The 72,089-nt window shown below is 36.5% G+C and overlaps 1 protein-coding gene across 1 annotated transcript; it reads right to left on the bottom strand.

Annotated features, from left to right (window-relative positions):
* Positions 1-31,794: 31,794 nt before the first annotated feature.
* kcnk12 (potassium channel, subfamily K, member 12) lies at positions 31,795-67,404 on the bottom strand. Its single transcript, XM_084093645.1, has 2 exons — positions 67,031-67,404; positions 31,795-34,921 (listed from the first exon to the last, which is right to left on the bottom strand). Exons 1-2 carry the CDS (start codon positions 67,353-67,355, stop codon positions 34,029-34,031), a joined length of 1,218 nt encoding a protein of 405 aa, XP_083949771.1. The 5' UTR covers positions 67,356-67,404; the 3' UTR covers positions 31,795-34,028.
* Positions 67,405-72,089: the final 4,685 nt, after the last annotated feature.

The following is a 72,089-nucleotide window of genomic DNA, read 5'->3' as shown; positions in this document are numbered from 1 at the left end:
ATGTTGCTAAGAAGAACATAAACATATTCAGACAGTGTGACAGATAACATTGATATATAACGTGCTACTAAACTTCATATAGCAGGGTATTTATGTGGTACTGCAGGGTTTTTCAAAGAACACCATGGTAATATTGTGGTAATAAAAACAAAAGTCATTAAATAAAAATAATAAAACTACTTATTATAGTCAATTAAAATATGTAATTATATATTATTATTATTGATAATAATTTTAACATTTAGATTTCTGAAGAGGTCTTATGATCAAAATACAATAAAATGTGAATTAAAAAATAATAATGATCATTTATAATTTAAAAATACAGATTTTTCTGTTGTATGTTATTAAAGACATCACGCTGATTCGACATGTTAAAATTTCCCCGTTGATTATATTTTATTAACCTTTTTACAAGTTTTTAGCATTAAATGTTGTCTAGGGTTTATAAAACTTAATTGCATAATGATGAAATAGCCAAACTTCAACAAAAGAACCTTTCATACTGTATAGAAATAGCTAAGTAAATTAAATGATGTGCATATGAACCTCTGTATTTTTATTTTATTTTGCATGAATGATCCGTTGCTTGTGGGTTTTGTGTGTGTGTGTGTGTGTGTTTTTGTCATGTAAAACCACTTACTGCACAAACAGACTGAACATTTAACACTTTGTATGATTAAAAATAACCTTTGAACTGATGCCTTTAATTATTTTCCAATGTCTTCATTAGGAATAAGAGCTTAGTAAGAGTAGTAAGTAAGAGCTTCTCATTCTTTATGACTCAGTCTGTGCTCTTCTACACATATCAGGGGTCAAAGGTCATAATGGTTAAAGATATGGGCTGATAATCAAACCCTAAGGGAAGTTACTAGAGTTGTACATGTTTCTCCAAAGAGACTGTCACAGTAGAAACTGCATTGTATAATTCACTTCGGAGCATCCGCCTAATGAGCCATACATATTTGATTACTGTTTGCAGTACAATTAAAAACAACACATTATTTACGGATGAGAAGTATTGAATATTCACACGTGATCTGTTCAGTGGCTCCGTTTAATCTCATTGCCGTCTAGGAGAAACATTTGAGATATTAAAGAGATCGCGACTGATTTTTCTCTCTTTTTGGCTCACAGCTCAATGTTGCGCATAGTCTCGAGAAGCTCTAGAGGGCGCTCACTGTAACCATAAAAGCCATTGCATCAAAGTCTATGGGAACACAATAAAAAAAAAAACATTAGGCTACATCAAGGGTGTCGCTTCTATTATTCTCTTATAAACTCTATTTGATCAATCACTATATTAAACATTGTATAGGGAAGTTTCTCCCTGAATATCTCAAGTGATTTACAATATAAAACTTCTGTGCAATATCAATATCCTCCTGTGATATTCAATGCACAGTGTTTATAACTTATTTGATCTTCATCATTTTTACATTTAAACGTCCTGTACAGACTCATACCTCACTGCATATATTTTTTGTATGTTTTTCTGTAAATAATGTTATTCTTCTTCTGTAATGTCTGTGTTATGAAGACTGGAAGCATCTGTTACCAAACCAAATTTGTGCATGAGCCAGTGAAAATCTTTCTGATTCTGGTTACGGCCCTGTATTACATTACAAGAAAACAGTCCCTTGTTCCAAAAGTACAGGACAGTTTTAGTATATTTTAGTATATAGTTTTAGTATATATATTATATCCAGTTTTAGCTTTGTGTTTTGCATAGATAACCTGAGTTTGATTAGTCATCCTGGAGCAGATAATGCCACGCACATCAGTGTGGAGATCTGTGCCAGCATCATGAGCGATCAATGATCATCAGCAGGTTTCAGATCTGTGCTCATCCTTCTGGCCGTATACACACAACAATCCATCAATGTCTGAAGGCACCATGCTCAGAATGCTGGATCCAGGAATACTAGATTTAATATCCGGCATAATGTGGTTATTTTCTATGTATCAAATGTTTCAACAACAGACTATCATGTTATAGTTTTTAGGTAATCGGCTTAATTTTTGTAGCATGTTAAGTTTATCGTAAATGCATCATATTATGAAAGTTGAAAGCTGTTGAAAGAGAATCTGTTAGGATTTCTACCCTACCTAAAGTTAACCTTTTCATACAAAAAATAAATAAAAACAATAACATTTCAACCAAATAGGCACTTATGCATTCATCAGTTACCCTATAATATTCATGTTAGTCATATTATAGTCATTCAAGTTAATTCATCATAAACATCTATCATATTATATTGGACAGGAAAGGAAATATGAGAGAAATAATGAGGAATAGGATTGAAACATGACCCAAGCCAGCCTCAAACTCGTGTCCCATATATGTGTCGTGTGCATTAACTGCGCATCAGCACGTCAGCTTTGCTTAATTCAACCTTCTTCTATTTGACCCTTTATATTCAAAGAATGAAATCACCATGCCAAATAACATCCATCTTTAGGAAACCGCAGGGCATCACGCATCTTAACTGCAGCATAGTATACATGATGTGATTTCTGTGAGTGACATAAGCCTCTCTGAGCCTTGAGATGTGATCATGTGACATCACAGCTTCTCTGAGGTGCCACAGCTGTGTTATTGGTCCGTGTAAAACCTCTAGCACTGGGTCTAATAACACACAGGTTCATTAAATCATATTTCCTGCAGATTTGTGTCAGAAATCTGATAAATGCAGCATTCACAGCAGGGAGATTAGGACAGCATCATGGCCACCATCTACAGTACATGCAATGTTTGCGTATCATCAGTCAGCGAGGAAGGCGTAAATTATGTGTAATTATGTATTATGTGTAAATTATGACAATACAGCCAATAAAGTTTCATATAAAAAAAAGTTTAATACAGGAAAAATGCAAAACGCCCAAATATATACAGTGCAAATTCAATACACTTGTGTTAACCCAGCCACATACAATGAAACTGTGCAAAGAGTATAAGTCGGGGTAAGATGACCATGGTTTCTCCTGACCATAGATGACACAAAATCTCATCTCAGCAATTGCCATGTTGTTACTAGTGTCATTGTTTTTAAATTTAATAATTATTGTAATTAATAGGGTTATTATTCAGAATTTCCATGAATTAGATGTAGCCTACATTTCATACATATTTGCTTGCATTAAAACCTATAGTTGAGTGAAATCATTCAATTTAGTGGTAAAATTAGTGTTCCTATTATGACATATCTTCGATTAAAATATGGGCAATTAAATATGTAAATATTAATATGCCTTTAAATAAGACACAGAATAATTTTACCTTTCACATAAATCTCTATACTGGGATTCTGCTTTGTCTCTCATCGGTTTTTCAGTTATTATCAACTATATAGTCATAATTCATAATAGCTGATTTTGTATTTTAGGTTAATGACACTTTAAAAATGACATAAATATTAATAAGAATTATATCAAAAATAATTTCTACATTCTGTAAAAGTTTAGCCAGGGGTGGGGGTGATTAGTTAACTCAGGCAGAGAATGTCACTCAGGTAAGATGGCCTCTTTGAATAATTTTATATTTTGTTCCTTAACAACTAAATTAGCAAATGTTTCTGTTTATTTCCTATAATAACACATTGGCTGATGCATCATCATCCTGCACTTATAAACTTAGTTATATCTAAATATTTTACAATTTAAAAGTATTGCACATTGTTCTTAAAGGGGGCATCGTCCCCCATCTTCCCCTAGCCTATTTTAAATCTGAATTAAATATACATAGCAATGCGATTTAAGTAATCCGGCATCAGCAGATTTCGAAACACTCACGACAGAAGTCGTCGACTGCATCGCTAGGCGTTTTTTCGCCTCTCATTTGCACAAAGTCGAACATTCGTGAACTTTTTTTGACATTCTCTCCCCATGCTATCAATCCCACAATCCCCAGCGCGAGACTCCCATAGAGAATGAATGGCAAGCGTCTGCTCCTCTCCGCGCCAGTGCACGCGCATCGCCTGATCTGCAAGCAAAAACACTTTAATTTCCTCCTCTCCTTTAAAAGAAGATCCTTCGTGTGTCCTCAAGGAAACGGCCTTTAACATTATTCATTGTTTTCATCACCTTCTCTTCTGAGCCCATGAAATATTCATCCAATTCAAAGTGTCAGTTTCAGCAGGGAAAATCTCGAGGTGACTCGTTATTCTGAGGTGAATCGATCGTCCCGCTGTCAGGCGGATGTTCCCGTCGTGACTGTCACTGTATATGGGGAGAAAACAGGCCAGACCAGAAGCACACTTTTGTTTCTAAAGCAAGTTTATATTCAGGGTTAGTGATCTGAATAAACCCCAAACCCAAATATGACAGAGTTAATATCACAGAGACCATGAGCACTCTCTGACTTTTTTTTAGCATAGCAACTCTCTAGCAATCACCCAGAACACCTTGGCAACTGCATAGCAACGCCCTAGCGACCACCCACAACATCATACTGGCAAATTTTGCATGAGCACCACTTCTCATTTATATGTTGATTCAAAATTCTAGTTTACATGATGCAGCCAGGTTATTTAATTGTCCAACAGTTATGTTATCTAACTCCAGATTAGAAATTGTTTAAACTGAATTTGAATTGAATTTAAAAACTGAAAGGAAACATAGCCTACATAAGTTTGGAATTTGATTTGGAAATGAAAAAAACAGAATAATCATAAAATATGTGGTATAAATGGAGATTTTATGGAAATGAGATGTGACCCAAATAAATACACTGTAAAAAAATTAATTAATAAGTTATGACAACATATGTTTTATACATCGCTTTAAGCAATTTTCTACTTTTTTTATGTTATACAAGATTCAACAAATTTTTAAAGTCAGTTTAACGTCATTTAATTTGAAATGACTTAAATATCGAAGTTAATTGTACTTAAAAATGTACAGCGTAAAACCGATTTTCAAAGTCATAAATAAAAAGATTTTACAGAAAAACATTTTTTTTTTTTTTAAAGAAGAAAGATTTTTAAGTAACAAAGTTAAGTTATTGGAGTATGTTTTACAAGTAAATACAATTTCAGTGTTTTTCTTCTTTAAAAATTAATGTTTCAATGTGTTACTTACAGTACTAGCATTTCTGTGTGAAAACTGTTTCAAAGAAAATCCTTTTTTTTTTCAGTGTATATGTAATATGGTAAAGTTATGCGTGAAAAAAAATGGTAGATTCTCTCTTGGCTAAAGTCTCGCTGAAAAAGTTAACCCTGCTTTCTGCTGGCTTCTCAACCTCTAATTTTACACAGAATATCTTTAAACACCTACACACTCTCTCTTCAGCCGCGGAATGAGGAAAGGTCTGTAGCTAGCATTAGCATTTTCCCTCCATTGAGTCAGAGATGTGCGGGAGACTCCAGAGGGATATGGGAGAAATGAGTGATGCTTTTTTATAGCGATGGAAACAACAGAGGCATGATGGAGTTCCTTCTTTACCCTCTACAGCCCATCAGACATTACTCACCTGCATTCAGAAAATACTCGTCTCCTCATGCATTTGCAATGCAAAAGCGTTTCATATGAAAACATCTTAGTCTGGCGTATTACACCACTGGACTTGACTATAAAAGGCTTTTAATCTAAACAGGGCCTGAAACGCTTTAACAATTACGCTTTGTTTGTCGACAGTGAAGTGAACCTTCAGAAAATGTTGTTCATCAATGTATTCTATATGAAGTTTGCAATTTTTTGTCCAAATACAGATCAAACATTATAATTTATAAATAATGTATTTGTCTATAATTAAAAATAAATAAATCATTTATTTGTCTTTCTGTTAGGTGTAGATGGGGTTCACAGGTCATTACAATAATAGTATTGAAAATGTGAACTGATTATCAATTTTCAGTCAGAAGTTCATGTTATTGGCATGAAGGGATATTTCAGTAAATAATACCATGTAAAAGATACAGTTACACCAATCTAATTAAAAAAATACATTAAAATAAAAATAAAAACTATATATATATAATTATCAAATTAGTATTTTATAAATATTATTTTTATAAATATAAATTAAATATATTTTAATATATTTTAATATTTAAAAAAATAATACAATTATTTTATATATACAGTATATATATATATATATATATATATATATATATATATATATATACACCATATAACCATGCATATATACATACTGTTTATGCTCAAATATATTGTGTAACAATATAAGCATGACAACAAATCTTAATACTTTATCTTATTTTATCTTGTTTTAAGGATGTTTAGATGTTGTTGTATTAAGAACTTGATGTTGAAAAAGCATCAAGGCAAGTGTAATTTTTAATTCATGACTGCATTCAATAGTTATTATACATGCATAATTTAAATTGGAAAAAAATCAATCTTTTTTTCCCAAAATGCCTCATACAGTGTTCAATATGTTGTTTTTAACCCAGCCACATTCTGGCCACAGTGACAAACCTAGTGGTGAAACCTACACTAAATCACATTGTTAGCATTTTGTTTATTGCAGAGTTGTTATCAGCTCTGTAATATATTTTCAGTGGTCAAAGCCTTTTCATTGTAATATGGGACAGTTGCATGGCAACACTATAGTAACACCATAAATAAACTCCTCTGCATCTCGACAAGTCCCACTGAAAGATGCATGATGGGTCACGCGTTGACCACTATGCTTGAATCAGAGGCTGGATATATTGTTGCCTGAACTCATCCCGTCCTCCACACACACACACACACACACACACACACACAGACACACACACACACACACACACACACACACACACACTCCAGCCATTACCATAATAAAAAGCTTTTTAGAGCTGACCTATGGCAAGCTCTCATGCATAATTAGGTGCTCAGGAAGAATAGAGCGAGTGAGTTTTTCATACACAAGAAGATATTTGCATTAGAGGAATAAAGACAAGCACACACTCTTGCCAAAGCTATTGTTATCTGAGACCTTTCACAAAGCATCTCTTTTCCAGTGGTAGCATTAGATTTAGCGAGATTAACTGCTGTAAATGTGGAATGGATATATTTCTGCTTTGATTATTTTAATTTCGATGATTCAAGATTCTTTTAATAAACACTAGGACTAAACAAAGCACTACACACTAGCATAACGTTAAAAGAGGACCAGGAACTGAGGAAAACCAAGGGTTTAAATCCACAAGGGAAGATGATCAACAGAACAGGGAACAGGTGTTTAACTCAATTAGAAACCAGGAAACAAACAAGGAATTAGAACTGTGGCAAACGGGAACAGGGAAAACCAAACTAAAGGTATGTTTACATGACAACAATGTACTAAAAATGGAAAAGTTTGCATTGCATGGCCCCTAAAACACAATGAAGCTAAACATAACCCTTACACACAGAAACAATATAGCGGAAAAGTGCAACTTTTGACAATGAAACTGGTCTTGCAACAATAAATACACTATTAATGTGCTTTTCAAAATAATAAACTCTTATTCATTAAATAACAAACAATTGGGGAAATTATGGAATTTCAATATTTAACCCTTTCCCCGCTAATGACAGAATTTTCCGCCTTTCCGTGTTTTCACTGTTATACGGTAGGGGGCGCTATTACAGCAAAATATTCTTAGAGCCATGAATTTTTTTTTTTTTTTTTTTTTAATTATCATCAATTATCCTGAGAATAGATAATTTAAATAATTTAATTAGGATGCATTCTATTTATTTGATTATTAGAATGTTATAAATAAATAAATTATAGAATAGAATGTTATAAATAAAAATGTTATAAATAAAAATATATATTATTTATTTTCACTTGTTTATAATGATTGTTATAATTATAATCTATTTATTTATTTATAGACTGAGAATATAATTGATAAACCTAAATGTAATCTGTATTATTGAATTGTCTTGTTGTTTGCAGACACTGAACTTAATTCTATTAAGCTTTCAATACTGGAACTTTAACAATACTGTTCAATAACGTCATGCAGCATGTCTTCTCTTTAAAGCATTAACACACGCTGATCAATCCCTGCTTCATGTCTCTCACAGAGTTTCAACTAGACGCCATCAATATTTCAGAAACTACACCTCACGTGTGCTGAATAATGCCATCTGCTTTTGATTAAACTCAACAGATCAACAGATGAACAAGAATCTTAAGATCTGCTGGAATGTAAGAAGTAATTTTGCACATACTAATGCTTGTGAAAAGCTTTTGAATCTGAAAGCAATTAAACAGTCAGTCATAATTGCAAGCTTTTGAGGGGCATTCAAATGAGATTTTAAAATACTTTCTCTAATATTTAACATTCAGAGTCAACTATAAACCATTACCAGTGTGACTTCGTGAAGTGTAACTTTTAAACGTGTATCTGTCAGATTAAAAGGGATAGTTCACCCCAAAATGACAGTTTGCATAGTTTAGCTGAAGTTGCAGCACTAACATTTATTTTTCTTTATTATGGTGAATCTTTACTTCATATTTAGTGTTTGATTCTATATTGAAAGAATGAGGTGGATAGACTAGAAAATGCATGAGCGCAATAGTCCCAAACATTACACTAATGAAGGACTGGAACTTGTAAGTAATGAACAAACACATCCATCACCACACACTGGCACAGCTGAAACGTTCGGCTGGATTAATGAGAACACTGGGATCCAAGAAGATGGCAAGCTAAATTACATATTCTTTTGAAAATGCAAGTTCAGCAAAATGCAGCTTATGCAGCTACTAAGATCTTTGTTAGGTGAATGCTATGTGTCTTGTGATGGCTAGGTGGTTATTTACTAGTAAAAAGAGCTGAATGCAGACATTGATTTAAAGTGGGAGCAGAATAAACCAAAAATATGAAGAAGGTCTTTATTCTGGAAGTTTGAGGGTATCTCATCATTTAAACCTAATAAGCATTAAATTAAAATGTAACTGTCAAGTCCCAGAACTGCTTTATAAGAGGACAACTCCACAGGCAATGACAAAATGTCTCAGTATCAGATATACACTTGATGCACAAACCACACAGACCTGGATTCATTTCATGTCTAACCTCAGGTGTAATAAACTCTGTGCAGAGTTTCAAACTGCCTTTCCCAAGAGGAATTAGAGGCTTGAACACAAATGGGCTTGCGTAATTCATTCTTAGTTTCTGTTTCAATTACACTGCCCAAATCAGCTTCCCGTTTATCATTAAAGGTGCTCTAAGCGATGTCACGCGTTTTTTAGGCCAAAACTTTTTTTGTCACATCCAGCAAACATCTCCTCACTATCCGCTAGCTGCCTGTCCCCTGAACACACTGTAAAGACACGCGGTCTCTGTAGACAGCCCAGGCTCCACAAACGACAACAAAAACAAACTGGCCCAGCCTGGACCACGAAACATAACAAACAGTGTTCCAGCCAATAACCGATAAGAATGATTTGGGGGTGGGGGTGGGGGGGTTAGTGCGCGTGCACATGAAGTGTGGGGAGTGGAGGAGAGAGAAGCATGAAGAGGAAAGTTAGCTAGAGGAGAGATGTCCTAGACAACGACTAGCGTTAAAATGGTATATTCTTGAGAATTTTGATATGGCCGACACACGACCAAAGAGACGACGTTCCGATGAACAAATAACAAAGAAGAGGGAAAAGGAGAAGGAACGCACGAAGTCCGGCAGAAGGGCTTCCAATCTGACATTCAGGTGACTCTGTTTTTGCTGGACAGGGTAAATCCAGTTTGTTTTTTCTAAATGGTTCATGACTGTTTCAGGAAGCATGGAAGGGAGGGGGAGGGGACGGGGGGAGGGGGAGGGAGGGTCGAGCTAGCCTCCGTTTTGTTTGACAATACTTCGAACGTCAACAAGAAGTGACGTCACCCAACATCGCTTAAAGCACCTTTAAGAGTGTCAGGTTTATCTGTTTTAAGGTCACAAAGTATATTATAATATAAACCCATCTCGTGACAAACTTAACCTGCTTATCAACAGCCAATAGTGATTCAATAGGGGAGACAGCAAATCCTCCAGGGCATTCTCTTAATTTAGTCAAAATAAAATTCTGAACCTGCAAATACTTAATGAAATCCACATTAGTAATCCTAAACCTGTTGGGAAAATGTGGCATTGTCTAATTAAATATTCCCTAATTTGCATAATTTTCCAGAATAGAAATCTAAACATTGGATAAAGCCAGAGTTTTTACAGGATTCTTTTTTAGACTTATTTTTATCGCTCCATTAATCAGGAATTACTGTACAGAAACAATTTTTCTCCATGATATGAATAAAATGTTGTATAATATCAGGCAAATTATATATGGACAAAAAACCTTCAGAATATAGATAGGAATAAAACTGTAAAGTTGTAAAGATTTATGACTATTAACTAGTTGCTTATTAGCATGCATATTACTAGAATATTGGCTGTTTATTAGTACTTATAAAGCACATATTAATGCCTTATTCTGCATGACCATATTCTACATCCCTTAATCCTAGCCAATACTTAAACTTAACAACTACCTTAAACACCTAATATTAATAATAGTCATTAGGGGTTTATTGAGGCAAAAGTCATAGTTAATAGTTAGTTACAGTAATAGTGAGAATTGGACCCTAAACTAAAGTGTGACCCAAAGACACATCTTGAGGAAACCGCCTTTAAAGATATGCATTGTAACTTAAATCTACAGACGCAAATAGATAAAGTGCAATAAAGTGTATTTTGCATGTTTCTTTCCACTACGAAACAACATGTTATGAAAACCCAAAATGCCTGCAATGTGTTGCCATGCCAATGCCATGCAAAAAAACAACACTAAATATCCCTCTTGAAAACTGCATGATGTACATGCATAAAGTGAGATGGCATGTGAGTAGGTTCTTCATAATGCAGAAACACAACTGAAATATGAAACAGCCCTGAGCATCATGCTTGTTCAGCATAAGGGTACAGAACAATAAAAGTGAATGTTATGACTCTGCTGTCACTCAAAGCAACATCACACTAACTCGACTGATGCTCAATTGGAAAAACTCGTAAGTAAAAGAAGTAAAACAGGGGCTTCTCTTCTTTGGTGGCCTGGAATGAAAAGTCTGCAGTGCTTGAGTTTGTTTATGTGTGTCTCTTGTGACAAATGCTGTTTGTGTTCAGTGGCCCGTGGCACAAAAGCCCCATCAATCAAACCTCATGCATCCTCAGCAGAACGCCACACTTCATCCAGAACAGTGATGGAAATGATATGAGGGATGAGAAAGCAGAACGTTCTGGGAACAAAGGACAATAGAGTGATGTTTACTGTTGGAAAACACTTCTTAAAAGACATCACACATAATGATATATTATTTATCTGTGATCTTCTGGTGTTTTGATACTGCATGGCATAGCTCCTTCAGTGCAATTCTCTGGGATTCCCCCCAGCTGTTTTATCGGTGACCTCGTGAATAAATATGAATTTAATTTAATTACTGTTTAAGTGCAGGTGTTCTGGCCTGCGTGTGTAGGCTATAAACAAGGCTAGCTGCAGCTGGTTCAGCCCCAGTGAAGAACCTGTTCACACCAAGAACGATAACAATAACTGTATTATAACTGTACTAATGCACAATATCATTGTTTAGTAATGAAAGGCTAAAGCCTCAGGGTCTCTTCATCATGTACACAGTATGAACCCCAGCGGTCATGCTTTGTGCATGCATGATTAACCCAATAAAACCTACTGTATTTGATATGCAAATTTCCAAGGCCTCTAAATTATCTACATGATCAAAACTTTGCTGAAAAAACTTGTACATACTACATGCCTTCTGTCATGTGACTGATAGTTTATACTTTTTAACATATAATTGTTAAAATGTCTTTAATTACTTTTTTTTTACAGTAAACATAAGAGTATATATATATATATATATACACAGTACAGGTCAAAAGTTTGGAAACATTACTATTTTTAATGTTTTTGAAAGAAGTTTCTTCTGCTCATCAAGTCTGCATTTATTTGATCAAAAATACAGAAAAAAAATTTAATACTGTGATATATTATTACAATTTAAAATAATTCAATTTATTATACTTTAAATTATCATTTATTTCTGTGATGCAATGCTGAATTTTCAGGATCATTACTCCAATCTATCACATGATCCTTTAGAAATCATTCTAATATTATGATTCATTATCAAAGTTGGAAACAGTTCTGTAAAAAATAAAAGTAAAAAATAAAATAAAATAAAAATATATATATATATGTATTTTTTTTTAAATAGAAATCTTTTGTAACAACAATATACACTACTGGTCAGTAATTTGGGGTCAGTAATTTTTTTTCTTTCTTTTTTTGAAATAAATCAATGAAATAAATTATATGTTTTAAAACTACAGTGCGTTGATCATAAGCATTTAAATATCATCTTTATAAAACATATTTTTCTCCTTGAGCTCCATATTCTCACTATATCTTACTATAACTTGTTTTTATGATGCAAAAAAAATCACGACACAGATGCAAGATTTTGTCTATAGGTTACATAAACTGTTCCATTTTCATATGTCAGGCAATTATTTCATATGTCAGGCTTTACAGGGTTTATAAGGGTCATGTCATAATGCATTAAATATTTCTCCATGAGGTCCACCTACTGCATTAAAACATCAGAACATCATAATAATTAGTTCTGCATGACCTTTCCACACCCTCTCCTGACCTTCAGAGTTAAAGGGGTCGATCTGTCCGCTGTGCCTTTGAAACATGTTTCAAAACTTTGCATGTGAAATGAGAAGCAGGAATTACATGCGTTTGTATCCACCAGTTCACAAAGTAAAAGTTTCACCTTCATAAATAATTTAGTGTTGGTTCAGATCAGTCTGACATGATGAGGGTTCCTCCTCAGAAGACACACAGACAGAAACAGCACAAGCTTTCGCACACCGCATTTTACTCTAATTGTTAGATCTTCCACGGTTTATGAATAATAGCATCACAAAATCAATCATTGTAGTACTGTGATATTTCAGTCAGTTAATGATTAATCCCCAGTGGCAAATCAGAACAGCAACACAAACACATCACATCTGGTTACCTAAGACAAACAAGAAGGGCGAGAGATGTTATCCTTTGACCTTTTCTCACACATGTTTAATGTCATCACTGAATCTGAAGGATTCTGTCATCTGTCAGCTTCACTCGCTCTCATCTGTCAGTGATGGATGAAGCACTAACAGCACAGTCTTTCTCTTAGTCCTCGAATCTGTATGTGTGAGAGCGAGATCTTTATTGCTTAAAATCCAATAAATGTTTCCAGACGCTCCAAAAAGCTTCTTTTTATATTGTGCTTCCGAATAATTCCCAAGGCGAAACAAAAACAAGATGAAGAAATAAACTCGTTCTAGTGCATAAGGGCATGGACAACATTGCTGGTGTTACAGATACAAATGTGTTTCCCCTCATTCCAGTAAGAGAAAGATTTGTGTCGGCATATGGAAATGAAAAGTCGTCCTATGTGCTGTAAAAAAAAAGAAAAAAAAAAAAAAAAGATGGAGATTTTAAAAAAGAAAGTGCTTTAGAGAAAATGCAGAAATGACACATAGATCATCTGCACCCTTCACTGGAGGGAATGCCTTTCACAGAGGAATTATGTCTTAAACTACTTTAAATTATGAGCAGCTTGTAGAGTGACAAGCTACAGATTACATTGGTTGAAGTAGTAAGCTTCACTAACAAACAACAGAACACCCTAACAACTGCAAAGTTACCAAATAAAATAGCAAACAACATTCCAGGGCACCCTAGCAACCACTCAGAACACCCTAGTAACCACATAGCAACTGCATAGCACCATCCCAGCGACCATCCAGAACACCCTAACAACTGCAAAGTTACTAAACAAAATAGCAAACAACATTCCAGGGAACCCTAGCAACCACTCAGAACACCCTAGTAACCACATAGCAACTGCATAGCACCATCCCAGCGACCATCCAGAACACCCTAACAACTGCAAAGTTACTAAACAAAATAGCAAACAACATTCCAGGGAACCCTAGCAACCACTCAGAACACCCTAGTAACCACATAGCAACTGCATAGCACCATCCCAGCGACCATCCAGAACACCCTAACAACTGCAAAGTTACTAAACAAAATAGTAAACAACATTTCATGGCACCCTAGCAACCACTCAGAACACCCTAGTAACCACATAGCAACTGCATGGCACCATCCCAGCAACCATCCAGAACACCCTAACAACTGCAAAGTTACTAAACAAAATAGCAAACAACATTTCAGGGCACCCTAGCAACCACTCAGAACACCCTAGTAACCACATAGCAACTGCATAGCACCATCCTAGCGACCATCCAGAACACCCTAGTAACCACATAGCAACTGCATAGCACCATCCCAGCGACCATCCAGAACACCCTAACAACTGCAAAGTTACTAAACAAAATAGCAAACAACATCCCAGGGCACCCTAGCAACCAATCAGAACACCCTAGTAACCACATATCAACTGCATAGCACCATTCCAGCGACCATCCAGAACACCCTAACAACTGCAAAGTTACTAAACAAAATAGCAAACAACATTCCAGGGCACCCTAGCAACCAATCAGAACACCCTAGTAACCACATAGCAACTGCATAGCACCATCCTAGCGACCATCCAGAACACCATAACAACAGCAAAGTTACTAAAGAAAAAAGCAAACAACATTCCAGGGCACCCTAGCAACCACTCAGAACACCCTAGTAACCACATAGCAACATGATAGCATCATCCTAGCGACCATCCAGAAAATCCTAACAACTTCAAAGTTACTAAACAAAATAGCAAACAACATTCCAGGGCACCCTAGCAACCACTCAGAACACCCTAGTAACCACATAGCAACTGCATAGCACCATCCCAGCGACCATCCAGAACACCCTAACAACTGCAAAGTTACTAAACAAAATAGCATACAACATTCCAGGGCACCCTAGCAACCACTCAGAACACCCTAGTAACCACATAGCAACTGCATAGCACCATCCCAGCGACCATCCAGAACACCCTAACAACTGCAAAGTTACTAAACAAAATAGCAAACAACATTTCAGGGCACCCTAGCAACCACTCAGAACACCCTAGTAACCACATAGCAACTGCATAGCACCATCCCAGCAACCATCCAGAACACCCTAACAACTGCAAAGTTACTAAACAAAATAGCAAACAACATTTCAGGGCACCCTAGCAACCACTCAGAACACCCTAGTAACCACGTAGCAACTGCATAGCACCATCCTAGCGACCATCCAGAACACCCTAGTAACCACATAGCAACTGCATAGCACCATCCCAGCGACCATCCAGAGCACCCTAGCAACTGCAAAGTTACTAAACAAAATAGCAAACAACATTCCAGGGCACCCTAGCAACCACTCAGAACACCCTAGTAACCACATAGCAACTGCATAGCACCATCCCAGCGACCATCCAGAACACCCTGACAACTGCAAATTTACTAAACAAAATAGCAAACAACATTCCAGGGCACCCTAGCAACCACTCAGAACACCCTAGTAACCACATAGCAACTGCATAGCACCATCCTAGCAACCACCCAGAACATCCTAACAACTGCAAAATTACTAAACAAAATAGCAAACAACATCCCAGGGCACCCTAGCAACCAATCAGAACACCCTAGTAACCACATAGCAACTGCATAGCACCATCCCAGCAACCACCCAGAACATCCTAACAACTGCAAAGTTACTAAACAAAATAGCAAACAACATTCCAGGGCACCCTAGCAACCACTCAGAACACCCTAGTAACCACATAGCAACTGCATAGCACCATCCAAGCGACCACCCAGAACATCCTAACGACTGCAAATTTACTAAACAAAATAGCAAACAACATTCCGGGCAACCCTAGCAACCACTCAGAACACCCTAGTAACCACATAGCAACTGCATAGCACCATCCTAGCGACCATCCAGAACACCATAGCAACTGCATAGCAACATGATAGCAAAGCAGTTGAAGTAGTTAGCTTCACTATACTAAAAATAGCAAACTGCAGAGCAACACCCTAACAAGCTGTTGAAGTAAGTAGTTAGCTTCACAAAAAGCTAGTTACGAAAAATAGCAAGCCACATCCCAGAACACCCAAGCAACTGCAAAGCAACACCCTAGCAACCACCCAGAACACCCAAGCAACACCCTAGCAACCACCCAGAACACCCAAGCAACATCCAATCTCTTTGTCTGATAGACCTTAACCTAGTTTAAACTTTACACTGCAATTTTTGCAATATTTGCAATGTTTCGTGCTGTACGTTAGTGACCGTTTTGATTTCACTAAACGTTCAATCTGGGATCCATTAAGCATCTGTCTGATGGACTCTTGCCAGAAACATGTTTTGCTGATGGCAGATGTTAGCAAATGTTTTCACTATTATCAAATAACTAGTCACATTGAAAAGGACTGAGAAACAACTAAAGACCCCCTATACAGTACTCACACACGTACACAAGTACACACACACACACTTATGAGTGTAAACGTGCAAACAAACTACTATTCATTATTCTACAGAAATAACTTGGCTCATCGCTGGTTTGAGGTGTTCAGGCACACGAGAACAGCAGGACACCAATCAGCCAATCACCTGAAAATCACATCTGCTGCTATTATAACTTTCAAAAAGTCCAGTACAAACGTTACTGTCACTCGTTAACGGCAGCTGTCACGGTTGCTAAGCAACAAGAACAGTGGTCAGTAGGCCAGACCATCATTACGACCTTCGCCAGGATGCAGCCGCTGGATTGGGACGCAGTTATATGTCATCCCAAAACTGTTTGAATTTGAGAAATGCCTCAGTGTTTTGTGTTTGTCCATGCAATGAAAGTCAGTGGGTTCCAAAGAAAAGAAAAGAAAGAAAGAAAGAAAGAAAGAAAGAAAGAAAGAAAGAAAGAAAGAAAGAAAGAAAGAAAGAAAGATTTGGAACAACATGAGAGTTAATAAATGAAGACGTGTTTTTTTTGGGTGGACTTTTCTTTTAATTAAGGTTAGTTTATAATGCCAAGATATTGCAAAGTAAAACTTTTTTTTTTTAAATGAATATCATTAGAATATCATCCATCTAAAATCCACCTAAATTTGCTTTTACTGAAATTTCAGTTATTTAAATAAATGATTTAAGGAATTACTGAATATGTAAATTAGTTTTATAGCCTAGGGTTTTTTATGCAGAATTTGTCTCCCTGGTTTGAAATCATTTGATCTTTCTGAAATCATATTTTGAGGGATTTTTTTGATCACATGGTTCAAACAGAAATAACTTTCTCAGTGTTTATCAGAATGATATTTGATTGTTTATACTTACATTGACATCGTCAGTAGTTTGACTTAAAAATTTCATCATTTTACAAAAAGAAACACTAAATATTGTTCTTGTCACAAAGAACATGAACATTGACTGTAAATTCAACCCCAAATCATTTTTGCATCTTTTGAAAGAGAAATGTCATAATCTGTTAATATTAATATTGTTAATTCTACCAGAATTTACTCTACTTAAATCAAACAAATTGCCTTTATGAATTTCAAATATACTATTATGGAGTATCATAAATGGCTGTTTCCTGAGATAAGCTAATACTATTTGTTGCTGATTTAGTTCTCATGTTGTGTAATGCATGCTTTGTAGTTAAGAGCTGGTGTATGACTTTATCACTCAAACTAATTTGCATAAAATAATATAAAAATCCAGTGTCAAAACAGCATATTGTAAATCAGGTGTTCTCTCAGCGTTCACACGTTCACACCCATGAACCCGCTCACCTTCAAGAGGAATATCTGCTCTCGTCAACGCTTGTCAAATGTAGTTTATGCTGTGGCATCCTGACTGCGCATGCATATGCATATTCATATTCATACACAGTTCATCAACTCCCGCTCCGTCCTAATGTGAGCGCCCGAGGCTGGAGCACACTGAAGAACAGTGCTCTGCCGAAACACAGGCCATCCATCAAAGACATGCAAATCTTTCTGGTGAGACATGTTGAGGAAGAGAATACAAAGATGAGAAATGAAGAATTTAAGTGATGGAAACTCATGTCAGATGATTTACCAAAGGCTGAACCTTTAAGGTTCTGGAGAATGGAAACATCCAAGATGCTGGGAAAATTAATTTTTGTTTTTTTTTTGTTTTTTTTCATCTGTAACTTGTTGACTACAAAAAGACTGATAAGTTTAATGTTTCTTAGTTTGTAATATCAAACAGATAATATATTTATAATAATGCACTTACAATCAAAGCTCAGCAGACTGAAGGGTTTAAACAGAGAAATGAAGAGGATTATATTTTGTTTAAAGGTGGATGCTGTTCAGATCATAAATAATACTTTACACAAAAAGTTGCTGCTTTAAAATTTTAAGTACAAGTCATTCAACTTAATGACATTAAACTGACTTGATTAAAAAAATAAGTTGAATCTTGAAAATGGCTTAACTTATGTTGATGAGTCAAAGCAATGTAAAAACATATGTTGTCATAATTTCAGTATATTGGGTGTCCCTAAGAAGGACTAAAACATTTTGGATACATGCATACATGATTTGCATTTATGGATGAAATATCCCTTTAATTATTAATGACATAATGAAATCTGCAATAAAAACATATTTTAAAAAGAAAATACAAAATAAATGCAAAAATCAAAACCATTTCTAAAAGTAACTATAACTAAAACCAAATGTAATGTAATTTGAAAACAGTGCTAAGTTAAAAACTCATTTGAAAATATAAAAGTATAATAACCCATCTTCATTGAAAAGGTCTGGTTTGACAGAGCCGAAGCTCTTCCTGAAAGAGTGTTAATACACACAGGCTGTAATGCATTCGCCTCTCAGGGAATTAAAGAAGCTCAGCTGTCTGATATCGGCTATTAACTTCACTTAACTGATTTCACACGTGAGCGGAGAAACTCTGTCCGAAGGGACGAGGAAGGCATGAAGACAAGTGAGTGTGTGTGAAGAGGAATTACCATACAGATTGGCTCTTTCAATGTTCCATTATGCGCTCAGGTTTCACTATCATGGCAGGTTTCGGCTGTGAAAGGAAACAAATGCCAAACATACATTCAATGACACAGACATTACATCCGCAAAAAGTAGGTTAAATTTGCAATTACTCTGATTTTATGACTTTGCATTCATAACATTTAATTTAATTCATTTCCACCAGCCACATTTATGATCTCATTCATCAACAGAATAGGCCTATCTGTTTGTGCATTGCATTATAGCATTTATATGTAGACTTCTTTGCTACAGTAAGTTGCATTCAAAACAGAAATGCTGACATAGCTATTGGCTACTGCACTGAAAAAAATTTGGAGTAGGATTTACTTGAAAAAAGCTAGGCAACTTTTTCCACTCAGAAAATGCTAGTAAATTTACAAAGATTTGCCAAGTAAAAACCTAAACATATTTATCAGTAGCTTTAATTAGAAATCTTTACGTTAAATTTACTTGGAATATGGAATTAAGTAAACTTTACTTAACCTAGTTAAGTGAAAGTAACAAAGAAAATAAGTAATTTTATCTTGGCTAGTTAAAGGTTGATTAATATCGATTTAGTTGAAATTTCCTTTGCATTACATTTGACTCAAACAATAACATTGAATTATACCAGTCATATATAGTATGTGCTTTACTTAGATTATCTAAGTAATTTATACTACATCATGTCAGATGTTAAGCTTCGTGTGAATGCAAAGACCTCAATACTTGGTAGACAATACACAATGACGGTAACATTTGATGGATCATTTTTGTGTTTGAATGTGTCATTTTGAGCAGAAAATTTACTCGAAATGTCACAAAATGGCAAGTTACTAATCCTGACAACAAAAGCAATGATAAAACAGTGTAAATACAGCTGGAAACCAGTGAAAAATGAACCTCATTAATTATTCAAGGTCCAGTGCATGATGGGAACCCCAGTATCAGAAAAGTTGAGTAATTTTTACTTAATTTTATTGAGTTGATATTTACGCTTTCATTTCTACTCGCTTGAATTAAGTACTGATATGGAATTTACTTCGTTTTTTTAATTCTTGCCTGAACTAACTTTTTCATGTAAATTACATTGTTTTTTTTCCAGTAGTATTTACTTCACCAAAAAATCTTTTTTTACAGTGTGTTTTTTTTTTTTTTTTTTTTTTTAATAAATAGTTAAATAAATAAACAGTCAGAAAGAAAAAGGAAAAATAAGTACTTCTTTAAACAAACAAATAAATAAATAAATACATTTAAATAATACATATTACTTAAACTTAAGTAATTATTGATGAAATATAAATAAATAGGCAAAAAGAAAAAGGATAAATAAATATTTTGTTACATTTAAATAATCATTGATGACATATAAATAAATAAATAAAAGGAAAAGGAAAAATAAGTATCTTTAAACAAATAAATAAATAATTTTAAACAATGAAAAAAGAAAAGAAAAATAAATATTTATTTAAATTTAAATAATTATTGATGAAATATAAATAAATAAATAGTCAAAGAAAAAGGAAAAGTAAATATTTCTTTAAATTTAAATAATTATTGATGAAATATAAATAAATAAATAAAAAGGCAGAAAAAGACAAATAAATATTTCTTTAAATTTAAATAATTAATTAAACAATTAAATAAAATAAATAATTAAATAATTAAAAAACAAACAAACAAGGAAATGAAAAAAATGAAAGGAAAAATAATTATTCCTTTACATTTATATATGAAAAGGAAAAAAGAAAAGGAAAGGAAAAAAATATATATTTTTTAAACAAATAAACAAACAAATAAATGAAACAGAAAAGTCAAAAGGAAAGGGGAAAAATATATTTCTTTAAATTTAAATAAATAATAGTAATTTTCATTAAAAAAATGTTGTCATACCAAAACTTTTGACATTTGTTCATAAAATTTATTGTTTAATACGTAAACATATGTAAATAAAATGCAATGGCTAGTTTGATGGGATATGTGAGGTGCGTATGAGTCGGTGGGTTTCCCTCTTCTCAGTGATCTTTCATTAATCACAGTGTTTAGCAGCACTTTTTCTACTTGTCCTGCATCGACCTTCCCATTAGCTCTTCGATGGCTGTTGGCAGGAGACATACGTTATCAGGTTCTGCTCTCATCTCCATTAGCCCGTTGAGGACATCTAACTCGCTTCACACGGAGAGTTTCTGATTTGATATGCAAAGCCGCTAGCGTGTGGGATACCTGATGAGAATGTGCTGACAGGTCTCCACGAGGATCATGATAATTGACGTCTGCAAAAGGGACACTAATAATGCAGACGGCGTAGAGCTTCTCCAGATTTAAAAAGCTCTTTCTGCTGTTTTCAACGAGTGCCAGCCACTAACAGAGAGCTTTAGCTAAACTCTTCCTCTGGACTCATTTTATGCTTGCCTTTTCTATTTTGGAGAAATATCCAAGTTGATTTCTGTAAGACTTGTGCCACCTTACGATAAATTATGAACTTGATGCAGGTGAAACATTTCAAGGCAAAATACCTTGCCTTTATCAAGGTTGTGGCCTTTCATTAAATGCATGAGTCAAACATATGACTTCTAGGAATAGAAAAAGAGCAGGTGAAAAATAAAGTTTTGTGTTAATTTAAAGGGTTAGTTCACCCAAAAATGAAACTTCTGTCAGTAATTACTCACTCTCATGTTGTTCCAACCCCGTAAGACTTTCGTTCATCTTCAGAAGATATTTTTGATTAAATCTGAGAGCTGTCTCACTCCTCCATAGGCTTCTATGGGATTGAAACTTGCCGGCCCAGAAAGTTAGTAAAGACAACGTTTAAAATAGTCCAAGTGTCTACAGTGGCTCAACCTCAAGTTTATCAAGTGACGAGAATACTTTTTGCGCGCAAAAAACAACAACAAAAATAACGACTTTATTCAACTATTAATTTTCTTTTGTGTGAGCCTCTGAGTGAGTTCACGTAGTGTAACAGCCATAGACAGTAAAATAAATGGACACAGCGACCCCATTGGATTCAACGGAGAAAAGTTAAGTCAATTAGAAGCTCTCACTTCCTGATGGTCGAGCGAACTGCGCAGACTCAAACTGAGCTTGACGACGTGGATGTGACGTGAGCAACCCGTCTGTCTTCTAGTAGCTGTGCAGAGAGAAATCTGAATCATTCCCTTCCGAAACTTGCAGAGACGGAGAGTGTGAGTAGGAGGTGTCCATGAGCTTGGAGCAGGAGCAACTTTTGCTAAGTATTCTGATTAATTATTTTGCCTCCACACCCCCCCGATTGCCCGCGAGCTTCTCCTCCTGTCCATACGGTAATCTCTCTACTGTGAGACAGAGAGTCGAGTGGTTATGACGCAATCGTTAGCCTATTTTTACAAAAACTGCTTCTACGGGCCCATAACGTACAAGGTAATGGAGCCTTTTATACATTTTTGTGTTTCTTTAGAAATAAATAATGGACAAATGGAGTCTTTAAACGCCTCAGATGTAAAGTTATTCGCTGTCAAAGTGACGCCAAAATGAATGGGAGTCAATGGAATGCTAACAGCAGGTGATGGTCTGCTAGCCAATGGCGGCGCCCGGGGAAGCTTCAGTTTTTTATGAAACATTGGCCCCCTGGAATTCATTCAGGCCCACACAGACGAAAATGAATAGTTGAATAAAGTCGTTATTTTTGTTTGTTTTTTGCATGCAAAAAGTATTCTCGTCGCTTGATAAACTTGTGGTTCGAGAAGCCTATGGAGGAGTGAGACAGCTCTCAGATTTCATTAAAATATCTTAATTTGTGTTCTGAAGATGAACGAAGGTCTTACAGGGTTGGAACAACTTGAGAGTGAGTAAGACAGAATTTTCATTTTTGGGTGAACTAACCATTTAATGTTATACTGAACAAATCTTGTCAAGCACAAAAAAATGACTCAAATGATCCCACTTCCTCTTCATTGTTTCCTTTTAAAATAAAATGTTGAGATAAATAAGTGGTGTGAAGGGTGAATCAAAATTCACAGACACAGATGATCCTGCGTTAATAAAATATATAATAGAAATAACTGTTTTATATTAATGTGATTAATAAAATGATGCTCTGGTGTGTTGTTTTAGAATAAAAATATTTTAAATAAATTACTTAATATTAATTAAAAACGTAATGAATATGAATACATTATTTAATAGTTTATAAAACAAAAAATTTGCACATGCTCTTAAAAAACACAAAATATTTTTAATAGAATAACGTTTTGCCTGAAATACCGTGGACACTAATGGTAATTCTAAAGGAATTTAGAATTATCTGTTAGGTGAAAACATGATAAAATGGGTGGAAAATGCTTTAGAACTGATGAATTTAAGAGTTTAATCAGTGGTTTGTTCTATACCGTAATAATGAGTTATAGTAATAGACAAACTGGCCATTGCAGACATCAATAATCTCAATGCACATTATGTGGAAGTAGATCTTTCTGCCTCTGCTGGTCTGGGCTGATGGTGTACTTCTCTAATATATGTAATGTAATGTCTATGGGGGCAGTTTTCGCTATTTCGAAGTCCAAAATTGTTCAGTAAATGCTTGTTATTCTTTCCTCCCTAAAGCACAAGCTCCGACAAAACATCTGCCTAATAAAAGCTCATTTTGCTCCGGCGCTCGTATGAGTTGTGCCGCTGTCAGCATGATAATAGCTGAGTTTCTATGTCTGGCCACGTTCTCACCTATTGAGGAGCCGGTACTGTGTTAGTCTGTTACACTGCAAAAAAGAAAAATGATCTGCCAATGGGGTAAGAAAAGTAATCTAAATTCATACAGAAACAAGATTATTTTCCTTACCCCATTGGCAGATCATTTTCCTTTTTAAAGCATCAACTTACTTAATTTTTATTTATTTCCCCAGAAAACAAGATTTAATATCTATGTCATTTTACTCATCTAGTAAATGCATCTTGATTTAAGAATTGTTAAATATTTGGACTGGAAACAAGACAAAAATACTAAGTAAGAGAAGCATTTTTTGCAGTGTATCTAAGAACATAAATCCCAGTTTAACTTTCCATGACCAAATTATGCAGTGTTGCATAGGATGCATTTCGAATACTTAACTATAACACTTGGTCCACCAGCTTCAACTTTGGCACCAAACCAGCTCTGAAGTCCTCTTGCCGATGAACTCTTGTTCTGATTTTTGCCTCATGACTGCTGATGATTTAATACTGTAATTAGACTAAGAAAAGTCAGAACTAACAGAAAAAGCAGCCAACATGAGCTTCTAGTCGACACGCCAGTGGGAGTGAATGAAGACCGAAGTTGAGTTGTGTAATTGTTTTAAATAGTTCAGTTTTCCTGTGAGGGCAGAGAGTGAGTTTCTGAAAGTTAAAACCCAGAAAAGTGTCCAATAATGCATGTTTTCATAAAGCTGACGTTCACACCAACTATAGCTAATAAATCCTAGCTTTACATCCATCTGTTAGATCCCTCAGATCAAGGTTCACCCATGAAAGATTTACTCACCCTCATGTTGTTCCAAACCTGTATGACTTTATTGTGTGGAGCAGAAAAGTAGATATTCAGCAGAAAGTTCATGCAACCATTTTATATATATATATATATAAAACATTTTTTTAAATAAAAATAATTTATTTATTTTTATAAATATTTCATATAATTTTTATAAAATTTATTTTTAATTTATTTATTTATTTCTACTTTTGGTATTGCTTTATATGGGTCATGAAAAAAAAAACATTTTAAACTACGTAATCTATTGTATTGTATGTAAATAATAAATATACTGTTAACTAAAAAAAAAATCGTCCCCAATACAAAATGACCAAATTAAGCTTCAAAAACAGTTCATTCTGAAAACCAAGGCCCATAAAGCGCATGAACACCCACATTTACACGACTGCACTGCATGACTTTGGGGTCAGTCAAAGCCAAAAAGTCAAAAGTTATTTTTAGCACATTGAATGGCAATGGATAAAAATTAATTAAAAAAGCAACACCGTTCATTCTTATCATTATATATGCTGATTTGCTGCTCAAGAAACAGTTCTTGTTATTATCAATGTTGAAAATAGTTGTGCTGCTTCATATTTTTGCAGAAAGTTTTTTTTTTCAAGATTCTTTGATGAATAGAAAGTTCAAAAAGAACAGAATAGAAATCATATCTGACATTATAAATGTCTTTACTGTCACTTTCGATCAGTTTAATGCATCCTTACTGAATAAAAGTAATAATTTGTTCCAAAAAAAATCTTACTGACCCCAAACTTTTGACACACACTTTGACGCACACACACACACACACACGCACGCACGCACGCACACACACACACACACATATATTTGCAAAAGCATGGAAGCTTGTCTCCACCACAGAATGAAAATAAAAAAGGTAATTGCGACTTTTCATCTCGCAATTCTGACTCTTTTTTTCTCTGAATGGTGAGCTAATGTCACGCAATTCTGAGAAAAAAGTCAGAATTGTGAGATATAGGGCCCTATCTTGCACCCAGCGCAATTGACTTTGTACACTGACGCATGTATCATTCCTATTTTGCACCCGCGCAAAGCGCGCTTTTCCCTCCACAGACGCACGTCGCTAAACTAGGGAATGAACTTGCGCTCCCTGGGCGGTTCAGCGCAAAAAAGGAGGCGTGTTCCGGCGCAAACGTTCCTTCATGCTATTTTGCAGGTTTAGAAAACAATTGCGCCACTAACCAGGAAAAAATAGTTTAAAGTCAGTGGCGCGTTGCACATGTTATTCATATGCTATTTTAAGGGCGCATGCTTGGCCATAATGAATGTAGCGTGTGCATAACGCGCATACACTTTGATTCTCTCATCTACACAGAAGCAGCAGTTTTCATTTTTGCAAATCATACATTATTATGATAGATAGATAGATAGATAGATAGATAGATAGATAGATAGATAGATAGATAGATAGATAGATAGATAGATAGACAATTTATTATAAAAGCATACATCTAGCTTACACATTTACCCAAATTATCATACACCTTTTTAACCGAAGTTAATTTGGGTGGGTTTCTCCATCCCCAACGTCCCTGACGAGAGCGTTGGTCTCCTTGGCTGTGAACCGCTCCTGGCGCGCGTCTGGCAAATCCGCCGTTATAATAGGAATCCGCTTTAGAACAAAGCGCGTCTGCTCTTAAAGGGAATGTGAGATGACGCTCTGATTGGTTTATTTCACGTTACGCCCAAACCACACCTATGAATAATGAAGCTACTTCAGACCAACCCATTTTAGATTTGCGCCTGGCGCAAGAGTCATTTATCCCGCTGGGAAAATAGCAACAGCGCCAAGACCCGCCCACAAAGTTACTTGCGCTTTGCGCTTTGACACTTGCGTTTCAGATCGTTAAAATAGGGCCCATAAACTTGCAATTGCCAGAAAAAAAAGTCAGAATTGTAAGAGAAAAAGGCGCAATTACCTTTTATATTATTATTCTGTGGCGGAGACAAGCTTCCATATAAAAACAATGTGATCCTGTCATGCAGGCTTTTTCAAAACAAGCTGTTATAGAAAGATTTCAATTATAATAGACCCATTTCCACAACTCAAAATTGTTATTTATTCTGAGGGTCAGAGAGAGGCTAGAAAATGGTCATGAGAAACGAAATTACGACTATTTCTGTGCAAGACATCTTGACTAACACAAGTGGCCCTTAGGAGAAAAAACAAGTTTCATGATATGTTTTCATTCGGTGATCATTTAACATCTTTAGAAGTAAAAGCTCATCAAAGCTTTCAGTTCCTGCACACAGTCAGACATACTTGGGGTTGCCAATTATTTCATTCAACCATGCATTTTCATCTTGCATGCAATTACTGGTGTTGTTTTAATTACAGTTCTGTGGCAACACAACAGTTATGCATTGCTTTACAGTGATGGTGTTTGTTAGCCTGATGTAAGCAGATGTTATCTCAGTTTAATGCAAGCCCACAAAAAAGACCTATTGACTAGCAGGCCGTGATTATTCCGGCTGTGTAGGACTGATTGTAATTCGCTCTGGGCTAGTCAACACAGTTCAGCCTCACAGCTTGTTTCCGTGCGCGAGGATCACGACCTCAGCTAGTGTAGAAAAACAATTTGTTCAGTGGTGTCGGGGAAGGTTCGCAGCTTCACTCTGAATGAGCATCACCAGGAAGATTGAGCCGAGCAGACACACGCCGGTGAACACACACAAAAACACACTGATGCATAATGCGTTCTGACATGTCATCGCACACTGGGCTGTGTGAAGGAGAAGGAGCTCAGGATAAGAGGAAAGTTGCAAGGACAGTATTTTCATGTTTGGGTGAACTATCCCTTTAAATGCTGTCTATAGGCAGCTCAGCTATTATGTTGTCTTGCATAGTTTAGTTGCTGAAACAAATGTCAAACCACAGACGGCAACATGTGCAATTCCTCGCCTCCGTTAGCTTGTATCATAAAAGATATGAGGGGGAAAAAAAGACAGAGAAATTCTTAGAATAGATTTTAATTTCTTATATGCATGACTCATTAGATATCATCTTTTTAAAATGCTTATAAAAGTACAATCATCGTTATAAATGTGCAACTTGCAACCAGAAGTAATTTGCATACAGTAAATGAATGATACGCCACGATGCAGGCGACATGGGACAGGTCTGAGTCTCGGATGAAGACTTATGAGCGCTGAGAATCAGGAAACCAGCTCTAGATTACTGACCAGCGTAACAGTAAAGCACTGGAAGTCTTCACACCACACACACATGGCTAAAGTGGAGACTGTAACTGTACTAGAATTTGATTTAAAGTCAACATGAAATCATCAACATGAAAAATCATCCCTATTTTTTATATAAATATGCATACTGTATTTACAATTAGCAAATGTTCCTGGTCTTGTTATGAATGATTCATAAGTACATGTTATTTCAGTGAAAAATAATGTTTATCTTCCACAAAAACATCAACATTTCAGATAGATGAAGTCGAGATTAACCTGTTTCGGGTTTCATTTAGAAATAATAAAATGGGCTTTGAATGCCGTTTCATGTTGACTTTAACCTTCATTGTAGATTAAGAAGTGAATTGTTAATCTGAACGGACGGTTTCCTTACATGCATGTTTCTGATAAAACAAGAGAGAGAGAGAGAGAGAGAGAGAGAGAGAGAGAGAGAGAGAGAGAGAGAGATTGAGTAGGCGAACACCTATTCTGCTCTGCTCTTCTTGCATATTGATAAGAAATCTTTCTTAAAATAAAATGATGATGAAAATTCACGTCAACAGTTAAACAGTCTGAGTCACACTTATCACAAATATAAAATCTGATATATGCACATCCAACTTTTCACTGTACACTGCAAAATACTGTCTGAATCTGCAATCTCGGTGCTTCTTTTGTACATTTTGTACTTTATTAATCTGCCATCTTCTGGTATACGAAACATTCATATGCCAACAGTGAGAGTTACATAAAGACTAAAATAATAAATTCAACATGAGAATGGCAGTATGATTTAATCACCATATTGTTTAATATTTATTAATATTACTTACTAAATTACCCTTAACTAATTGTTCTGGCTGACACAAATAATGTAACAAAGGAATGGAACCATGCTTAGAATTGCAGTAAATTAAACCCTTTTTGCAATCATCTAATAAATCAAAAATACCAATAAACTAGATAATTTAATGCAATAATGTGCATTAAATATGTTAACTCTTTCCCCGCCATTGATAGAATTTTCTGGCAATCTGTGTTTTCACTGTTATACGGTAGGGGGCGCTATTACTCATCTTCTGAAAGAGTACAGAGTCTCCTGATCAAAACACAGATGAAGAAGAAGCAGAAACAAGCGATAAAAACATGTAAAATAACTCTCATTAAACATTTAACAGCATATAAATCAAAACTGTCTAATGTTACTGAATGAAATGTCGACCCAGGACGAAGTACAGGACTTTAGGGGTGTTGATGGACTCAATCTACTCTGTGTTTTGATCATCGTTCTGAATCCGATCCGAAAATGGCCTTTGACAAAAATGCGATTTTTTCTTTGCTTTTTTTTTGTGTGCTTTTTTAAATAAAACTTACCAATTTTCAAGCATTGATAAAAATAAAGCATGAATAAAAAGCTAGAAAAAAGATATTGTTTAAAAGCAGAGGCTCTGTTTCTTTCATTTGATATATTGCATGTTCAGATATTCATACAAAAAAAAAAAATATATATATATTTTTTTTGGCGGGGAAAGAGTTAAATATTCAATCTTACAGTTCCACCATGAAATATTGCATTATTTGTTCTGTCATAAAACGTAATGTTACGACCGTCTCCAACCTCACAGCCACGATAAAACCTTATACAGAAGCTTCCAGCGATATCATTTATGTTAACTGCTTAACTTCTAACCAACAACCTATTTAAATACAAAATCATTATACCTTGAGATAGAAAATAAAAATACTGGATGGGCAAGAAGATCAGTTTCTCCAACACAGTCAATTTGTAACTATTTTACATTTTGCTTAATTGGTGGCTAATTCGTACAAACGTCCACTAACAATAATTTTACCTTGAGTGTGAGTGAAGAAATGTATGTTATAATTGCAGCGGTCACTAAAATTCAGTATAAACACGTAAAGAAACCATTTACAGAAAGTCCCTTTCACTGTAATCTTCATGTCATTCTCTGATTGATGTCTTTTTCATGCATTTACCAAAACAATTTTAATCAAAAAGCCGTTGTAATCTAAACCTGGTTTCCACCTTACAAAGATCGAAAGCTTTGTGACAATGATATTGGACTTTATATTGCTGTAAAAACACAAAGGAAAACATGATGGACAGGTTATTTGAGTCTGTTTTATATAGGCTACAAAAAAAAAAAAGATAGATAAATAAATACAACTGTGAAATTCCCAGATCTCCCAACTCCTGGGGAAAATGGAGGACTTCAGTTCAGTTAGATCCATTGCAATCAATGGAGATTCATTTTGCAAAAGGCAAAAGATTTACTGTACAGAGTTAAGTCAGATCTACATTATAATTACATGTGGTTGAGGAACAAAATAAGGCAGTTGATATCGAGCCATGCATGCATTTTAAGAGAACAAACTGAGTCTTAAATACGTTTATTTTAAATATTTCAAGGTTTGCGGAAACACGTTCCTTCACAAGCTAAGATACGTTTTGAGTTGCACTTCCATTGCAATGTTAGCATCTCAAACTCTCTCTTACTGTACATCACTCATGCGCAATGATATGTTCAGTTCATGGTGTCAATAGCAGTTTTCTACAAATTTGATATGAAATTTGTAGGTCTTCATTAGGAGTCAGCGGTATAAGGTATATTATCATTAACTAAAACTACTATAAAACATGTTTTGTTAATCAAAATAGCTGAAATAAAATAAAATAAAAATATTAGCTAAAAACGTTTTTTTTTTTTTTTTTTTTTAACTGAAGTTGAAGCACTAAAATTACTACCTGGATATAAATAAAAAATCAAACTGAAATTTAAAAATAAACATAATTTAACCTAAATAGTCAATTTTAAAAAGAACTAAAAACTAATTCAAATGAGAACTAAAAATATAAAATAAAAACTATAATAGTATATATATATTATACTATATACGGTATACAGCATGCAAAAACCAGTATGACCACCTTAAAATGGCACGGCTAGCTGGTAACTGGTTTATTGCTGATCCAAGATGGTTTTGGACCAGCTAATGACCAAGTTAGATGAGCTAGAAACCAGTCACCAGTTTTGACATGATATATACCGCTACATAAACATACTCGTAATGTGATGATTTTGTTCATACCGCCCACCCCTGGTCTTCATTACATTTCAAACACGTCGTTTGTTCCAACCGAGTCCACCAACACTGCCAGATGTAATACACCAACATATTTGTATATAAAAATAGACCTATAAGAGATACAAGTGGCTCTCGTATGGCTTTACCATAGTAGCATGCAAAAAAACTATCAGAAGTTTGAACTACCTGAGGTTATTATAAGCAAGAGCCGAAATCTTCAGTCATTTCACGGTTTCCCTTTTGCAATATGCAAAAAGAATCAGAAATTGTTCTGCTTGACTGTACCGCACTATTTACATTGACGTTTGAGTTACATACAGGTAGATTGATGATAAGAGTATAGGTAGAGAGTGTGCTGTGTGTGTGTTTTTGTGCGTTTGTGTGTTGTGGATGCAGACATGAGACAGCTAATGAAAGCTGTGGGTCTCTGGAGCAGAAGAGAGCTGAGCAGAGATGTTATAGATCACCTGGAGAGAGCTAGTTAATGCAAATACATCTGCTGATGCTTTATTAAGTCTTTCCCTCTCTTCTCCTGTCTTTCTCCCTCCTCAACTCTTCCTATGTCAGGATTTGCACACTAGCATATGTTTCTGCCTGCTACACACACACATGCTGCACGACAGCTCATTTAGCATCTATTGCAATTCATCAACCGGGTCTTTTATATTCCTTTTATGTGCTTGTTTTATTAAAGCAGTTTAATTGATCATTTGGGGAACGGGGAAGTTCGCACAGGCAGATTTGCAGTGACAAAGCAACCGGAAGTCATTCATTTTCAGTGAGAGTTGGTGATGTGAGACAACATGAGCGACTTTGTTGTAAAGCAACAGAAGTTAATTAGAGTTCAGCTTTGTGTAATGCATTGTTGTGTAATGCATTGTGGCGTTTACCAGTGCAGAATCATGTTTCAAAATTGCACATAATGAGGGCAAATGAGTATATAAACTTATATTGAGTGTGTTTACATGCACAACAAAATATTAATAATTATCAAAAATCTGCTTATTAAAAAAAAACTGTTTTAGGGAATTGTGCAAATCATGAAACTGCCAACACTCACTTTAAATGAGATTTTGAAACGATCAGGATTCAGTGTTACACAGTCACGTCCACACTGAATAAGATGACAGAATGTCGATCAAGCCATTTAAATGCAAAGCAGAATCGTAATAAGTATGTTAATGAGTGCATTCACGTGCGTGATCTAAGGTCATGTCGAAAACAGCTTGACATGTTCTTTTAACTGGGAAGGTTGCAAAAGGTTAAAGCAAAACTGATTTAAACCAATTACACCCATTCCACTTTACATGTAAACACACACACACACACACCAGCATTTTGTTGCTTTACTCAGTTTGTGCATGTCTTGTTTACATTTTGAAGAAAATGATTTCAAAATCTCATGTGCATTTCACGCAAATCTCATTAAGCTCACGTTGTCTGCGTTCAGTGCAGGATTGTGCATGTAAACACATTCATTGTGTCGAACAATATAGCATGCACAAAGCTGGTTTTCTTTCTAAATGTTTCTAGACTGTTCTATAAGAAGCTTTCTCTGTTGAAAACCAGGCATCCTACCACACTATATTTTCAGGACAGGTGTAGAAAATATCATCTAAGCGGACGTTTCCTCACTCTATAAGATGATAGCGGAGGGGTTGAGGGCACTAACGTTCGGTCTGGCAGATGAGCTCCGCTGGAAGTCTAGTTCTGCGCTGATAGATGGCTCATATTCTCTCTCAGGGGTTCTTCACTTTATTCTCCTTCACTCTGTCTCACTCCATCTCTTCAGCTCCTCCTCTCTCCTCTTTGGGGAACAACAGAGTTTGGCTTTGAAGTTCTCATTGGTGCATCTCATCATGTTACTATGCGAGGGTGTAAAACCCTCAGCTGGATTTATCCAACAGTAGCACTTCTTTTCCATGAGATCCCTATTGACAGGAACACCGATTTGAAGGGGTACCGTAAATGCACTCGCTTATACAGTACAAACCTCCCAACTTCTAATATGCATACTGTAAAGTCGTCATTTGCAAGTATAGAAATAAGCTTTTGCTCTACATTTCTACATACTAGCTCGCATAATATCCATCATCAGTTCTAGGTGCATGAACAAACTGTACATAACAAGTGAGCCTGTGTTATTTTGAGATTTTGTAGTATGTCCAAATACAAACACACACTTAAAAGTAAGGACTTTTCATTGAGGAGTGAAGTACATACATTTAATGCACAGCATAAGTATGCGCACTGGTAAAAACTAAAATGTTTGCGACATGGAGATGATGCATAGTTGTAAATCGAGTGTGCTATCCGAACGGAGTAAAAAAGGATGCTACTTCTACGTATTTGAGATTTAAAAAGCTCTACTCATATGAATAGCCACTGGTTGATTGAATAGTCAAGTCTAACTTCAGAGCGTTTGTTTAGGTTTAGTTAATGTAGTACAGTCCTGTCTACAAATTCTAGAAAACATGATAATCAGGGTTTGTTACGGTTGATTACTTGAATATGTAAAGTCACTTGTGGTGCGAGCAAGTCCTCCAGGGAAGTTCGTATTTACGAGTTGGGAACGTCAGGTGCTTACAAATAAATTTGGTCGGAGCAAGATGGCCTTTTCTGCATGATGATTTTTAACTACATTTACAAAATGAATAAAGAATGCGCTTTGGGTGTGTTTTCGCTTTTTATGTTTTTTATCAATTTATGAAGGTGCAGTAAACTGATTTATTATATATGCTATAGTACTTGTACAATACTATCTGTATTATCTATTATGGTATTTTACTATGGGGTATTTTGTACATGCAACTTAGTTGTATTGTTAAAAAAGTATTATTTTAAAACAAAATAACTTAATACAGACGCTTCATCCGACATGTTTTCTCATTCAGTGTCTCTAACTGTAATTATGACTTGGTGGTGCCGTTCATGTGCATTTAACTCGTAAATACGATCTTTCTAACATGATTTGAATGCACCATTACTTCCTAGCATGTGCTGCAGTCCAAAAACCCTAATGGATATCCTACACAGTTCATGCATGTCATGCTGTTTTACACAAGCTCAAGACAGAGTCAGGAAATTTATACTAAATCAATCGCAAATCCAAACCACGTTACTTCCAGAGAGAGTTGGAGAGGTTTTACCGCTAAAGATAATCGTTTTTGAGATGCTTACCCTGTTTAGGCTAAAGTTAGCTCTACCTAGAGTCACTGGTTTCTGCTAATCGGTTGTTCATAATGCCGAGAGCACCGACACCACCGGAAAAGCCATTTTGCCTCGAGCTTCCGCAGACCGTTCTGGGATATCCATTTGCTGACTCCGACAGCTGTTTCTGCATAATAGCCAGTGAGATTTTATTGGATCCCGTCAGATCCCGCATGGAGATCATCTCACCCGAGAGTCTACGGCCCTCCGTGTCGCTATCGCAAGGCCCGTCCGAGTCCGGCGTTTGCCCGAATCGTCCCTTTCGGAGGCGTGAGCCGGGCCTGATGGCATTGCGGCGTCCCAAGAAAGCGTTTGCTTTGTTGCAGCGTTGGCAACACAAGCAATTCATTTTCCCCAACATCCAGTTGAGGACCTGCTTGATAACGATTGAGATGACATTGAAGAGAGAGTAGATGCAACACACTCCAGCCAAGATGAAGAGACAGTTAGCCAACCGGTAAAGGCTTTGGTAGCCGTACACAGCACTCTGACTGCTCACCAAATCCCCGAAACCAATCGTGCTGAAGGTGACGAAGCAAAAGTAGAGCGAGTCCAAGTACGCCCAACCCTCGACTGGAGTGTACATGGCCGACGCGCAGCAGGAGATCACGATGGCCGATAAACCCAGAATGAGCATCACGTGGTACACCGAGGGCTTCCAGCCTGGCAACGTACTTGCAGCGAAGTCCTGGCAGATTCCCGGCGGGAGGAGACCACTGGTCCTCAGACGGCGAAGACGAACGGCCTTCATCACCACAGCCAGCAGGGTAATGATGCGCTCCAGAAACAGGTTGAAGAACAGGATGGTGGCCGCGCAACCTAACAGACCGTAGAAGATCAAGAAGATCTTTCCAGCTACTGTCACAGGGGTGGTCATCCCGAATCCTGCGGAGAAAAAGACCAAAAGAGCTCATTACAATGAGCACTGCTACAGAAGCATACACTCTAATATAAAAAAGGGGGTAACACTTTACAGTAAGGTTCATTAGTTAGCATGAACTAATAATGAACTGCACTTCAACAGCATTTATTAATCTTTGTTAATATTGTAAGGGTGGATTCCTGCAGTGGTTCAAGCTGCAAGACTGACGAATGACGAATGAAGAAACGTTATTAGCAAGATGGTAGAAAACTGCACATTTCTTGTCTATTCCACCCACTGCCCACTGACAAAATTTGGTTATGGTTACACTTAAAATAGTTACAAAATAGATGTATGAGATGATGATAACTTATTAATTGTACCCAGCATATGTGAAAAATGTTACCTGAGAGAGAGAGAGAGAGAGAGAGAGTAAGAGGAAGGAGGAGGTAAAGAGAGAGAGCCCCAAGAAAGGGACCCAGAGAAGAAGAGAGCCAGAGCAACAGTTTCAATCTTCTTTTATCCTTTCCTAGACCATGTGACTAAAACCCAAAATGTGAGACATTCAAACTGACCAATCAGATAATTACACTTCCCCCACTGTACTAAAGGTGTGACAATTCATCAACCCCCAAAGTACAAATGGCGCTTTTCCACTGCATGGTACGGTACGGCTCGGTTCGGTACGGCTCACTTATGGCGCATTTCCACTGCATGGTACGGTACGGTACGGCTCGCTTCGGCTCGCTTTAAATGGTACCACCTCTGTTGAGGTTCCAAGCGAACCGTACCGATACTAAAATGTGACGTGAAAACACTGCAGATCACTGATTGGTCAGACAGAATCATCACTACCAGCGGCATTGTATTTACGACACGAGACACTAAACCTGCTAGATTTAAATAGCCAGTAGACAACAGCCAGCGCTGTAGCGCCTGTTTTAAAAGTATTTGCTTAAAAAAAGGAGTATAAACTTCAAAAAAAGAAATGGCTGAATCGTGGTCAGTGGACGAGGTGCAGACGTTCCTCTCGTTGGTTGCCGAGGAGTGGATAGGGAAACACGGAATGAAAAATTCGCATTTAATATGATGATGTCATGGCAGTAGAGACGGCAACTATAACGATCAGTCCCACCCACTTTGAAGCGGTACTAACTGCAGTGGAAAAGCAACCGAGCTAAAGCGAACCGAACCGTGCCGTACCGAGTCGAGTCGTACCACTCAGTGGAAAAGCGAAGCGAGCCGAACCGTTCCGCGCCGAGTCGAACCGAACCGAGCCGAACCGAGCCGTACCATGCAGTGGAAAAGCGCCAAAACATGTTGGCCTACAGGCCTAGATCACTATCAGAAACCTCTGTGCCTTTAGGAACTCCAAATGGTCCTTGTGGTGGAAAGAGGGGGTGGAAACAATAAAGAAAATATCTTTGTTCATTTAAAATATCTTGGATTATTTTCAATCCTACAATATTATTTTCAACATTTACTAATTCTTTATTAAAACCTTGTTAACATTAGTCAATGCACTGTGAACTAACATGAACTGACAATGAACAGCTGTATTTTTATTAACTAATGTTAACAAAGATGAACAAATACAGTCACAAATGTATTGCTCGTGTTTAGTTCATGTTAGTTAATACATTAACTAATGTTAACTAATGAACCTTATTGTAAAGTGTTACCAAAAAAAGTACAAAAGCTGTCACTGGGGCGGTACTCTTTAAAAAATAAAAAAGAAGCTACTAATATGTACCATTTTAGGTCTAATATGCACCTTTAGGGGTAAATAAGGTACAGAGGTGGTCATTTATTATTCAAAAGTACAGTCAGATCAATATTATTGATTTGACTGCACTGACACTATTGGATTAGAGAAGAACTGAGCTGGACGATGACATCATTGTTTTCTGCAGAGCTGCTTTATAGATGAAATTAACTAGTTTAATAATTGATGATCTTTACGACAGAACTGAATCAACACTGAAGTGACGTCAGCTGAATAATGACACTATTTTCTTTTAGAGCTGCCGTACAGCCGAAATGAACTCTGTTTGCATCATTAAATCATTTTCCTGTTATCACTGTAAATATGCTTTGATACAATCTGTACTGTATAAAGCAATATAGAAATAAAGGTCACTTGACTTGACTTTTAAAAAAGGTACTGCCCCAAGGCCTTTGTGCCTTCTGAGATTGTAAGGTTAAATCTGTCAAGAACATGTCTGCGTACAGTAAATATATTTTATATAAAGAAAATGAGGCCTGTTTGTAAGACAATTAAGATTTATTTGCATTTTGACATTTTCATGACTATTAGAGCCCTATCTTGCACCCAGCGCAATTGACTTTGTACACTGACGCATGTATCATTCCTATTTTGCACCCGACGCACAGCAGACTTTTCCCTCCACAGACGCACGTCGGTAAATTATGGAATGAACTTGCGCTCCCGGGGGCGGATCAGTGAAAAGAGGAGGCGTGTTCCGGCGCAAATGTTCCCTGGTGCTATTTTGCAGTTTCAGAAAACAATTCCGCCACAGACCAGGAGAAACCTCGTCTAAAGTCAGTGGCGCGTTATTCAGATGCTATTTTAAGGGCGCATGCTTGGCCATAATATAGGGTGTGCACAACGCACATACACTTTGCTTCTCTCATCTACACAGACTCAGCAGTTCCCATTTTTGTAAACCATACATAATTACAAGGAAAAATATTACCACACGAGGGAAATCTTTGTGGTGTCCATGAAGATGTGAAAAAATAGGCATAAATCTAGATTACACATTTACCTAAATTATTCAGGCTAATTGTAGTAATGACGGATCAAACCTGTTTGACCAATAGTGGCAAGACATTCCGCCATTATAATAGCAATCCGCCATGGAACAAGCGCGCTTGCTCTTAAAGGGAATGTGAGATGACGCTCTGATTGGTTTATTTCATGTTACGCCCAAACCACACCTATGAGTAATGAAGCTACTTCAGACCAACTCATTTTAGATTTGCGTCGGGCACAAGAGTCATTTATCCCGCCGGTATAATAGCAACAACGCCCGAGATCCGCCCACAAAGTTACTTGTGTTTCGCGTTTGATGCTTGCATTTCAGATCGTTAAAATAGGGCCCTTAAACTCATTTCCTCCCCAAATGGTACATTATTTAAATTTTATGATCACACTTTATATTAGGGTCCAATTCTCACTCATAACTAACTATTACACCTTTTGCCTCAATAAACTCCTAATTACTGTTTATTGATAGTTAGTAATGTAGTTGTTAAGTTTATATTGGGCTTTAAGGGATGTAGAATATGATCATGCAGAATAAGGCATAATATGTGCTTAAACAGCCTAATATGCATGCCTATAAGCAATTAGTTAAGAGTGAAAACTGGACCCTAAACTAAAGTGTTACCAATTTTACAAAACACAGCCTTTAATTTATGCTGATTTAAAAAAAAAAAGAAAAAAAAGTTTTACACTAGGTTTATAATGAAATGTAAGAAATGTGGCATTTTTGTGAGATTCTCCCGTATGCTGAACAGTATTATGTTAATATTTATTAATAAGGTTATGAGTAGAAGAAGTCTTCAGAGATTTCTCTGCAGAATGTGAAGGTTTTCGCTGTCCAGATGAAGGTTGCAAAATCATTGATTGTAACTTGACTTGACTTTACTGCGAATGCTGGGAATTTGTTTTAGCTGATATCCCCAAAAATTGATCATTCCAATAAAGACTGACCTTCAGCAATGCTGCCACATGTACGAACATCCCAGTGATTAAACTAGCTCATCTTTGACAGGTAGCTGGAACTGATTTAGAGGGCTATATATTAAAGAGGATGTTTTCTGGAGGATTGCATCTGGAACACATCAGCGAATAGAGTCTTCTGAATAATTAAAAAATCCCTGGGAGAAAAAGATAAAGCCCTTTTTTAAGCAACACTTTTGCCACTTCAACTGATTAAAGTGAGAGAAAGAAAGAGAAACAGCACAATGAACCCCGCTGAAAAAGAATAGCATTAAGATTTCAAGTAAGCTTATGTGAACGCAAACACTTCTGGTTATATAAGCTTGAATTCATGTGTTGTTTCATGCACAACGCAAGTATGTTCATTGCATAGTAGAGTAACATTCTGTGAAATTCTGTTAATTCCTATACCACCCAATGCACTCGTTACATCATAAGAAGAATGGCATCTACGCTAATGTTAGTCTTTCTGTTTATTCCGAGGTTTACTGTAATCAGCCGGATCTGGGCCGTATCCAGATAAGATGGTGGACCTGCGCCTGGACACGTCCACAACACATCCCTGAAGTGTCAGCAGAGATTGTGTCAACTAGACTCTCCCTGTGAAGGCCTCATCGACACGACAGGCATCGGCACTGATCCTCAACCAACTCGTCTCCATACCGGCGTGACTCTGATCTTCAACCTGTTGGAACTGGATATTATTCTGAATGTTCTGATCCAATCTGACTTCTGACCTGTAATGCTGCCTGAGTCATAATCATACACTGTTCGTTCGTTGGCCAGAGGAGAACTGAGCGTCTGAGCCTCGTTTCTCCCAAGATTTTTTTCTCCATTCTGTCACTGATGGAGTTTTGGTTCCTTGTCACTGTTGGCTTTTGGCTTGCTTAGTTGGGGACATTTAACTTAATAATCAACAATATTATTGATCTGCCTGCATTGACACCGTTATATGAGAACTGAACTGAGCTGGACGATGACATCACGTTTTTCTCCAGAGCGGCTATATATATAAATGAACTAAATTAATAACTTTTTTACAACAAAAATGAATCATCACTGAACTTACTTAAAGCTGCAGTCGGCAAGTCTGGCAGATTGAGTCGACTTAGCCAAAATTTTGAATGTTTACAACTCTCATGCCCCTCCCCCACTGCCAGCGAGCACCCTCCCATCGAGTTTGTGCTCGTCAATGCGTGTGCACCATGTTTTCTGTGAACGCGTCCGTCTCTTCAGCATTGATCAACACCATGGACTCGGAGGTAGGCTGCCCTGGCTAATCTACCCATAGATAGCAATAACCGAGGAATTGGAAGCTTGTTAGTAGATTTTCTCTCCGCCATCACGCGTCGTACAATCCAACACACCTGCGAACTTCAGGCGTGTGCATGTGATATTAACGTGCGCGACTCAGCGCGAGGGTGGAGTGGGATCTGTGGTGTGTGCACGACCTGTGATTGACAGTCAGATCTCACACCCCCCAGCGCTGATTGGACCCGATGATCCGGGAGCGGTGGATTTTTGCAAAACAAATAACACGCTCCAGGTGGAGTTAGAAGCTCGGTTTTTTTTCTAAAACCACTTACTTTATGTTGTTCCGTCGGATTATAGTGTCGATTTCACTGAATATGATCAAAAATTTTTTGCCGACGGCAGCTTTAAAGGGATGGTTCAGAGTAAAATCAACCTAGGGTCCTTTGCACCATGACCTCGAGCCAAACACCCCCCCCAGAAGCCTTTTTTCCCTTGGCTGAACATTATTAAAGTTAGAGCTTATTTAGAGATATCAGCAGAATGGCTTAGTGCAGGCGCTAATGGATCCAAGGCTGTATCTCGTAAATTACCCCACTAATAATGCCCAGAATGGCACCAAACTTCTACAGTAGTACAAATAGGTTCTGTACTCATAAAACGAGGCATTGGAAAGTTTGTAAGTACATCAGGAGTTTATTTAAATAACACTGATGGCTCATGCTACCGCTAACCTGGACGTCGAGGTCACTTCAGTGGTTTGGGAAAAGCATGTAAAAGTCCTGGCAGAAAGCGATGCATAAGGATGTAGTGTAACGACGCCCAGTTCCAGGAATTCACTCATATTTTGTTGGTAGTACCAGTTTGTAACAATTATTAGTTAACACTAAGTTGTCAACACTTTGGAAAAAATAATAATTCGTTGTTACACTACATCCTTTAGTTATTAAGTTAAACTTAATGAAAATGAGAAATGTTTCCTTGGCAACTAGCTGAATTAAGTTACATTTTATTTCAGTTAATGTTACAAACAAAGTAATTGTAACATAATTTTGTTTTATTTTAGTTGCAGTTTTTACTTTGAATCAGCCTTAGCAAATCAAAGGAATTTTCAGCAATTTTATTAAAAAAAAGAAAAGAAAAAGGTTTACAGTGAAAATCACAATATATACTGTAAGCTGTTGGACATAGGTAGATAAATAAAAAAATGAAAAGTCTGCAGAACCAAAAATGCCCATGGAAACCCCCCATGATGCCTTCTGGACTGTTAGATAACACATTTAGCCTCAGGAGGCACTGAAACATTATCCAACAACCAAAACTGAAACATTCTCTGTCTAACACTGCACGACTTCAATAGTCACATACGCACAACAAAAAATAATAATAAGGCTGAGCAGGGGAGCGTCCTGATGCACAACAGCCTCTCCTGAAAAACAGCCCATTCGCTCGGGCATAAAACCACATGGCACTATCAAGCTGGGGTCTTTAGAAAGAGAAAAAGAGAAAAAGAGCACAGAATCAAATCTAGCCTCTTGGCCGTTCATCTCTAATTAATTAACCCTACTCGTTTTTCCACTGGCCTGGAGAGTGTTCTTGTTAAGAGGGCATTGAGGTTTCGTCTGCCAAGGGCTGTCCAGCTCTCCTTCATTAAAATCTCAGTTACCTCCGTCCCCGAAGCATCGATTCTGTGTGCTGTTTCAGAGCCAACACTTCAGACTGGATCTCCAGAGACTTCAGGGACAGAGCTGGAGAGAAGCAAACACTCCCAAAATAACCTGCAACATCCATCGCCATTGTGGAGAGTTACAACTCAAAACTGCTGCGCAACTCAACAATGACATTGTTTTATGATCTTATATATTTGATATTCAGAACAATCTGGAAACAATCCACCACAGATGTATATTTAGTTTTGAGGTCTGCATGACAAATCAAAATTCACAACCCATTTTATTTCTGTAAAGTAACCAAAGGAGGTCTATAAATGTGAATCACAGGAGTGTGTAGTTTGAGAGAACAAAAATGAAAATTGGCCTCTCGAAAAACATAATGAATATCTGAGATTTCAAAAGATCAGAATACGCATACAATAGCCTTCAATGGACGAAGATGCTTTTAGCATGGACTAACTGGACAATTCTATTAAATATAACGCATTTGCAAGTGAAACAGGACATTTACATTCATGCATTTGGTAGACGCTTTAATCCAAAGTGACTTGCTTTATTGCATTCAAGGTTTTCATTTTATGCATTATGCATGCATTCGCTGGGAATCAAACCCATGATCTTGGCGTTGTTAGTATAACGCTCTACTGTTTGAGCTACAGGACAGTTATGTTCATTTCTAGAGCTCAAACAGTTGTAAACTAGCAACGGCAAAGTCATGGGTTTTGATTCCCAGGGAATGCATGAACTAATAAAATGTATAGTGAATGCAATATAAGTCGTTTTGGATAATAAAAGCGTTTAGATGCATGAATGTAAATGAAAAAACAAAAAAAGTGTAGAGCGGGACATTATTGGAGTGTGCCAATTTATTGTATCAATTGTGACAACATGCCCCACTATACAGTCAATGTGTGTTCAACCAACACTGTCTGTTCAATAATGTTGGAAATGTTCAGGTTTTTTTTTATTTATTTTTTTGCAGCCAAGAGTTCAAGAGTATCTATATAGAAATTGACTTTCAAAAATAAACCTACCCTGAAAAACATTCACTATAGAAAGAAAAAGTTTGACAATTAACCCATTTTCGCATATTTTACCATAAGGCTGGGTTGTTTTCATTTCGTACATATACAAAAAAGCTGTACCATATATAGTGTAAGAATACAGATTTTTTTTTTTTTACCAAACCATTTAACTATTGAGAAATAGTACTGGCAAATAAAACAAAACATTTAAAGTCCCCCTATAGTCATTAACTGTATCCCTTAAAACTCATCTTTGATCACCAAAATTACATGTTTAAAAAAAACATTCCTTGAAAAAAAATTATTCATGCCTTAAAATAGCTTGAATGTAACTCGACACCCTTGCCTCATTTTTGATACGCGGTTCTATGAATATGCAAATGAGCCCCGCCTCCACTCACTCAGCTCAGAGATCCACTGGTTGACGATCACACGTTGATCTGATTGGTTACAAGGTAGTTTGTGACGTCAGAAACACCAGCGATTTCAAAGCGTGTTTTTGAGACTGTCTTTGGTTCACTGCAGTTTTAAGGAGAACATACTCAGCAATGGTGTCGACTTATGAATTTACACCCCAATAAAAACCCCACATAGACATATTTAGACAGACTAAATTAAAAGCTTGAGTTTCACCACAGGGGGACTTTGACAACATTATTCAAATGTATTTTCCGCTCAATCCACAACAAATACTTTAAATTGAACAGTATCCAAAACAGAACACGAATGAAAAATATATGTATAAAACAAATTACAGTGGCATTATAAACGGCAAGTCTAAACAAATTTATTTAAAGCAAAACTGAAACTACCAGCATGTAAATGGCCTGTGCAAATAACCCTGGGCTCGTGTTCCTCTCTCATCTGGCACCAATCCAATGTTTTGCTTGTTGCTTTGGAATATAAGTCAGATTAAAAAAAGGACTTATGTTCTGTAAAATATGGTAAACATCATGTTGTTTGCCTGGCCTTCAGTGTGTTACAGTTTTTGTGCTGGTATGTCATGCAGTAAGTCAGTTTTCTCTTAAGAAATGAATAGCATATGAGTGCTTCACTGCGACAGATGGTTTTAGCTCGTTTCCAAACACAATGCAGCGTGCAGCAATCTTTGCCTCACAAAATGCCAGCACAGTCTAGCTATTTAGCACCTCTGAAAAAAACACATACACAGCCAGCAAGCACATAAAAACATCATTGTTCGCAGTGACAGTAAGAGGCATAATGTCACCAATCTGGCATTTCGCAGCCCTGGACAGAGACCGTTTCAGTTGTCCTGCTGTCTTCAGGGATCCGAGTATCAAGCCAGATACATAAAATACAGAGATGGGCTTTTTTTTTCTTCCTGTGGAAATCATTAGTCACCGGCTGGAGTGCAGGGGGTCTGCGGAGAACGGGTCCTGGGTGAGATGGGGAGGAGAAGCTGAGTAAGAAGAATCTGGCTCGCTCTCTTCACTACACCACCATCTGCCCATCACTCGCCCTCGTGCACATCATGCGTCGGATTATTTATGGGGACACAAACACACTTTTTTTTGTTGCTGAACAGAACCCTGCAAAGGAGGGTTTTCACAGCGATGCCATTTATACAGGGAAGGAGACATAAAATAAGGAGAAACAAGCAATAAAAGCATTACTTTGTAGATTTTCTCAGCTTTTTGTTCCAAATGTTGCTTTTTTATGAAACTTACTCACATTTAAGTGTTGATTAAAAAAAAGAATGCATGAAGCAAAAATAAAACTTTTTTTTTTTCTTTTGTTCTTTCTTTTGATATATTGCATGGTCAGATATTCATACAACAAAATATTTCAGGGGCCATAACATTTGTGTGAAAATGACCAAAACATTTTTTTTTACAACGCTGACGCAGAGCTAAAAGAACCAGTTTTTTCTTAGTGTGAAGAACATAAAAAAAAACTAAACGAAATAACCTTCTTTTTTTTACTATAAAGAATTCATAGATGTTAAAAGTTCTTCATGGAACCATTGATGCCAATAAATAAGCTTTATTTTTAAGAATGTATGTTGCAAGAACAAAATTAAAGAACTTGAAAATGCAACATAAGAAGATATGGCTCTAAATTGAGCTAAATTCACGGTGGAAGTAAAACGGCACACAATCACTGCTTTGGTGGCTGTAGTCATTCTTTAAAGGTAAATAAAATAAATAAAAAAATTCAACAGTTATTTATTTATTTTATTTTTTTTAAATATAAACTTAATTTATATCATTAAACACTCATTTAGAGACAGTTATGCAGCTGTGCAATGTGAAATATTTTGGTACCAGCTTAAAAAATATTCTCACAAACATTTTAAACATTGATTTACACTTTAAATTCACTTTACATCTACAGCTGAGATAAATGCTGTCTCAGCAATTCTTTCATGAACAGTGTGACAGAAAATCTGTAAAGCACAGCAATTTAATATAAAGAAATATATACATACAATATTTTTTAATACAATATATTTTTTATAATATGTGACCCTGGATCACAAAACCAGTCACGAGTCGCACTGGTATATCTGTGGCAATAGCCAACAATACATTGTATGGGTCAAAATGATCGATTTTACTTTTATGCCAAAAATCATTAGGATATTAAGTAAAGATCATGTTCCATGAAGATATTTTGTAAATTTCCTACCGTAAATATATAAAACATTTATTTTTGTGAGTGAATGCAGCACAATCGCCAACATAAATGCACAACTTTAAAGGAGATTTTCTCAATGTTTTGATTTTTTTGCACCCTCAGATTCCAGATTTTCAATAGTTGTATCTCAACCAAATATTGTCCTATCCTAACAAACCATACATCAATGTAAAGCTTATTTATTCAGCTTTCATATGATGTATAAATCTCAATTTCATAAAATTGACCCATGTGACTGGTGTGATAATGGTTTTACTGTAAAAAATAGTAGTTTAAAAAAATGTATGTCATGTCTCTTGCCTGGTCTACAGTTTGTTGAAGTTTTTGTGCTAGTATCTCATACAGCAAGTCAACGTGACCTTAAAAAATCCACCTTTTTTGCTGTGCTAGCAGAATGAAAAACACCCTGCATGTGAGCAACGAAGCATACTTATTATTTATTGATTTTGCACAGTAAAGCGTATGAGTTTATATGGTGGCTTGCCACATGTAAGGCATCAGATCAATACTAGCAATGGTGAAATCAGCCGATCTCTTCATACACGACTATCTGTAAATTGTCAATAAAAGCATTTACTGTACTGTTATGCAAGTCACATAACGAGAGCTGACAACACACACAAACAACATGGACTTTATTTCAGCACCGATTTAACTGGGAAAAGGAGAGAGAGACGTTTGCAAATGTTTGGCTCAATGCTTTCACTCCATCATATTTTCATTGGCTGTTGCTTTTGCTTGTCAGAGACGGTCGGCCAAATTTCAAACTAGCTGGAAATGTATCGTAGCATCTGTGACTATATTGCAATGTTTCTTTCTAGAGCGCGACGGGCACATGCTGTGAGTTGTGCTCTTGGCTTCACTACACTGAAGGGGGGACATCTTTACAAATATAAAGTATTTTTGCAATCAAAGAAGTATTTATCTCTCACAAATACAATGAATATCTTAACCCTGCTCTTAAGCAACGTTACTTAAAGTCTACATGTCTGAGGGGGACCATCAAAATATTACCCAGATTTAATTAAATATATATATAATTATATAGAACTATTCAGGATTCCCTTTTCGAAGTGTGTGTGTTTGAATGGGAAGACATGAGTGTTCACACAGCCTTTGAATGGAAAAGCTCACCTGCACCCCAACGAGAGCGTACAGAGATGTGCGAAACGCAGCGTTCGAACAGTAGAGGCGACTACATTCAAAGCTTAACAAGTGAAGATGCTGCATTAAAAAAAGAGTCTCCGACTGCATTTGAACAAAAGCTCACTGAATGATTCGGAAACTGTCAAAAGAGTGAGATAAACAGCAGAATCCAATATGTGTTGGTCTCCATGTTGTGAAAGTTGCCTACAGTTTTTTTTATTTTTTATTAAAGGGTTAGTTCACGCAAAAATGAAATTACTCACCCTAATGTTGTTCCAACCATCTTTCGTTCATCTTCGGATCACAAATTAAGCTATTTTTGATGAAATCTGACAGCTTTCTCACTCCTCCATAGGCTTTCAGAGGGACCCAAACTCGCCGGCCCAGAATAGTTATTAAAAACATCGTTAAAATAGTCCAAGTGACTACAGTGGCTCTACATTAAGTTTATCATGCGACGACAATACTTTTTGTGCGGAAAAACAACAAAAATAACGACTTTATCCAACTATTAGTGTTCTTCAATGTGGGCCACGAGAGTTGACGGGAGCGCCAGGACGCATGCGCGAGAACTGAGATTACGGCGTTCTTCTTCTACTACTACTTGTTACTGGCTGCTCACTCCTTGGGAGTATTACCGCCATCTACTGTACAAGATGACATCCCGACATTGCCGGAAGCGCAAAACGGTCTGTTTATAAGCAGAGGAAGACGTGCGCTGTATGTAAGCTATTGAATTCGACACTTATTGTGATTTAGGTCTCAATGATGTCGGGACGTCATCTCGCGCATGCGTCCTGGCGCTCCCGTCAACTCTCGTGGCCCACATTGAAGAACACTAATAGTTGGATAAAGTTGTTATTTTTGTTGTTTTTCCGCACAAAAAGTATTGTCGTCGCATGATAAACTTAATGTAGAGCCACTGTAGAGTCACTTGGACTATTTTAACGATGTTTTTAATAACTATTCTGGGCCGGCAAGTTTGGGTCCCTCTGAAAGCCTATGGAGGAGTGAGACAGCTCTCAGATTTCATCAAAAATATCTTAATTTGTGATCCGAAGATGAACAAAAGACTTACATGGTTGGAACAACATGAGGGTGAGTAATTACTGACAGAATTTTCATTTTTGGGTGAACTAACCCTTTAATTTATCTGCACTGTTGCTGGAAAACAACTATAAAACTTATCAAAAAGTACAACACATATGTGACTCTGGACCACAAAACCAGTCACATGGGTCAATTTTATGAAATTGAGATTTATACATCATCTGAAAGCTGAATAAATAAGCTTTCCATGGTTTGTTAGGATAGGACAATATTTGGCCGAGATACAACTATTGAAAATCTGGAATCTAAGAGTGCAAAAAAATCGAAACATTGAGAAAATCTCCTTTAAAGTTGTTCATTTATGTTGGCGATTGTGCTGCATTCACTCACAAAAATAAATGTTTTATATTTTTCGGTAGGAAATTTACAAAATATCTTCATGGAACATGATCTTTACTTAATATCCTAATGATTTTTGGCATAAAAGAAAAATGGATCATTTTGACCCATACAATGTATTGTTGGCGATTGCCACAAATAAACCCGTGCGACTTATGACTGGTTTTGTGATCCAGGGTCACATTTAGTCTTATCCCCATCATTGTCATGGCGGCACAAGAAAAGAAGATTTCACTGGAATGACTGCGGAAAAGGAGGAAAGACTGACACTGCGGGTTTCCATCAGTGACGACCGCAACAACAGCTCAGCAAACACCCAGATCAACCAATTCCAGCTCTGCGTCCACACTCACTAAAGCTGAACAGATGGAGATGCTTCTCCTGCATTCGATATTTCCCATTTAGTGGCCATCTGGCCTGAACACAGTCTGGTTTGTTCGAGTGTCTTTCAGTATTTAAATTTACACACAATATACAGAGGCGAGCTCAACGTCTCAGTCGTTCCTTCTATTGATTTATTGTGGAGAAACTGAGCAGCGCTGCCTCTCTCTCTGCTTTTATTTCCTTATCGACTCAGACTTGTTTTGCCACAGACACTTTAAAGTTGTTTGTGCAGTTCGCTGTCAGAGGATTACTCAGGTCTATGACATATTTATAGATATCATGGAGGAAAGGCTGGCTGAGACAGCGTATATCTTGTAGAAGTGAAGTTATAAATCCCTGGAAAGGTTCATGTCCTTTATTCATGCAGTTTAACACTACAAAACAGAATTGTGATTTAGGACTTTTTACAAAAAGATCCAGATTGTCTTGTATAATGCACAAATATAGAGGGCCATGCAGGTATTTTATGCAGAGAAATAGTAAAAGTTACTTTTTATGCTTTAATTATTCTTTTTGAAATCTTATTTCCTGTAAAATATATACAATTTCTTGAAACAAGATAAGATATTTTTGAGAAATTTAGGGTCAGTAAAAGTTTAGATTAAAAAAATGTATACTTTTATTCAGCAAGGATGCATTAAATTGATCAAAAGTGACTGTAAAGATATTTATAATGTTACAAAGGATTTCTATTTTAAATAAATGCTGTTCCTGAACATATCAGCACGACTGTTTTCAATATTGATCATTATCATTATTATGTTTCTTGAGCAGCAAATCATATTAAAATCATGTGACACTGAAGACTGGATTAATGATGCTGAACATTCAGCTTTGATCACAGGAATACATTATATTTTAACATACTGTATATTCACATAGAAAACAGTTATTTTAAATTGTAATATTATTTTACCATTTTTTGGTTTTATTGTATTTTTCATTGCAATCTCTATTGCAATAATATTTCACAATATTACTGTTTTTACTGTATTTTTTAACTAATAAATGGAGCCTTGGTGAACATAAGAGACTTCTTTCAAAAAAATAATAATAATAATTTAACGATAGTGTATTTCTGTAACTTGATAAGAGGGGGAAAAACATAATACTTGTATTAAAGTTACATTGTAATATTGTATGCAGTGTTGCATGAATCTTGTTTATTGTATTTTTTTAAATATATATATATATTTTAACTAGAAAACAAGACAAAAAAATACTCATTATAAATATGATTTTTTTGCAATTCATGTCAGTATGTTACAGTATTCCTCAACTCTAATGAAAAGAAGATCTATATCACTGTGGCTTATTAGAAGAAAAAAAAAACATACAAGATACACATTATACTTAACAAAACACATGCTGTTTTTTTACTATGAGAGTTTCTCAATAAATTTCTCTCGGCTTTTTGTGGGATGCAGAGCCTGTTAAAAAACAGGGAATGCCTCGGAGACCTGGAGCTCTGCACAAATGTATTTTGTGAGAGAAATCCATTCTTGTCTGCTTGGCATTTTATATACAAGAAACGCTGTTCAAAACAAAGACAGCATCACTTTCCCCGAGCAAACACACCTGCCCCTCTGGGTGTTTTCTAAAGGCTGAACAAAAGCACTTATATCTGCTTAAAATCTTTTATATGACTCGATGAGCACAGCATACAAAACACATCATGCGTTAGAGAGCCAATTACAGTCATTCATCCTCTGATAGCGCTCACGACACGCTCCGAGAATCCTGCTCTTTCCCAGTAGGAGTGGAGAGCACTCGATCTACGACGCTGTTCATAAATTAAGAGGAGGCGGAGATATTTTGCAGACGTAAGCACAGAGACATGGCTGAGTTAACGTGAAAGTGAAACAGAGAGAGGGAGAGCCGGGAAAAGGTCAAAGCTAATGGCTAACACCACACATATAGTCCGTGCATTTAAGAAAATCGTGTCTATCCATCACCAGTTAATTCGTAATATAGATAACCACTGACCCTTTCAGACGATGTCATGGTGGTGCATTTGACTTTCAGAAATGTTCTTAGGACATCTTAAGCTTATCCTGGCGGAGAATCTCCCACTAGGACAAGAAGAGGGGACCAAACACATTTATCTGATAAATAATAGAGAATAATAGAAAAGCATGCACTGTAAGCACTAATAAGTTGGCAGAACTTAAAAAACTAGACGTCAAATTTTGTTAATTGCAGCTTAATTTAAATCATTATTAAGCTGACTCGTGCATTTTGATTGGATTAACATCATATAAACTCAAATCTGATTTGAAGCTTGTGGCATATAAACACACCTTTATTTAGACTTCATGTAAACACTACGTTCGGATTCATCAATTGAAATGATTTCGTTCTGACTGAAATAAAAGTCCATATAAATGCAGTCCATCCTCAATCTAACCAAAAGCTCTACACTGTTCACCAAAATAAAGACCTACTGCAACATATGAGAAACCCCTATAAATCCCAACATAGCAGAAGATTAAACACCAACACGTCTTTCCCTTTATTAATCATGTGCAAAATCACTCAAAATACATTTAATTTCAACATTTATTCTCCTTACGCAATCCGACGGAAAGCATGCAGGGAACTAGAAATCTGTTCAGTTTATGTTCAGCTTAATATAATCATTTATTGAGTTCACTTAACTTTTTTCTGTTAAGTACAATGAACTTGCAGTGATATTTGAGGGAAATGAACTCCTTTCATTTGGTTAATTTCACTGTTTGTCTATGTGTCTCAAACTAAAATTCGAATGATCTTAAAATAAAAGAGAATAATATCTAAAATATCTAAGAGATTTAATGGCATTAACTTCACAAACTTTAGCAAATACAAGGACTAACTCTTTCTCAAATGTGCTTATATAAAAAAATAAAAAAAAGTTGTAAATAAAACCAAGATTACTGGTGAGAAAATACTATTTTAGTCTTTCTACTTCAAAATTTCACATTTAATTGTGTTTCTGGTCATTTCTTTGTAAAAAATAAAATAATAATAATAAAAAAAAATAATAATAATTCAGCGTAATATAGTACCTTTTAAATACAGTTTTGTTTCCATGGACAAAAACCTGTAAAAGTGCAAAAAAAAATAATAATTAATTAATTAATTAATTCCACTTTCCAGTTTTGTTTGCAATTAGCATCAGACGGCCAGTAACTGGGCTGTGACGGCCCGTGTGTCTGCCAGCTGAGACTAACTTTGCTCACACTAGATGCAAAAGCTCTTTGATTCTGTGAAGCACACACATCTAAATTTACACCGGCACATGGGAGGGAACACCATGTCCAATATATGAAGAATAATGCTGATGCACTGCAGAGTTCTCAAGCTGAATCTCCTGACAGTTTTCAATTTGATGAAAATATGCTAAAAGTTTCAATAATGCTCAGAAGTGCAGGATCTGCAAAGCTCCTGAGCGCTTCAGTAATGACCCTGTACTATATTACAGAAACAGGGCAAGTGCAGCCATACTGAGCTCTTACCACCAATTCAATCAAGGATTCATTTTTAACAGGAAAATCCACTTAGGTGAATATTGCAAAAACAAGCCATCCTCCAGCACACACAAACACATACACACACACACACACACACACACGCACACAAACACGCACACACACACAAACACACACGCACACACACACACACACACACACACACACACACACACCAATAAGCTTTAGCCACTTTTAGCAGTTATAGAAAGGACAAAAAAGTCCATATGATGTTTGTTTCTCACACAAAACTTTATAGTCATACGGACTGATACTTTTATAGTGCTTTCTTGTCCTTTTTGCAGGTTGACAGCTCTTTTTTACTTTGTCATTTATCATGCTTCTCTTTCTTATTCATTATTCAGAATTTCACCTTTTGCGCTCTGTGGAAGAAAGAAAGTTAAAGGGTAATTCTCGCCAAAATGCAATCTAGGGTCTTTTTGTTAATCTACCCGAGGCTACTAAGAAGGCTCGACACAACATGAAACTTTGCTCGAAGTCTCACCAGGGGCTCATGATAGCATCTATTTTGACTGTCAAAATGCCGGCGGACACAGCAACTGTGAGTTGTTCAAAACCTTTCTTTTTGGTAAACTCTGTGTACACAAACAATGTAGTCAATGCTGGAGTTCATGTGTAGAGCCCCTGGTGATACTTCCAGCAAAGTTTCATGTTGTGTCGAGCCTTCTTAGTGTTTTAAAAATAGTGATTTTTGATGCTATCATAGAAGTGCCCCAAGCACTCGCATTCAATAGGCAATTTGACCGAAAACGAAAATACGGTCAATCTTAAAAGTGGCGTTTCCATTCTAATTATGCTTTTAAACGAAAGTTTGCCTCGGTTAACAAAAAGACCCTAGGTTGCATTTTGGCGCGAGTTACCCTTTAAACAGGTTTGAAATGACATGAAGGTGAGTGAATAAAAGCAGAATTTACTTAGATGCTACAAAGTATTACAAATAATGATAGATGCTATTTACACTGTGTAAATAGCAACAACAAAAAAAGTATTTTCTATTTAAATAGTTGTTAGATGCTACTTAGTGCAAATAGTGGCAGATACTACAGTATTAGCACCTCAGTGTATTGTATTGTATTATTAAACTGTATGCAATAACAACAACACATTCAGTGCACATGATTATGTTTATTAAAATCATAAATGGATGCTGCTTTATTGGGACATTACTTGTCCTGGGGCCTCATTTATAACCGTTGCGTACGCACAAAACATGCCCTGAAAGAGGCGTACGCCACTTCCGACGCATAAGTTGTGATTTATAAAAACAAACTTGACGGGAAAATTTGCGCACCTGCACGCAAACTCTGACCCATGCGTACGAACATTTTGGAGACGGAGCAGTTTGGCGACACCGATGGTGAGTTGGAGTTAAATGTCTTTTTGGTCACTTTTAGAATTTAGAATTAAAATTAAACATAATACAGAAAGATAATACAAATATAATTTCACTCACCAAGCCTGTCACTTGAAGCAAATATCCATCCCTTCTTAAATGTCCGCGCCAGCGAGCGCGTTGGGCCGTTTAGTGACACTGACGCAGTTTAAATAAATAAAATAATGATTTAAACTATGTTTTACTTATGATATAAACATTTAGATTAAATATGCCATTCAAATTAATGGAGAACACTTAAACATGAAATCATTACTGAGAAGTTACAACATTTTTTATATTCAAATTCAATCAATATAAATATTTGTTGTGGATGCGATGTTTTTGAACACTTTTCCTGTAGCGTGCTGTGTTTTAATGTTTTAACCACAGAGATAATTTCTTATCATGATAATACAAGATTGTCTGAGAAAATAGTTTCGTGCAAATAATGCCCAAGGCCTATCTGTTTCCATTAAAAATATAAAAAATTTAAAATACAATTCGGCCAGTGGAAAAGATGAAATGTATTTTACACTATTTGATTTATGTATTCAAAAACAAGACAAGGATAGGCAAGTACATGATTTTTATTAATGTAATGTGTCTTGTACAGTTAAACGTTATCACGTGGATGAATAATCATATGCAAATGATATGCAGATGAGGATATGCATAGTAAAACTAGGCGTTGAAAGCTCCATATATGGTTATTTCGGGGTGGAGACGCATGTGCGCACAATCTTCCGCTGACTGGGATTTATAAAGTGAATTCTGCGCAGGTTCTGGCGTACGAACAGTTTTATAAGTCTGAATATTTTTTTGCGTACGTCATTTTTGGCTTTCAGGCGCACGTACACTTTTAGTAAGGTTCCTACGCACAGTTTTATAAATGAGACCCCTGATCCCTAAAGCACTCAGTCACAGTGATTTTGCCAAGACATGTTCCTGGATCGGCATATTTTGTCGATCCTGAAACAACATTCCTGTCTGAAAATTTAGTCTTAACCTCATCCCTACCTCTAAACCTAACCCTAGCTATAACTCATCCCTAAAATCAGAGGGAAATGAGAGGTGAATAACACTGATGTAGAAGCACTGAACCCTGTTGTAAGCTTAAACTTGACATAACCTGTAAACTTATCCCTCAAATCTGAGGGAAATGAGAGGTGAATAACACTGATGTAGAAGCACTGAACCCTGGTTGTAAGCTTAAACTTGACATAACCTGTAAACTTATCCCTCAAATCTGATTGGTTGATTGGAATGTTGTTCCAGGATCCACAAAGATGTGGATCCAGGAACATTACCAAAGCATCCCTACACCAGTAACCCTACCGGTTAAACACTTTATTCCCACTAGTAGGCGCTTTATTCCCACTTTACCTCTCCAAGCTGATATGTGATGGGGAAAAGGGAGAAGAATGAGTTCGGAAAAAGGAGGATTAGGATTTTTTTTATAATTTCATCCGGCTCAATCAGACATTGGTGTGTGAGTTGGTGTAAACAGCCTCTTGGCTTATTTGCTTTTTGTGTAAATATTCACTCCATTACTTTTTTTGGGGGTGAACTCTCCCTTTAATGTTGGATTGTTGGCTCGCCACTCCGAATATTAGTTCTGTGTGAAAGTGCATCTCTTCTGACCTTTCTGATCAAACCAGTATGCTGGATACTGATGAGATTTGTGTTTCATTTCAGCTTCTGCCTTATTCTGAATGGTAATAATTCAGGCAAAAAGCATGAGGAGTGGAGAGGGACGTTTATGAGGCGATGTTTTGATCTGCGGGTAATGCTGTGACAGCAACAAATCTGTGGTTTTACTTAAGCAATTGCTGTGTTCTACAGAGCATACTGTATATGCTGTGTGTGATTTATTCTCTGTTGAGCGGGAATCTGATGGGAACGCTCCGCATTGAGATTTATTTACAGCCTTGGTGTGTTTGCCAGGCCGGATCATGTACATGGATCAAGGGTGACAGAAAGGATGCAGGACAGAGATAAATGCACAAATGGGACAGGCATTTGTTCCTGACACTGATTTGTCACCGTGTGGGTGTTTGTGTTTGTCTGTGTGCACATGCATGTATACAAAAGATGTTTGGCTACAAAATGCAAAGATTGGAAAGAATATCAGTTTTGAACCAGTTGTCAGTTCAGCATTTACATCAAGCGCTTACAGGATAAAAGATGGCAAAACAAATGTTTTAGTGCTGCTCTTCTCTTCTCTATGTGACACATTTCTGAGTGAAACTGCTTCTCGAACAGGAAAAAATGTTGGGCGGGACTTCATTTAGTCCATCAGGAATTGATTGGATGGTTGTGGTTTGCTATTGGTGGATCAAATGTGAGTGACAGGTTTGCCCCGCCCTCACGCCAGTAAACACATCAGAGAAGAGATGTTGTTGTCGAGAGGGGAAATTATTTTAATCAAAGATTATGAGGGCATATGAATTAAAATAAATGATGATGTGCACGGATAAATCATTTATACTAAATACAGCAATATTCCATAAAAAAGTAGTAATTGTCCATTTTGATTTTATTGTGACTTTAACAATTTGTATCCATATACTCTCAGCCACTCAGTTTCTCATCCACTGTAATGGAATATATCACATATCCTGCGTGATAGACAGTTTTAAAAGGCTAAATTAACTTTACAAGCATTAACATAAACGAACATAAAACATCGTACCGGTGGTGAAAGCAACGCAACAGTCACATGACCTACATTTATGCCGCTTGTATTCTTTTGTATTGAATTGAATTGAATTGAATTTTTTATTAAAGTGTCTTGCACTTACATGCCCAGCCCAAATAGGCTTAAAAGACACTATTGACATAAAACAAACATAATATAGATAGATGACCATCATACAAAGTACATAGGAAGATGACCATCATACAGAGTACATTACCATCATTTTCACAATATAAACAAACAAAACACTGTCAATTTAGGTCAGGATATAAATTCCTTTGTCTAAGTTTCCACGCCTTTTCCACATATCTAGCCAAACTATAAATTTCATTTTCAAAGACATTTCATTTTGTAAGGACATGAATCAGACTGAGTAAAATTAAATGACTGCTCAGAGTGACTAAAATGCATCATGATAAATTGTACAAAAATCACCAGTATTTCCAGAAAATAACATACGAATTCCCATGTCTTCATTTATTATAATATAAAGGGCATGTAGATCTCACCAAACCTGTCAAGAACATGTCCAGGTCACCCCAAAAAACATGTCATTTTTACCCAAAGATCAAACATGTATATATATATAATCTATATTGACACTTTGACACTTCTTTAATCACGTACTGTCTCATTAAATCTCGTTCAGTATCTGTGCTGAGGACACACTGGTGAGAACAGCACTTGCCTTTTATGTGGATACACGCCCTCTTCCATTTTTAACTTTGACATTTTCCAGCCCTCTGTTTTTACAGAGCGACCCAGGAGATCAGAGAGAGAGAGAGAGAGAGAGAGAGAGAGAGAGAGAGAGAGAGAGAGAGAGAGAGAGAGAGAGAGAGAGAGAGAGAGAGAGCTGCTCTCTGTTCCAGGTTTTCTGATGATAAGCAGAACTATAAATCTTGGCTATACTCAGAACAGAATATAACACTAGTAGTATTTTTTGCAGCCTGCAGCATAATTATTACATTTAGCACAATATCCACATTTTCTGTGCTTGGAATACTTGGATGACATTTGCCAAAAAGTGCTACATACAACAGAGCAAACTGAGAGGAAGGCTGAATTGCACAATTGCAATGTGACGAATAGAGCGCTACAGAGATGCCATATTTTTGTAGGCCGACCCGGAAGTGTCTGTTGTTGATTTTTTCAGATTATTGCAGAAAATAAGGTCTTTGACCAACAAAAGTTTCTTATACATTTTGTTCATCAAAATAATCTTCACAAATGAATACAGCTTTTATGAATTTTACAGGCTAAATACAATCGGCAGAAGTAAAAAGCTCTTTCAATCTTTATTTAAAATCTACAAGTTGGAAAGTTTGAGTCAGAATAGTTTGCAAGAGTGCAATTGTAAACCCAATAAGGAGGGTAATAGTGCTTATATGAGTTTATCTGTTCAGAGTAATGACGTTTAAAGGGGTCATTTAAAAAAAAAAAAAATGTTTATTTTTTTTTATGTTTCTTGAGGTTAATTTTTGTCTGAAATGATCCGTTTTTAAGGCGCAGCTCCTTTAAAGCTTGTCAGTAAACAGCCAGTTATGATTGGCTAACGAACGTCATTGCATATGAGACAGTATCTTATCGACAGACTCGAGCGCGTGGAGTCCGTCAGAAACTGAACACACATCTGTATATTGTATTTAGTGTAGACAGCGTCAGTGATTATAATCTGAACACACATCTGTATACTGTATCAGTGTAGACAGCGTCAGTGATTATAATGGCTTTTATTTGCTTTTGATGCAACGTGACACTTGCATCCAATCAGCCATTAAGTGAATGAACACCAGTGGGTGGGGCCTATGGTGCAATGATGTATGCAAGTCCTATGCAAATGTACCTGTGTGACATCACAGATCCCACAATATCTAACCAGCCGTTTTTGGAGCTTGATTAAATAAATGTTTTGTTTATAATGAGGAGGACTATGAAGCTATGAAACTGGCAGGATGTTTTAATGGTACAAAGACCTCTTATATATCAACAGATTAATGTCCCTGACAACCTCTGTAGTCCCATTTAGCCATTTGTCAACCACCATTTAAGAATATTTCTAAAAACTCATTTCTGGGTTCCTGCAGCACTCTATTACCTCAAGCAATAACAACTGTGATTTAAAAAATAAATAATATTTTCATTATTTGATCAGACTGCCAAATGTGAAGATGTTTTTACACAAAATTGGATTAAAAAATAGCATTAAATTTAAAATGATAACAGGATGTACTGCAACAACAGTGTAACAAAATACTGATTTAAAAGGTTCATCATCATGCATTTCTTACAGTTTCAAATATAGGTGAATCTCCCAAAACATTTCCAGGTCACATTTTACCTCAAAATCAAAAGAAGAAAATTAGAAATTATTATTAGTAATGAAAATACTGAGCCTATTATAGGACCAATGATACTTAGGCCCATTTCCACCCAAATTTTCATTACTGCAATGGATGCAGAAATTTTACTTTTCAGTTTATTTTTAATTGCTAATCAGATTCTCATTACTGTAACACGATGATTTTTCATTTAGGATTTTTTGTTCATTGCAGTAATGAGAATAGGAGATATAAATGTGCTTAATTGTCATAAAAACATAGACTTAATTTTCTTTATGCAAAAAAAATATATATATATATTTGAGTTCAGGGTAAAATACGACCCAGACATGTTCTTAACAGCTAAGCAGAACACTACTACTATCCCATTTCTGAAAACAGCTGCTGTTTCCAGCATTGCACTCGCTGTATTATATAAAGATAGCTTGGTAACCACATTTCCCCTTCTAAACGAAACATGCTTTTCATTAACCCAGATGATGTTTTAATGCATAATGATGGCGAATCAATGTATCATAAGTCCCTTTTTCATAAGTGAAGTCCATCAGTGCAAACAGTGTGTGATTGAATACAATGAAATCAATAAGAGGGACAGGGAAGAGAGGGAATCATTCCTCTGCATTAGCGGAGCAGGTTATATTGATAGATGAGTGTGAGGAGAAAGAGAACATCGCTGAGGAGACAATGATGCATGATCCAATCAAAGCGTGGTGTAACCGGAGCCAACTGCACTGATTACTACGCCAGGAGAGAAGACACGAGAGAGAGGGATGGAGAAAAACGGAGAGCTCCAACGGGAATCCCCCAGGTTTACACGTCAAACAGCGTTAAAGGAGAAATTCACCCCAAAAAAGAAAACATATGGTCTTACTAACACAATCAAAAAAATTATATTTAGGCCTCAATCTAAGATTTACATATTTGAATTGCAGATGAAATTTCCACCCATTTGCATTGCACAGTTTCAAAATAAATAATACACTTAATTTGACGCATATTTGTCAGTCATACCTAAATGAAATCATGCTTTAAATTAGCAAAGTTCAAAAACGTATGCATTAAGGTGTACTAGCTAGTTTATTGTTGCATTATCAAATCATCTTCATTGAGCATAGATTGGATCCATTTAACATTCAACGGGCCAAAATAAATACATAAATAAATCAGAACAAAGATATACATATGAAATTAACAGTGCTTTTCAGGCAGGTCTATAGTTTTCAGGGACAGAAATTAAATAAAGTAATCAAATGTAAGATAACACTGATGTATAAATCAAATATATATTAATTAAGTTACAAAAGTTATAGTCAAGAGCAGTGTGATTTTTTTGTTGTTGTTCTTTTGTTGTTTGATTAACATTAAAAAAGACAGTCTAAACAACATTAGGCTGCTGTCACTTTAAGAGCTGCACAGATCCAATATACTAATACACACATTCATTTTATTTCTCAACTGTTTACATTCACTTAAGCCATAACTACTAGGATACTCACCAAGATGAGCATTTTAATAATTTTGAGTGAATTTGTCAGTTCAAGTGCAAGAGGAAGCGAATCAGAGCTCAATTCAGAATTTGCGTGCTGTCTAAAACGTGTCTGCGTGCACACAAAACTTCTCACAAAGTGAGTACCAAATTGAGTTCTCTTTCATATCTTCTTGCGCTTGAATATTGAAATCGGCAAGACTTAAAAACACGTGTATAAACTTTGGTGAAGATGCAGCACTGGTCTCATCGGGACAGTGACAGTTACAGATGCACCAGGCAGTCTGTGTTGTCCAGTGCTGCTATATTGTATACAGGTTTCATTTTGTTTTAGGAAGTATTTAATTATTTTAGCCAAAGAAAAACATTGGAAAATTATGCAACAGACATTATTCAAATCAGTGCCTTCACGCAGTTAAAGGTGCTCTAAGCGATGTCACGTGACAATTTTTTTTGTCACATCCAGCAAACATCTCCTCACTATCCGCTAGCTGCCTGTCCCCTGAACACACTGTAAAGACACGCGGTCTCTGTAGACAGCCCAGGCTCCACAAACGGCAACAAAAACAAACTGGCCCAGCCTGGACCACGAAACATAACAAACAGTGTTCCAGCCAATAACCGACAAGAATGATTTGGGGGTGGGGGTGGAGGGTTAGTGCGCGTGCACATGAAGTGTGGGGAGTGGAGGAGAGAGAAGCATGAAGAGGAAAGTTAGCTAGAGGAGAGATGTTCTAGACAACGACAACGACTAACGTTAAAAATGTATATTCTTGAGAATTTTGATATGGCCGACACACGACCAAAGAGACGACGTTCCGATGAACAAATAACAAAGAAGAGGGAAAAGGAGAAGGAACGCGCGAAGTCTGGCAGAAGGGCTTCCAATCTGACATTCAGGTGACTCTGGTTTTGCTGGACAGGGTAAATCCAGTTTGTTTTTTTCTAAATGGTTCATGACTGTTTCAGGAAGCATGGAAGGGAGGGGGAGGGGGAGGGGAGGGGACGGGGGGAGGGGGAGGGGACGGGATGAGGAGGAGGGAGGGTCGAGCTAGCCTCCGTTTTGTTTGACAATACTTCGAACGTCAACAAGAAGTGACGTCACCCAGCATCGCTTAGAGCACCTTAAAGTAATAAAAACCATCAGCATTGGTCTTTTTCATAGGCGATATGCTGATGATTTTAAAATGATAAAAAAATTGGCCGATAAATATTGGTGCATCTCTACACATATATACTTACAAGGCAACAATATCAAGTAAAACCGAACAAGAAGGGATGATATCCATCCTTAAACCCTCATGTAACACAGAAGAAGGATCTGCTTGTGGGACTCCCAGGTGTGTCTTCTCCAGAGAGTCTGGAAATCAGTCTCTGTTCAGACAGGCGTGTAATAGGTTACTGTACGTATCTGATCTATCATCTTCCTCCAACCAAACCCAATAGATCATCACACGGGTCAAAAGAAGGAGATGGCCAGATCCAGACTCATTTAAAACTGCTTCGTCAACTCATTTTGAGCTTTTTGCCAACTTGCCTTTTGACTTTTATATAACTCTTAGAGTCTGATAAAATGTTCCAACAGTCAAACACTAGTGTCATAGTTTTATATCAGGCCAAAAACTGTTCATTCAGTTCCCATTGGGAATACAATTCACAAATGAGATCTTCCTTATTCCTTATATCTCAATTGCTCTCATGGCAGTAAGATTAAGTGGAGAGCTTCAGCAACGGCGGAGACTCGGATGTTTGAGAAAATATTTTTAGAAGAGAAAAGTTTCAGATCTCAAATTGCCAAGATACCAAAAGTCTGCAATCAAATATCAAAAATCTCACTCTGAACTCACACAATTCTCATTAAATTCTGCCAAGAACAAATGATCTGAGCTGCTGTCCACATCAATTTATAGCTTACACTCTTACGTTATGATAGCAATCAACACATTTCTATTTGAGGAAAAAAAACATCTAAGATAAAGTTGATGCATAAATGAAACATACTAATTAAGAAATCCATTCTGTCTATTCTGCAATACAAGTCTCCTAGAGGAGCCTGCAAAGTTAATATTTATGTACACTGCACACACACACTGCAGTCGCCTCCACACTCTGATAATTCAGCATTCATCTAAAACATTAAACTGTAATATTTCTTTGCAATAAACAACAATACAAATCACCTGACTCGTTTGTGTCTTCTTTTATTTCTCCTAAGGAATTGTAGAAGAAATGAATTTGATACTTATATGAAACCTAACTTCCAACTTTCATTTTCACTCCCTTTCATTCTCATGCTGTTCTCAAAATAAAACATGATAAACATCTTACTGGGGTCCAGGTCCAGTGTAAAAATGGAAAAAGATGAAAAAAATAATATATTTTTACAGTCACAATGAAATCAAAATATTTTTTTATATCATTGCAGTATTTATGATAAAAAATTGTATCTGTGCACATCATTCTTTTTTTTTAATTCATCTGACCGTAATTTTTTTTAATCAAAAACAATAACTTTCCCTCCCCTCGCAACAACATCTCTTTACTGGCGTGAGGGCGGAGCAACCTGTCACTCAAATGAGATCCACCAATAGCAAACCACAACCATCTAAGCATCCAATCAATTCAACAAAGACGAAATCAAGCCCCGTCCTACATTTGTTCTTGTTCCAGAAGCCAGAAACAGAAAAAGTACAGAAAAAAAGAAGAAAAAAAACATCTAACAGTACAGAATTTTTTTTTTTTTAATAATGTAACATAATACAGTAAAAAAATTACTATTAAAAATATGTGTTAAATATGATTTGGAAAATATTTTCACGTATATATAATATACATTTTTCAATGTATAAACTGGCATAAAATTAAAGGAAAATGTATATATTTTAGGATGGGGGTCACTTGCACAAGGATATTCATATTATGCATCTGGAAGATTGGAAACCTCTATACTAGACTACACATGACATCTAACTATCCAGCTCTGCATTTGAAGGCTGTCTCCTTAATGAAATAAATGACAAAGTGAACAAAAACAGGCAAGTAAGGTTAATAATTTTTAAACAGTGTTTCTATTAATAGTATGAGACCTGTTCATGCGTTTTGGGCAGTAATGAAGCTCTCCTGTCTCGCTGACATGCGTGATGAGTGATGGTTGTAGCCTGCAGAAACGTCTCCAGAGCTCTGCATCACACACAACTGACAGCATGTTACTAACCGCCTGTCTTACACAACGTTTCCTCTCACCCTGAGATGAAGCCGCTCTAATACTTCAATTTTGCATGAAGACCAAAATATGTCTGCTCACAACCACGAACAGAAATAGAATAAATAGGTCAAATCAAGCAAACACTTTGGTTCTGTCTAAATTTAATTACGCATCCTAAAAACTTTTGTTGTCAATCAACATACATCTTGTTTTTTTGGTGGTGCACATAAGTTATACAAATTTTCAGTGTAAGTACATTTATGCTTTATGTTCACTACCGTTCAAAAATTTTGGGGTCAGTAAGATTTTTTTTTTTAAGAAATACAGTAGATATATATATATATATATATATATATATATATATATATATATATATATTCCACAGGGAAACATTTATTAATAAAAAAAAATCTAAAATGTATCACAGATTCCACAAAAATATTAAGCAGCACAACTGTTTTAACACTGATAATAATCATAAATGTTTCTTGAGCAGCAAATCATCATATTAGAATGATTTCTGAAGGATCATGTGACACTGAAGACTGGAGTAATGATGCTGAAAATTCAATAAATTACATTTTTAAACATATTCACATAGAAAACAGTTATTTTAAATTGTAATAATATTTCACAATACTACTGTTTTTTGTTCATCATATAAATTCAGTTTTGATGTTCAAAAACATTAAAAATTCTTACCGACCCCAAACCTTTGAATGTTTGTTGATATAATATAATAAAAAAGTCAAATTTACTCAGTTCAATTACACTGTACCAGTTCCTTAAGAGCACTGAATGCCTTTATTGACTTCCTTGATTACACTTTATTTCAATGGTCCATTTCAGACATTCTTCTAACTAAAAGTAACTTTGCAAGTCAACTAGCAGTCATTAGAGTATCAGTAGACTGTTAGGTTCGGATTAGTAGAATAAGTCGACGTAGTTGCAAAGTTACTTATCGTAAGTAAAATGTCTATTTAGGAGCATCAGAATAACGTGTTAAAGGATATTAAGCAGACAGTCTATTAATACTCTAATGACTGCTAGTTGACATGTAGTTGCAAAGTTACTTGTAGTTAGTAGAATATCTAAAGTGGACCACCGAAATAAAGTGTTACCAATTTCTTTAACATGTTGGGTTACACTTTATTTTAAGGTGACAGTTTTATTGTGCTTACTCAGATAAGTACTAAAAGCTTGTTGAGCGTTGGCTAATAAACTCACCTGAACACAACTGTGTATGTTTGATTGCACAAACACCAGTGTAAACAGTGTTGCACACTGTACGGCACTAATTTGTATCCTGAGTATGTTTTCCAACAAACAGAATGATTAATAATTACTTTAAAATTCAGATTATCATTATTGTTTGAGGAATAATTGGTTGAATCAATGATGCATCTGTGAATAATTTTTTTCCCCCATTATAATGTCTCAGTCTGATTGTGACTCACTGTGTGTGAAATGGCAGAGGGTTTCGCTTAGACGAGGAAGAAGTGTTCGAGAAAAACCCCATCATGACAAAGCCCGAGCACCTCTCATTCACGGGCTTTGAAGCTCTTCTGGAGCGATATAGAGACTTCACACCGAGATGAAAGGAAGATGGAGACGTATCAGTGCACAAAACACACATTCATTTAAGCTTAGTTGGTAAATAAAGCAGAATTATACTTATTGCTTTTTAGTAGTCCTGTAGAGCCAGACATTTCCCTGCCAGCATGTAAATCGACAAACCACATTAGCTTTGTTTTACATTTCGTTTAGAGGCCAGTTAATATGATAATGCTCTACAAAAAAAAAGTTACAAACTGTGTAAGAACTGTGTTCAAAAATAAGTGCTGTTTCTAATAAACTAAACGATATAGTTCTGCTGGTGTTCATCAAGCTTACTTTCAGCCAAGTGTCTATGAGAATCTTTTTGATGCAACAAACCTGCAAACTTTGATAAATCCAATGATTCGTTTTTCTTCAAAGTTTGTTCATTTTATCAACATGGTCCATAAAACCAGCCAATCAGACCTGAACTCCCAAATGTACAACCTACATTCTGCCTTAAGAACAAATGGTGCAACCAAGTTAAGCACAGAGTTAGATACAAACTAGCTAGTGGTTACTAAGCCTCAATTGTAGACTTTTACGTTCCAATTTATTTGAGAACATACAAATTTACTGATGGTTTTGAGCCTGAAACAGAACGGCACCCATTCGCTTCAGTTTTCATCTGCGAAGGCGACCACTGAGTGTCCTGCAAGGTAGCATGAAGCGTACAGTGACAGTCCTGCTGAATACATTACTCTGAGTTGAAAGAACTACAAAGTGCAAGGCTATTGATTATTCACTGCCGATGGAAAGTGTAAAACAGGAGCCAAGGGCTGTAGGAAGCAAATACACACTAACCAGGGGGTTGCCTCGAAGGGGTACTTGCTCTTTAGTGACCTATAACCGGGTAAATGTTATCCAGGACATGTGGGCATCAGCACATTTGGTTTTTGGGACATGAGCCCCACAGCAAACTGCAAGCCTGAGGGTTTGTCCTGAATGCAGAAGTCCAGCAGGGAGTTGGCTCGGCCGCCTGGTGCCCGAGAGAAAGAGTCAACACTAGAGGGTGTTTATTGCTCTTCAGAGGACTTCTGCTGGGGAAATGCCAATGGAAAAGTGAAGTCTCTGCAGAGAGCGAGGAAATGTTGTCTTGGCAAGGCAAAAGTGCGATGTGAGATTCAATGAAAGGTCATGGGGTCAAGCAAGGAGCCAGAGGCTGTTGCTGCCAAATACAAATAGCACTTACTGACTGTTTTCCATTTATGTGTCCTGTAGTTTTATTCTAGGTATACAGTGTTAAGGTCCGTCCGTTCACACTAAGGATGATAACTATAATGATAAAGATAAAAATCAGCAATGGAGTCCACAACTTTAACGATAACGACACAGAGGAACAATATCATTGGAATCACTTTAAAAAAAAAAATGAAATAAAAATTCCCAGCTGAGTGATAAAGACAGCCAATCAGAATCCATCCTGCTCGAGCATTAAGATTGCATTTGATATCAGTCTTTGGGGAAAATATGCTTTTAAACAGTAAATATGTGACGAAAATAACAATTGCACTAGTTCACTAGTTTATGGTTCACCCCAAAAATAAAATATCTTTTATTCTTCCTCACGCTTTCTTTTATGACTTACTTTCCTTTGTGGTACAAAGGAGAATGTTCTCACATGTAATTTCCATACAATGAAAGTGGACGGTGATTTATACCAACAAGGGAAAAACAAAAGCATCATAAACTTAGTCCTTATGATTCGTCACACGATAGTTTTAAGCAAGTTACAGACTGAAAACCATTATTTGTTTAAAATATTACCCTAGTTTAGCCACAGCTCTCACATTTAATTTATACATTTGCATATTCAAATTTGGCCCATCAAGACCTAATAAATAATAAGTCTGTATATGTGCTAGCACTATTGAGATTTGAGATCTATCGTGGCAGCAAATAAGCCCTTGTCCTGATCAACTTCCATTGTACTTTCATAATCAATAGAAGAAATAAAGCCGGTTTCACTTTATTTTGATTGTCCCTTTAACACATTCTGTTAAGTATGAGTAACATTGCACATACAGTACATGTCTACTAACTCTCATTAGGGTGTTAGTAGAGTATTAGACTGGTGGTTAGTGTTGAATAAGTTGACATGTACTTGCAAAGTTACTTATAGTCAGTATAATATCTATTTGGGAGCATCAAGATAAAGAGTTAGCAGATAATACTCTAATGACTGCTAGTTGACATGTAGTTGCAAAGTTACTTATAATTAGTAGAATGTCTAAAGTGGACTTAAATACTTACTCAAATAATTACTAAAAGCTTGTTGAGCCGTTGGCTAATAAACTTACCTGAAGACAATTGTGTGTTTGCAGTTAGCATATAATAAGCAGTTACGAAGACTTAGTACTTGCAAAGTTACTTATAGTCGACAGAATGTTCAAAAGGGACAATCAAAATAAAGTGTTACCATAAAGCCATATGAATTAGGAAACACATTAGCAAACATTTAATTGAGCGTATCTTTTTAAGAAAAGCATGTTTTTCTAATAGCCCAAGAAGATTAATTATTAAGAATAATTATTCCCATTAAAGAAAATCATGCATTTTGGTGACTTACCTATAGTGGACACCACTGTCCCAACAAAATAAAACGCCCCTGTAAAATCCCATCTGGGTCGAAGAGCATCGACCCGAGCTCCAGCAGCAATCGCAACCTCGTACTCTTTCAGGAAGGAGCTCAGATCCTGCAAACTGATATTAAACGTGTCACTGAAGTTCAGGAGGGTCCGGTTCCAGCGCCCGTGTGCCCGCAGCTCGGACGGCCTCTCGATGGCGGAGAACACCGCAGCGCCACACAGCAAATACACGATGATGAGCAACGCGAGCAGCAGAAAGCGCCCATTGTCTTCGTTAATGTGAAGGGAGCGGCAGCCCTGCATCATCCAGATCTCAGCACCACCGGCGCGGTGGACAGCGACCAATGCAATGACATGGATCCACTACACCTGCTTCTTGAGGACACTCCGAGACCTCCTAACATAACGTTAATGATATGTATCAAACACTTCAGATAAGTTTTAGATAAAAGAAAGCCTTCATTTAAGACGCTTACCAGCTTCATTTATCCATTTGCCATTTTCAGTGACATGAATCCTCTAGCGCTGCTGCTGCCTCTGCTGCTTTTGGACACTCCGGTCTTCTAAAGGATATTGCACAGATATTTGTATCAAACAAGAACGATAAGTCTTGGAAAAGAGAGAAAATTAACTTTCCAAGTTCATACTCTTTATTTTGCTTTCTTCTGTTTAAGAAACGCGTGAGGCTACCAATTATGAATTTTATGTATAAATATTGTTGCATTCTAAATAACCTGCCCGAATCCTTCAAAGGATACATTTCCATCAGATACACCACTTGTGGATCCGCTTTAGCAGATATAGTTTGTTAAATAACTAGACTCACCCTCGCGCTCATTAAAGTAGTTCTACGTCCATCTCCGTCTCCATCCCATGGATTGCTTATCCACATAAATCCACCTTTAAACTGTTCAGTTGCAGGCTAAAATCCCCAGCCGATGAAATTCCCAGACTCCTGGTTGTGTTTTATTGCAGGGATGCAGCAGCAGTGTGTTCTCCTGCTTTTCCATGTTGCGGATGAAGCATCCAGCGCATCCTTTGGGTCGCTGCGCAAAATCTCTCGTCCCGTGAATCACATTAATTTTTGCTTCAGTGAAAGATACAGCGGGGTCAATGCAAATAAAGACATTTAGTGACCATTTGAGCCAGTTGCACTTTTTTGTGTGTGAGGCAGATCTCCAGTCTATTCGCTGTGGGATGTTTGATGCCCGCAGTCCTAATGAGGCTGATCTTCAGATCCATTAGTAGCTACAACTATGATTTACACTACAGTAATGTTGGCAGCTACAGTGCTTGTTATATTACCTGCTTGACGTTTAACAAAGTTAGATGCCATTTAACAGTTTGACCTCTAACAAAATTCTTTAATAGGCTATAGGATATTAAATCTATAGCCAATTATTTTTTCTTTAACAGTCATGCAGTTTTACGCCGCATTTCCTTATCGCTATACCTAGAAAATACAGCATAGCTTGTATTTTGTTATTTGACACTTGATGTTATTTTCTACTTTGCCTGTCTTTTAGTAGGCTAAACAAATCTCATTTATTCCGTCCTGATGTTTGAATTATTCAAATCTTTTTATTTCTTTCATTTTTGTTTTCGATGTTGAATTGAAAAGCGCGCTGTGCTTTTCCCGCCCTTTTTCCACAAACAGCTCACGAGATCAGAAGGGAGCGCCAAAAACATCTTCAATGAGGTGAAATGTGTCGACAATATCTTGATAATGGTAAATGTTGATTCCATCCCTCAGTAAGTCCATGTTGCCCCCCTGACGCACGCCTTGCCTTGTCACAGTCTCCCCACAAATCACGAGGAAACTATGCGGCACGCGCTACTACAACTGCCGCGCGCCCTATTAGAGCCGCTCGAGCGCACCGCGGTAACTGGAAGAGGTGGGCTTGTTATTTCTGACAATTAATCGATGGCATAATTACCTGTGGCCAGCATCACCACTGCCAACAGTGAGTCCCAAGACAGAATTAGATGAGTCTGACTCCAATGCAATGGCTGGCATGTTTAAAATCCAAAGTGTTAACTGCTAGATAATCAGTCTTTCCGGTCATGCAACAGATGTAATGCTATGTGTCGTTAGCGTTAAGTTAGGCCTACTAATTACTGATTAATCCAAACGAACACCATCTACTTAAAGGTTCTACTTAAAGGTAACAGTGCACTCATAAAATAGTCATTGTATCATTTACTCACCATTTGTCCAAACACTAATTACTTTTTTGGTAACACTTCAGTTTAGGGTCTCAATTCTCACTATTAACTAATTGCTTATTAGCATGCATGTTATTGGCTGTTTATTATAGCTACTTATAAAGCACAAATTAATGCCTTATTCTGCATGACCATATTCTACATCCCTTAATCCTATACTCAAACTTAATAACCACCTTACTAAGTATTAATTAGCAGTAATTATGAGTTTATTGAGGCAAAAGTCATTGTCAATATTGGACCCTAATCTAAAGTGTGGTCATTTTTTCTTCTGTGAAACACAAAATGCCAAAGCTGCTTTTTTTTCCTCACAAATTTTCACTCCAGGTTGTTATTGATCGGATGGGGGAAAACATGTAGATGCATTTTATAAGGGAACAGTATGTGATCAAGCTGTGTTGAGATAAGATGGGACATGAAACAGTTTGAGCAACAGAACAACAGTTTGCAAGCCCCAAGTTGATTTACCAAGTTAGTAAATAAAGAAGCTCAATTATTAGTGAGTAATAGTGACTGTCAAGTTCAAAAATAACAACAAATAAGAACATCACTGAGTGCTTGCAAATGTGTGAATTTAAAATTGTTATGCACTGAAAATATTCCCCTCTGTCACACATCATTCATGTTTGTGCATATTCAAACGTGGTGATTATGAGACATGCCAGACTCAATGACAAAAGTAGGACATGTCACCGATGTCCAATTTAGCCTGTCCCATCTTGAGGCAAAGATCTGAATATGATCAAAAGCATGAGATTTGAGAGCTATGATGAGGGGAAGATTGAATGATTTTTGTTAGTTTAGTTTTCCTGTTGCTCAAACAGTAGAGAGTTGGCGCTTGCAACGCCAAGGTCATGGGTTCGATTCCCAGAGAGAGCAAGAACTGATGAGAATGTAAATGTGTACCTTGAATGCAATGTAAGTCGCATTGGATAAAAGCGTTTGCCAAATGCATAAATGTAAATGTAATATAAATGAATTGTATGTTGCTTTGGCTAAAAGCACCTGCCCAATAAATAAATAATGACAGCATTGTACAGTTTGGTAAACCATGTACAGATGTAGTAGTCTAACAGTTAACAGATGGAAAGACAAAGGTTTAAAATAAATCACTTGCAGTAAGGAGAAAGTCGCCCTGGAACGAGAGTGATTGCGATTACAGATCTCTTCTATCAACACTGTGTCCTTGAAAAAAATCACTTAACCCCATTTTACTCGAGGGGAGACATGATACTCCATTCATCAGATTACCAACATCCCTTTCTTCTCTGGAGTCTATTCAAAGCTTCCCTTCTGATACAGAAGGCTCGTTTGAATACATAAAATTTAGTTAATCATAACATTAAACAATGGTAATCAAATCTATCTATCCATCCATCCATCCATCCATCCATCCATCCATCCATCCATCCAATCAAATATAAGAACATTTGTGCACTAACCATGTTTGGGGGACTCCCCCCAACTCCTTTGGGGGAATAAAATAATTTTCTTTCATCCTCATTGCACCCATGTTGTCCTTCACTAACACACACACACACACTACTGCTAATAATGTAGTCTATGGCAAGGATGATGATGTTAATAATAGCATCAACATGGATAAACAATGCCTCTGTTTTAATATAAAGCACACATTTTAAGTCTATTGTATAATGCATAGCATTCTTATGAAGTGTCTGGTCACATTTTTGGGCCATGAATATGTTTTTAGACTGTTTTGTTGGTCCTATGATAAATGCATGAATGTAAATGTACAGTAATTGAATTATTTATAGCGATTTTCTCTGTTGTTTAACTGTTGATATCGCTTCTATCAGAAAAACACAGAGACTCATTATTGTATTGCTCCTTTCGGTGTCTTGTGGTGGGAAATTTTGATGAAGAATGAAATTCTTTAACAGAGTGGCAAAGAAGGTGTTTTAAGAAGATGGAAACTTTTGTTATTTCTCTAATTAGCTTAACTTAGTGTTAGCCTTTGCTTTGAAAGAATGTGCTTATGTTGCAATAAAGAAATGATCCACATGTTCAAGAAAGGGTAAAAAGGACGCAACCAAAAATTCATATAGCATTATCAAAATCAAACTTTTGCACGAAATGGCACACACTTCATTCATATTACCAGATTTTTGTCTAACCAACCACACACTGTTGGGCGTAATGAAAAGCTGTTGAAACTTTTTTTAATTTTTTTATTTTTTTTATTCACCAAACAAGTCAGTGCAACATATGCACAGCAGATATATTTACATCGGACTGAACAAAAATATGCTCACAAAAAACAGTATACTAAAAAAGATTGAAGTGTTAACAATTAACCATTGAGGTGTTTGGCCAGGTTCACATGTATTGGCCAAATAGCTCATGTAGTGTCATTTTGAATGGCAGTGTTTTGAAATGGCAAACATGTCTTATGCAGAGAACCGTGTTCAGTGTGTTTAAAAAGTGCCATTTTGAACTGCAAAATGCCTGTAAAGCAGAAAATGTGTTTAGACTTTTGGAGACTTGAGAAGAGGTTTTGCTCTCCGTGTGTCAGTTTAAATAATTGTGCTGTGCATGTCATTTTAGTGTGTTAGAAATTGGAAAAAACTGTAAATAATGCTTAGCACAGTACAAATAACAGTCATATGATTGGCTGATCATTATCAATCACCAGATTAGTAACCAATAACAGTGTTATATAATACAGTGGTATAATATAGTCATGCATAGGCCTATACTGTATATTTCGACTTGGCTGGGAGCAAAGAGAAAAACGCTGATGAGAAAAGAGGAGACACAATCTGCTTCTCTACTCTATTGATGCAGGCAGAG

Source organism: Abramis brama, assembly GCF_963993115.1.
Source record: "Abramis brama genome assembly, chromosome: 19".
In the NCBI taxonomy this organism is placed as follows: domain Eukaryota; kingdom Metazoa; phylum Chordata; class Actinopteri; order Cypriniformes; family Leuciscidae; genus Abramis; species Abramis brama.
This window is presented reverse-complemented; position numbering and strand designations above follow the sequence as displayed.

Excerpts from the sequence above, each read along its gene's own strand:
- kcnk12 (XM_084093645.1), bottom strand. The coding sequence starts at position 67,355 with ATGATGCAGGGCTGCCGCTCCCTTCACATTAACGAAGACAATGGGCGC. Across the intron at positions 34,922-67,030 it reads GACAGTGGTGTCCACTATAG|GATTCGGGATGACCACCCCT; the intron begins GTAAGTCACCAA and ends TTTTCTCCGCAG.